Genomic DNA, 71,214 nt, shown 5'->3' with positions numbered 1-71,214 from the left:
TACCCTAAAGAAAACAGTAGCAGATAAGATAGCACAGTAGTTTTCCTAGTTTTCATACTGTTCTGAAATTCCACAGAAACATGTGCTTCTCAATAACAAGATCAAGTTTATTTGAAAGACTGGTTAACCATGACCACCACTGCACCCTTCAACTTGCAGCAGTCCCAAATGTGGGTGCTTGGTGCATTTATAAAGCCAATTTCAGATGGGCCTCAGGGTTCCCATCTCCTACACCCCTGAGCTGTGTCATAGCCTGTTTGTTGGATCCATCCCAGTGCCAGGAACTTCTTGCATGCTGAATAAAGATGACCAAGAAACAAAAGTTTGGCGTGAGCGGAGGTGGGAAAGAATGCCTCCCTTCTCTGAGGGGAAAGGGACGGAGAAGGTGTTGAAGGAAATTAGAAAGTGAAGTGAAAGATTAATGATAACAACAACAGCAACTACAACAACAACCACCACCACAACAACAATTCTGTGTGGTATCCAGTGCTGTCATTCCACTTGCCAGCTGTCCCCTACACAGCTACAAAACCTGCAGAGGGTTGGAGGACCCTCTGGATAATATTTTTGAGGAGTGCAAGGAGAGGAGAGGAAGGGGCATCCCACTGACTAATACAGAGATGCTGAGACACAAAACATCCAGAGCAAATGGCTGAATTTAGCATGAAGAAAAGTGAGCTCTGGGACTCCTTGCCACAAGGAGAATGTTGCAACGAATATAGCAATTTCCAAAGATGGATTAAATATCAGTAGAAAATTGTAATTATTGCCATCATTTTCTACCGGTGCCTTCAGATACTTGTTTGTATGATGTATAGGCTCTGTAAAATATTTTACTATTCTCACCTCTATTACTTTCTAGGGCTTTAACTCTCTCTTCACCTGAAGTCCGTTTCCACATGGATAGTGAAACCCACGATCCTATTGATTTACAGACAAAGGAGCTCAAGTATGTTTTATCTCCTGTTTTCACTGCAGTCCAATTATTAGTTCACAAGTGCGCCATAATGGAAGTATGATGTGCACAGTGCAGCTCTCCACACCAGAGGCCACTTCAAAATATCAAAGCAGTCGACAGTATATGTTCCTTACCGTCAAGATAAATAACAGAATGTGGACTGCTTAAGAATATATTCTAGTACACTTCTGTTTAGAGCGTTCAGAAAAAAGGTTGTTCTGTGGAAAAGTTGGGACTGTTGGAAAATAGTGAACATGGACGTAATGATAATGTTATTATTTTTGTTAACTTACAGAGAACCATTAGTGTATGTGGCACTTTACAATATAACCAAGCAACACATCTAAATTTTATGAGCTATAGTCTGCAGCATCTAAATGTGCATGTCTAATTTTGGCTACATAAGCAACGTGCTGAACAGAGCTGGTAGCTGAGCCTGTCCACTAGAACAAACACACTCCAGAGTGCATCAGAACTGACATTAGGTCACAGGGACAGGGAACAGTGTCTAAAGGGCATTTGTGTATCATGTATAAAATATGCAAGAGTGAATTCTTTGTGCTTCTCCAGAACAAACATATCAAATTTTAGCTATCGCTTTCCATGACGGCATCTCTTCTTATAAGTGTAACATTTCCTGTTGATAGAGAAACCAACTCCATGGTTGAAGAGTTCATGTTGCTTGCTAACATCTCTGTGGCACAAAAGATCTATGATGAATTCTCAGAGCATGCCTTGCTAAGAAAGCATCCTGCTCCGCCTCCATCAAATTATGACATCCTTGTGAAGGCTGCAAAGTTTAAGGCAAGTTATCAATGCTTGGAATTGAAATGGATGAAGGATCAAGTTCTTAACCATTAGGTATATTTTTCTTTCAAATTTTAGCTAGGATCGGAATACCTCATGTGGAGTTGTATTCAGCGTGGCACTAAGGAAATTGGGCAGCCCCTCTCACCTGCCAAATTTGGCTTGAGAGGCAGAGCCTGATAAAGATCTGGCCCACAGAGTGGAAAACATTCCCTGTCTGTTCCAGAATTTGGAGGAAGTAAAAGGAGTTTGCTCCCTGTGTGCACAAGACAGTGCTTTGTATGTTTGTGCAGGCCTCAGAGTCCTTGTCCTTTTGACATTTAAATTAAGTTCATGAGCACTTGATTTGTGTACAACAAAAGGATACGGCTTGGCCATCTCTTACTTCCTTTACGTTGGCTTTGAACCCCTGTTGAGGGCAGCCATATTGATTCTTAAGTTTGTGAGTTGAACAGATGCTATTAGTTGTGGTTTATTTGTCATCTTGAATGTAGTCCTTTCCCTGAGGAGCTCAAGGTGTCTGCATCAGCAAATGTGTTCAATAATGCATATTTACACCATGGCAAATGTTGCGAAATATTGAAAGCGACTCCCCCACCCCCTTCTTTTTTCTGTAGGGTTTGGACATCAAAACTGACTCAGCAAAAGCCCTGGCTGATTCTCTTGACAGTGCAGAATCACCTTCTTTCCCTTACCTGAACACTCTGTTGCGTATCTTGGCTACTCGCTGCATGATGCAAGCAGTTTACTTTTGCTCTGGAATGGACACCGATTTTCGTCACTACGGCTTAGCCTCTCCTATTTATACACATTTTACTTCACCCATCAGAAGGTACTCTCCATGAAATTTTGAAAGGGGAAAAGATGTGTGTGTTGCAGCCTGTTAAAAATATAGTTCAACAGTTGCCACATTCTACCAAATCACCCTAGGATAAATTACTTTCAATGCTGCTTTTGTTAGTTCAAATACTAAAGTTTTATTACAAATAGTGCAAATATGGCAAACTTACCTACTGTCTTCTTGCTTTCTATGCGTACTTTGGGACTGTCATGCAGAATTTTGAACTGTTTACGCTTTTTGATTTTGTGTAGGAACTAGTTGATAAAGCATAGACTAAATCTTGGCGAGGGAATCTTGATTGATGCAAAGTCCTTAAGAGCCTTTCAGCCTCCAGGGCTTATTGAATGCTGAGTATATCAGCTGAAGGGGAACAGAAGGAAGGAAGAATAGAGAGGAAAGAGAGGGGATTGTCCTACTCAGTTCCCATACCCTTTAAATTTATATTGAGTACGCATTTCTACAATACTGATAGCAGTAGGATGAAAGCATAGGGAAACGCCGTCCAAATGTCTGGACGACTGTTGCATGACGCATCTGCAATACAAGCAGAAATATGACAAGATGTATTAGGATGAAAAGAGCTTCATTGGTTCAGTACTGCCTGTGTCATTTATACACACACACAAACGCTTACCCTATCAGACTTCAGAAAAAGACGCATGTGACTGTCTAATTCACATTCAACCTCCCGCCACGTAGGACTAGATCATGCAGAAACAGCCCCATCCCACAGCTGTAACTGCTTTCAAGGGGGAACTGTGAACACACAAAGGACAGCCACAGAATGTAGCTTATAAAAAGGCTAGGCTTTCCTCAACAGTCTTTTAGGAGAACAGGTCAGAAACCTTTAAAGTCCTGCTTCATATACTGAAACGACATGGCATGTTTTATCGGAGAAATAGATGTAAGCAAGTTCTTTGAATTTGAAACTGCTTTGGTATTTTTACCTTTGGATTTTTACCTTTCATGAATTACAAATCAAATCTTCCAGGTACTTTAAATGTGCACTATCAGATTTTTGCCATGAGGTTAAGAAAATGCTCCTCCCTGCACTAAATAGAGAGTTTTCTGGGGAGAAATGAATCTGGAAGTAAGATTTGAGTTGAGTGGACATATTTCACGAGCTATTTCCAGGGGAAAATCATGAATAGGAAAAGGGAAAATACGCCCTCCTCTTTTCACACTTCAGTATCTCTCCCCACACCTCAAATAAAGACGCCTGCTTCTTGGGAGAAAAGCAATGACAAACCTAGACAGCAACTTAAAAAGCAGAGACATCATCTTGCCAACAAAGGTCTGTATAGTAAAAGCCATGGTTTTCCCAGTAGTGATGTATGGAAGTGAGAGCTGGACCATAAAGAAGGCTGATTGCCGAAGAATTGATGCTTTTGAATTATGGTGCTGGAGGAGACTCTTGAGAGTCCCATGGACTGCAAGAAGATCCAACCTATCCATTCTGAAGGAAACCAGCCCTGAGTGCTCACTGGAAGGACAGATCGAGAAGCTGAGGCTCCAATACATTGGCCACCTCATGAGAAGGGAAGACTCCCTGGAAAAGACCCTGATGTTGGGAAAGATGGAGGGCACAAGGAGAAGGGGGCGACAGAGGACGAGATGGTTGGACAGTGTTCTTGAAGCTACCAGCATGAGTTTGACCAAACTGTGGAGACAGTGGAGGACAGGAATGCCTGGTGTGCTTTGGTCCAGAGGGTCACGAAGAGTCGGACACGACTAAACAACAACAAAAGTACTCAGGTTTGGCATTGGCAGCTGGCTCCAAACCTGAGCATATTGCATAACAGAGGAAGATTTCAGGATAGCGAGAAAGGAAAAAGTCCTCTCCACCGGCCCTACCATGAGCCCTTAACAGAATTACAGGGTTTATTTTCCAGGCAAACTGAAGCCCTGGAGAGACACTCCTGTGAGGAGCAACTGACACTCTGCAAGGTTTTTATTTGCACACCTTTGCTCTTCCTTCATTGCTTATAGTTTACAAGTGAACTACTGCAGAAGATGCGAGCTGCAAAACCTGAATGTTTAACAAGGGTTTCTGTGCACCTGAAACAAACTGCGGTTGGCTCTCACTTGTCAGTGATGAATGTTTTCTTCTTTCATTGCAGGTATGCTGATATTATAGTACATCGGCTGCTGGCTGTGGCCATAGGGGCAGACAGCACTTATCCTGACCTCACGGATAAGCATAAATTGGCAGATTTGTGCAAGAATCTAAATTACAGGCATAAAATGGCTCAGTATGCCCAGAGAGCTTCGGTTGCCTTCCACACTCAGGTGAATGTTTGTCTTTTTCTTCCACAAAGCATTTGGGAGCAAAGGAGTGCTGGAGCAATGGCTGCTTCACCTTGAGGTTGTGATTTTTAAATGGCTTTATATTGTTTGCAGTCTTGGGGGATTCTTGAGTCAAAAGATTAGGCAAAATGAACTCCACCCTCCCAAAGAACTATATCCTCTTCTTCCCCTTGATCATACCTGCTTAGTTTCAGCAAAGTCCCAGCAATTGGGGGATGGGTCACTTGGAAGCTCTCTCATTGCGACAGTTTAGGCAGTGCATCATAATGAATAATATTGTGTTGTGAATGAACAGGAAACATGGGAATTTGAAGCTGCTGTTGGTCTGATAGCTATACAGTGGTACCTCGGGTTCCGGAATTCGTTCCGGAAGTCCATACTTAACCTGAAACTGTTCTTAACCTGAAGCACCACTTTAGCTAATGGGGCCTCCTGCTGCCACTGCGCCACCAGAGCACGATTTCTGTTCTCACCCAGAAGCAAAGTTCTTAACCTGAAGCACTATTTCTGGGTTAGCGGAGTCTGTAACCTGAAGCGTATGTAACCCGAGGTACCACTGTATTTACATCATGAATCTCTAGAACTTTGGAGAAGCATGCTTTTGAAGAATGATCCAGCCCAAGTCAAGAGCATTTGTCCTCTTAATTTTGGCAGAGGAGAGAATTAAGCATGTATTTAACTGCCATAGATATCTGTGGAACTGAAATGTTCTTAAATTTGAATAGATTATATTTTCCATAGTGCCTGCAATATTCTATCTGTCCCCCCCCGAAAACTTAAGTGTTGTGTAAAAATACGGTTCATTTCTATTTCGTATACTTATTCAAATGTCTGCTAAAACTGCCCAGAGTCCCCACCTTTCTGTTTAGGACTCTGCAGTTGTGTTGGTTGTTTCAGAAGTGAGTGGAAGGACAGTGTGGTCAGTCATTTGCTAGAGAAAGATGAGCTGCTAGGAAGTGCATACATTTGCATCCATATGCCCCCCCCCCCGCACATCTCAGCATATTCAATGCCAGGAAGAAAAACACCACTGGTTCATCTATTCAATATAAAATTCAAAGTATTTGTCTAAGCACTTTGGAAGGGAGTGGGATTAGTTAATTAATTCATCTGGGTGCTGCCTTTAAGTGTAGAGGAAACATGTACTTGCTTCTTTTCTTCTAGGGTTTCAGTGAAGATAACCATTTATTATCATTATTATTAAGTATCATTTATTTATTTATTATATTTATACAAATTAAGTAAACAAATATAAATATTTTGCCTGGCACCTAAAATGCATTATTATATTTATTATAGCTAAACATCAAAAATGGTTTCCATTTCTCCCTACCGTAGTTGTTTTTCAAAAACAAAGGCGTGGTGAATGAAGAGGCGTATATCCTGTTTGTACGGAAAAACGCAATTGTCGTTCTGATTCCCAAATATGGCTTGGAAGGCACCGTCTTCTTTGAAGAAAAAGACAAGCCAAAACCAGCCCTTCTGTACAACGAGGAGGTAAGGCCTCTTAGTTTTTGTATGGGATCTTTTTAGTTGGGACATCACACAAAGCCCAGCTGCCAGTTATGCAAAGCACGTTCAGAGTTTTAGACTGAATGTCTAAAACTAATGTGGCATCAAAGTTGAAGCTGATTTTGAGAAACACAAAATCTAGAAACGCAGTAGGAACAACTCCCCACCAATAAGAAGCATTTCAAACTTACAAAGGTTGATGTGTGTTTTTGTAAGTTTAGCATTAGGTACGTTACAAGGGAAACTGGTTTCAGGGCTGTGTAGATGCTATTTGTGTGTGTTTCATTTTATGCATGCTTTGTTAAGCTGATTGAAGGAATGTAGATCGATTACTCTGTTAGAAGTGCAAATTACTTATATGCAGCTGTTGCTTTCCTTAGGGGCTTGGTATAGTTTGCATGTTTCCTGAAAGCCAAAGCTTTAAATACAGTGGTGCCCCGCAAGACGAATGCCTCGCAAGACGGAAAACCCGCAAGACGAAAGGGTTTTCCGTTTGCGAGTTGCTTCGCAAGACGAATTTCCCTTTTAAATGCTGGCGGTGGGGAGCAAAGCCTTCCCCCCCCCCCGGCCTTCAGAAGAGGTCCAGGAAGGCCGGCGGGGGCCGAAAGGCTTTGCTCCCCACCGCCAGCATTTTAAAAGCGGTCTGGGATAGCAGGGAAGCGCTTCCCGCTATCCCGGACGGCCTTTGAAGGCAGACGGGGGGAGCAAAAACTTTTGCCCCCCGCCGGCCTTCAGAAGAGGTCCTGGACCTCTTCTGAAGGCCGGCGGGGGGCAAAAGTCTTTGCTCCCCCCTGCCTGCCTTCCCGGGAGAGCGGAGAAACGCAGCTTAAAACGAAGTCCTCTGCCATCCCGGGGTTTTTTAAAATGCTGGGGGTGGGAAGAAAAGCCCTTGTCCCCCCCCCCCAGCCTTCAGAAGAGGTCGGGGGACAGACTGTCCCCGGACCTGGTCTGAAGGCGGTTTCCATAGGAACGCATTGATTGATTTTCAATGCATTCCTATGGGAAACCGTGCTTCGCAAGACGAAAAACTCGCAAGACGAAAAGACTTGCGGAACGAATTAATTTCGTCTTGCGAGGCACCACTGTACTTCAAATGTTATGCTTTAAATACTATAAATGTTATTACTATTTATTATCCTTCAGTGTGTCAATTCTGTATTGAACTAGGGAAAAAAATATGTTCTTTTCTTAGATTCCCTCTCTCACTGTGGAAGGCACACCTTTCTATACGTTTGACAAGGTTATAGTGAACATCATGTTAGATGCTTCCAATATTCAGCACCAGAAAATCCGTATGGCCCTGGTGGAGCCCAAGGTAGGTTACTGGCATAGTAGCTGAAAGCAGTGTGGTGACATGGAGAAGTCAAAGCATTGCATATTGGTTTGTAGTAGATCTGAAAGCAAACTTTGAGACAGATTTGGAGGTTCCTTCTTGGATCAAAACACCTAGGAATATGTTATCTATTACTTTTCTTAATTGGGTTGGCATGGAGGAAGTATGGCACAAGCTGCCTTTTATTATTTTAACCTGGTGGGAAGGAACTAAGTTCCCACTGGAATTAAAAGGGGGCTTAGGAAAAACACGGGTGGTGGTTCAGTGTGTTTTAAATCCAGCTGCTGCAGCTTCACTCACCAGCAAAGTGCTGGCTCATACATAAGTAGCAAGGATTTGTATATTCAAATGGCCTCTTGAAGGTATAAGATGTATCTGCATAGAAAAAACTACATTGCACTCCTATATAAAAAGACCTGTTGATAAGGGTCAGATGAGGCCACACAATTTTATCTCTGTGCAACAGCACTTTGCTTTCTCTAGTATAAGTGGAAATAGGTAAAATAAGTAAAGGACCCCTGACAGTTAAGTGGATATAGTGTTGTTCATTACTTTTTCCCATAGGAAAAAGGTGTACTGGGGGGTGAAAACTTACTGCCAGTCTCTTGTGTCTCCCATTAAGAATCAAGCCGGTTCCTATCTGTATCGTGGGTTCTGTTTGTTGGTCACTAGAACAAGGCGGTCCAACTTTTCATACCAAGTGGGCTGCAAGAGTACTTTGACATTGAACCCGTGGGATGCACACTGCCTTGTCGGGCAGGGAGGGGGGGCAAGCTTTGGGAAGGAGGATGGAGGACTCTAAGATCCTGACGGAGCCCTCATGACTCCTTCCCAAAGCCCAGTGTCTCCCCCAGCTTTGGGAAGGCAAGGGCTTACAAAAAAGCCCTTGAGGGCCACATACTGGACCCCTCTTTTCTCGAGTGTGACTTTGTTGGGGAGGAGTGGGAGAACTGTTGTCTAATTTTTCTTCACTGAATTGTGAATTATCCTACAGCAACTCCCCAGTACACCTCTGTTTAGGGTTTTAGAATATACATGTTGTGAAGCCGGGTGACAAGACTATTTTATTTTTAAAACTGATAGCATTAGGCTGGCATTCAGCTAAACAGTTCTGCAAGCATGACTACTTTTCACTGTGCCATGTAACTTCTCCACTTTGATGCCCCCTAAATCTGCTCCAGAGGCTTGGGGAAACCCCAGAACACATTTCGCAGGTGTGCAGAACAAAGTCGTTCCATTGCACAGCTAAAAGTCCTACGCTAGAGGGGAATGGGTAGTGCTTTTCACAAGCAGTAAACATTGTTAACCTTTTCCTTTTCTGTCAGGTACAAGGCATTAGTATTCCAAGCCAGGCCAAGCCACTGAGCGGCAAGAATGAACCAGAGAAAAAGAAGACAAAATTGGGAAAATAGCTTCATTTAGCCAAAAAGAAATAGTTAATTTTACATCGTATTGGATGTTTCAGACAAATGATATTTTATATACATTTACAAGCCACTTTTAAATAACTTTGTGTCGTTTAAACTTTTATTTTTATGTTCCTGTTCCTGTATTGTATTTAAAACCACCACTTAAAAAACGAAGCTAAGCTTCTGGACATCTTTAGGTGATTCTACAGAAGCAGCAAAGTAAAGAATATCTTTACAAGTTCCTGATTTAGAATTGTCTATATGTGCTGTGGTGTTTCAGACTTTTCAAAATAACATTTGCTAAAACTGTTCATGTACAAAAAAAAGATAATTAAAAGAGGAAGTAATGAACCATCTTTTGAACCTCAAGTGCATATAGTATTTATTTTGGAAAAAACATTTGCTGAGGAATATCCTGCTGGAGGAATGTACATCACTTGTCCACATTTTAAATACTGCCTCTGAATTACATACCTTGGTATTTCCTGTAAGTTGGGAAATGTAGAGGTCTCTTCAGAATTGATTTAAGCTTCTAGCAGTGATTAGGGGAGCTGCCCTATTATCACAGAGGGCTGGTTCAGGAAGCAGTGCATATTGCTTTCATTTGCTAAGGCAGAACTCATAAAGAGGACTGGAGATGGTAAAACTTGTATCCGGCTTGCACAGCCTATAGCATAAATGTAGCAGTCAAACAGAAATTTCCTGCACATAGAAGCGAGTGTGTTATGGAGAAGGCTGTGCCACAAGAGAAAAAATCTGGAAGGCATTTGCCAGTGACAGATACTTATCGAATTCTGCTAAAAATGTTTACAAATGTGGTTGCAGAAGAACAGTAAATGGAAGGAACCTAATTTAGAACTAGGAAATGGAACCTTAGATCAAGCATGTTAGAGAACGATTTAAAAAGAATATGTAAAATTGGGGCGTTAGTCTGAGAAGGAATAGAAATAAAAATCCACTGAATAGGAGAATTTAATGTTGGATGTCAGTAGAGCACTTACTGCTGAGATTCTAATCCATTCGAGTGTACAGTGGTACCTCGGGTTACATACGCTTCAGGTTACAGACTCCGCTAATCCAGAAATAGTGCTTCAGGTTAAGAACTTTGCTTCAGGATGAGATCAGAAATCATGCTCCGGCAGCATGGCAGCAGCTGGAGGCCCCATTAGCTAAAGTGGTGCTTCAGGTTAAGAACAGTTTCAGGTTAAGTACGGACCTCTGGAACAAATAAGTACTTAACCCGAGGTACCACTGTACATCTTTATCAAACAACAGGGCCATGAGCTGGTAAAGTTCTTTTAAAAGCAAAATTTGTTGTCTACATTCAGAGTTCTGCACTAGGTTCAGTTAAATGTTTGTCCCTATCTCCATTTTGTGTCTCTGCAAAATTGAAAAAAATAAATGGAGGCCACAGGTGGCTCTTGCCTTGCGTTTATCTCAAAAATTCCTTCTGTGAATTCTGACACATTTGAATAAGCTATTGTTGCCAAAGCTGCTCAGGAATACATTAAGTTAGAGGTTGCCCTCTCCTCCCTGCTCCACTCCAAGAGGCTAGTTAGCACGATGGGAGTGCCTGAGCCCATTAATCACGTTGAGATGCACCTCCTCTTTGAAGAGCCACAGGGAACTTTATTGGTTTGGTTTTTATAGTACACTTACGCCAGGGGTCAGCAAACTTTTTTTAGCAGGGAGCTGGTCCACTGTCCCTCAGACCTTGTGGGGGGGCCGGACGACATCTAATCCCATGATCCTTCCACGCAGAAGGGAATTTCCCCGACACCGACATTCGCAGGCTCCTAGTTTTGAGCTGTACTAAAATTAATTGTGATTTCTCGCTAAACCCTACTGACACGTTATCAGAGGGGTGCAGAGCTTACACTGCCAAGGTAGTTCACCATTCTTGTTTTTCTTCCCATGCCGAGTTTCCCTTAAAAGCTAAAAGGAAGTTAGAGGAGGGGAATGCATGCAAAGTTGACAAAAAAATCCAGTGCTCAGGTACTTTGAAGATATTAAAGATCCAACTTATAAAACAGATTGTTATCCCAGGTGCACCAGTACTGAGCACCAGAAATTGCAGATACAACTTTCAACCTGGGTGTGAAGACTTTATTACATTTGATTAACAATTCATTCCAAAATTGGAGGGGGCAGGGAGAGAATAAAATACGCAATTGGTGTTCACTAATATGTAAAAAGACCAACACCCACCCAATGACCATTAGGAAACAATGCACTGTATTATAGTGGATACGATACACTTCTGACAAGATTTTAAAAGTAAAAATGCAATCATCATCTACAACTACAACTCATTTTCATAGCAAGCAAACAACGCGAGGAAATTTCTACTGTTGGTGCTTATAATTTTTCATTGCACGATTCTGTATGTTTTTTTCCTGAAGTGCCTTTTGCAAGAACTGAATCTCCACATGGAGGATATGTGCATGTCTCTGGTGTGGTAAACCTTTTCTTGTGGAAATCATGAACAGCCACGCCACCACAAAGCAGCATCTCAATTCAGTTCTGCCTACACCCCAGCTACCAGGGGCCTGTATGATCAGGCCTTAGGGTTATCAGGAGTCATTTTCACATGCTCTGTTCTCAACAATCCTCCTGATAGTGGAAAGCAGTTGTGCCAGTCAAGTCTTCCTCCCATGCATCTCAAAAACCCCACTTAAGCGTCACGGTGAACAGTTGCTCCGCAGAAAGCATATAAGCGGATGTGCATATCACTTTGTCCGCGGCATTTCTACAAGATGGTTTCTGGATTGAGTAACAGGCTCATTTTCAGTCCAAAAGTTAGGAGTGGCTTTTCCTTGCTTGAGAAGGAGAGAGAAAATACAAGGGCACACAATTAGATTTATTCCAGGAAGCCCAAAGGAATTGGCTCTCTGCAACATTTAAAGCAGCAGCTGTCCTGACCACTCCCTTTCAACCAGTTTAATCAGGGAAGAACGCAGCAGCTAACTAAGGACCAAGCCAATAGACCATCGCTTCTCTGTGAGGTTTATCAAGGTGGAAAGTATGGGAGAACTTCAGTGCTGCTTCAGAGTCACATCACGTGAAACAGCTCCAGTATACCTGAAGGAGCGTCGCTACCCCATCGTTCTGCCCGGACACTGAGGTCCAACGCCGAGGGCCTTCTGGCGGTTCCCTCACTGCGAGAAGCAAAGTTACAGGAAACCAGGCAGAGGGCCTTCTCGGTAGTAGCGCCCGTCCTGTGGAATGCCCTCCCACCAGATGTCAGAGACATAAACAACTACTGTGGTACCTCGGGTTACATACGCTTCAGGTTACAGACTCCGCTAACCCAGAAATAGTACATCGGGTTAAGAACTTTGCTTCAGGATGAGAACAGAAATCGTGCTCTGGCAGCAGCGGGAGGCCTCATTAGCTAAAGTGGTGCTTCAGGTTAAGAACAGTTTCAGGTTAAGAACAGATCTCCAGAACGAATTAAGTTCTTAACCCGGGGTACCACTGTACCAGACTTTCAGAAGACATCTGAAGGCAGCCCTGTTTAGGGAAGCTTTTAATGTTTAATAGACTACTGTATTTTAATATTTGTTGGAAGCTGCCCAGAGTGGCTGGGGAAACCCAGCCAGATGGGCGGGGTATTCTTATTCTTATATTTGATTAAAATGAATGTGCTGGGGGCAGAGTGCAGCTACACTAACTGCAAGGATAAAACTGGGAGGAACAAAAATAATTCAGAACTGTTAAGAATGTTACTACACAGGTGGGCAGTATTATTAGTTTTACAGTTTTTTAAATCCACTAGATGTCTCAGGCTGAAAAATCCTATACTCCACAGGGAGTTAAATTCTCATATACTTTTCTAGGACTGCCAAATAGACATGCACAGACTTTCTTTGCCATCGGTCTGGCTTCAGAGATTTCAAGAGGCCCCTCTCACACACTTGCAGTCGTGTCTCTGGAAGCGTAAGGGCTAGAAACCTACACAAAAAACACATTCGAAACCAGATACCACTCCTACCTTTGTTTTGTAAACATTAAATTTCTTCCGAGTCTCACAAACATGGGTGTCATTGTCTCGGCAACTCGTCTCCGATGCAGCTGTGTCCATCAGACTGCTAGTACAAGTCTGAGTGCTGTAACCACTGTCCGCCTGGCAAAAAGAAATGAGAGAAGAGAAGTGATATTCATCAGTTTCTAAAAAGCAGTGAGAAGATGGAGAAATTGCAGCATACCAAAAGACAAAAACCTAGCATTGCCATCACCCTGATAAGACAAGATGACTTGGCAGAACAGAAGTCCATCGCCTTCGCCGGTCCAAACCAAGCCACAAATGGGAAGCTCAAGAAGAAGAAAGCTTGTTTTCTTCCATTTCACACAGAACAAGCCACAACAAATTGTCCGTTGATGTACTGGAAGCCCACAACTTACCGTATTTTTCGCTCCATAGGGCGCACCGGACCATAGGGTGCACCTAGTTTTTAGGGGTGGGGAAATAAAGAAAACAAAATTTATTCCCCCCCTCAGGCGTGGGGCTGGGGAAGCCCGAGTTTCTGCCGACCCCAGCCCCCAGAACAGGTCCAGGAGCGGTGGCAAGATTGCGCGCAACCTCGCCACCGCTCCCAGAGCTGGCGGGGCTGGGGACGGGGGAAGTCCGAGCTTCCCCCAACCCCAGCCCCCAGAACAGGCTGCTATCCGCAAGCCTTCGGAGCCGGCGGGAAGGCTTGCGGATAGCTGCCTGAAGCCTGGAGAGCGAGAGGTGCGCACCGACCCCTCTCACTCTCCAGGCTTCAGCGAAGGCCTGCATTCGCTCCATAGGACGCACACACATTTCCCCTTCATTTTTGGAGGGGGGAAATTGCGTCCTATGGAGCGAAAAATATGGTATTACGGTTTACGTTCCGGGGATTGCACCTACAGCCAAAACTGCTTATAGCCAAAACACATTGGGTTTGACGGTGGGTGGGATTGGCAAAGTCGTTTTCCTCAGAACCTTGCCTCCTTTCAATTCCACTTTTATTTTTAGCTACACACATAAACCCGAATGTGCACAACTTAAATGTGCATACGTTGTGGCCTTACTGTACATGGAAGCGTCCCTAGGAGAAATATTCTTGGCTAAAGGATTTCCTCCAGTGTCTCTGCCTAAGCATAGCACAGCCACAAGATTACCACTGAAAAGGGTCACCCAAAAAACTATGGATATAGCCACAGCTAAGGAGACAATCTGCTTGCATTTTTAACATAACCTTACAACTGAATAGTTCAGGCATAAGAATGCAGTGTTCTCTGGCAGCTTTTGTCTTTTTCCCTCCCTTGAACCGTGTGTTACAAGAATAATTTAACTTTTAGAACTGGTGTCCTAAATTTGCTTGTTTTCCGCCTCTATGCCCTCTCCCATTTCTTTGTGTCCTCACAAACACACCAACACTCTCCACCTCATTCATATATTTTGCGTAGAGGGGTTCCTGAGATCAAGGAACACGATTCTGTTTATGCATGGATACAACAGGACTCCATTTTGAATCAAGATGGCTGACTGGATTCCTGAGTAACGCCAGGTACAAGGCTGCTAGTTTCCTACAGGGAATGTGTGTCTCTTCCTATGCGTACATACACATCTAGAAAAATACATGGATCCCAGCAAGTCTCCAAGGGAAAAGATTACTGAAAATAATAATTCTGCTGAATAACAACAGCACTGTTTTCAGCAGCCAGCCAGCCAGCCAGCCACCTTCAAGCAGAGCAAGCAGAGCATGAAAAACAACGACCCCCCCCCCTTTGGCTAAAGGTATACTGGTGCTGAACATGGGAGTTTCCATTTAGATGTAGCATGAATAGCAGCTGCTGGAAGGCTGGACATGGGGAACCTGTGGCACTCAAGATGTTGCTGGGCATTGGTGGGAGTTGAGAGTCCAGCAACATTTGGAGGGCCACAGGTTAGAATCATAGAGTTGGAAGAGACCACAAGGGCCATCGAGTCCAACCCCCTGCCAAGCACGAAACACCATCAGAGCACTCCTGACATATGGTTGTCAAGCCTCTGCTTAAAGACCTCCAAAGAAGGAGACTCCACCACATTCCTTGGCAGCAAATTCCAGTCGAACAGCTCTTACTGTCAGGAAGTTCTTCCTAATGTTTAGGTGGAATCTTCTTTCTTGTAGTTTGGATCCATTGCTCCATGTCCGCTTCTCTGGAGCAGCAGAAAACAGCCTTTCTCCTCCTCTATGTGACATCCTTTTATATATTTGAACATGGCTATCATATCACCCCTAAAACCTCCTCTTTTCCAGGCTAAACATACCCAGCTCCCTTAGCCGTTCCTCATAAGGCATCGTTTCCAGGCCTTTGACCATTTTGGTTGCCCTCTTCTGGACACGTTCCAGTTTGTCAGTGTCCTTCTAGGGGTTCCCATCCCCTAGCCGTACAGACAGGGTTTCCAGCATATACCGCATTTTTCGCTGTATAGGACGCACCCGACCATAGGACGCACCTTGTTTTAGAGGGGGAGAACAAGAAAAATAAATAAATCTCCCCCTCTCTGCTCAGCGCCCCTTCAGCGAAGCGGCAGGAGAAACGGAGCCCCTTCCATTTCTCCTCCCGCTTCGCTGAAGGGGTGCTGCACAGCTCTCCCTCTCTGCTGAAGCCAGGAGAGTCTTGCTCTCTGGAGGCTTCAGGTTCCTTTCGCTGAAGCCAGGAGAGCAAGACTCTCCTGGCTTCAGGGGGCTATCCATGAAGCCAAGGAGTGCAGCAGGAGTTCCCGCTGCACTCCGAAGGCTTCAGGCAGCTTCGCATTGCTTTCGCTGAAGCCAAGGAGCCTGCATTTGCTCCATAAGATGCACCCACATTTCCCCTTAATTTTTGGAGGGGGAAAAGTGTGTCTTATAGAACGAAAAATACAGTATCCAAGATGGCACCCTCACTAAATTTGAGAGACCACAATGGACCCAAGGTATGAAGATACAGTTCCAAGTGTGCAGGGCCCAGAATGCCTAAAAAAATCAAGGCAGTAGCCTTACCTGCATGCTACTGCTCTCGCAGGGACTGGCGCTGCTTTCAGCTAGAGGCGACATGCACATACAAGAACTTTCAATACTGAAGCCAGCCATTGGCGCGCCACTATTCTCCGCCAATCCCTTTACCAAGTTCTCGTCCAACATCTCCGGATCAACCATATCCACCGTATAGTTTTCCTTGAAACTGCCCGGGTCGTGGAGAAATGTCAGCCCTTCCTTGCAGGCTTCAGGCACGTCTGGTGAGATCGACACCCGGGCAACCACCAAATGGGTGCTATGCGCAAACGCATCCCCGTTCAACGGGTGCAGGTTGACCTTCGATTCTGCTGGCAAGGACGTTTCTGCGGGCAAAGCCTTGGCTCCCTCCTCCTGCCCTTCGCTCAAACTTTCAGGTGCCAAAGGCAGACAAACGAGGGAGCTCTGATAAAATGTCGTTCCTCTGCGAGCCACAAGTCTCATGGGGGAACAACTTTTTAATGGAGAGCATTCTGTGTAGGAATTCCTGGTCGCGGCAGGAGTTAGTCGGCAGGAGTTAGAAACAGAAGGAATGTCCGGGGAGCGAAAAGTAAATTGTCTTTGATCTGCATTTGGGGAAAGGAGGTGGGGGGGGGGGGACGGGGAGAAACATGAATAGATAATAAGTGAAACTGCTTCAAAACAGTAAATTCCTAAAGGAGACTGGGGGGGGGGGGGGGGAAAGGGTTACAAATATTCTGGGATGCAAAATGCAAGACAAAACAGCAACCACCTTATTGTAGATTTCAGGCTTCTTAGGACAGAAAAATCATAGGAAAACGGGAAAGCTTTCGGACGCTCAGGACTGTATTAGGGAAGTTTTCTTGGCTCGGTTCCAGCTCAAAGATGAAATGGTCCAATCAAATGCATATGTTTTATTAGGGTTTATTTCTACGACACTTCTTTTGTCCCATAGCGCCCCCCACCTCAAGTGGTTAAAAGCATGCAACAGCAAATCAGTCTGATCAACCAAAATTGCAAAAATACCTGACAGTGGTGTCTTTCTTATCTGAATGCCAATCGGGGAAAAAGCTGGAGAAGGAATATTTGCAGGACTCCTCTCTGGAAACGAAGGACTTGGCAAGCTTCCCAAACTGCAGGTCCTGGAGCCTCCCTGAATTGGGCTGGAGGAAAACTGGCCCTTTCAACATGTAAGAAAAGTTCCAAAGAAGGTTAAACAACAGTTGCACACCTAGAATGGCTCGCTCTCTTCTATTTCTATGCTGCCCTTCATCCAAGGAGCAGAGGGTTGTTTACAATATAAAACACAAAAATGCACCACATGGTAACAAACAAATGAATACCCCCCCCCAGTTTAAAAGGGCAAAGACTGGCTCATTAGCCAAAGGCCTGGGAGAAGGGGAATGTTTCTGCCTGGCACCTAAAGATATGTAATGAAGGTGCCTGGAGAGTCTCTTTAGGGAGAGCATTCCACAAGCATGGAGCCACTGTAGAAAAGGCCCGTTCTCATTTTGTCTGCCCTCCAGATCTCTCATGGAGGAGGCACACAGAGAAGGGCCTAAACGCCAGTGAAATCTGAAACATTCCTAGCGTGCCACAGCCCAGCTCTTTCAATTATTGCCACCAAATAAGGCCACCACCCTTCTTTCCAAAGTCTTGAGCTCAAAATTAAACACACTGGTTTGATTCAAATAGGACCTCCAACTCAGCAGTGTGTCAGAAATAAAGCAAGAACCACAGTTCATCAGAATACAAGAACTAGAAAACTCCAGCAGACACAGAAGACCTCTTCCTAGCTGTGAGAATCCCTGCTCAAAATTCTATTTGGATTCCAAGGGTTCATACACTGGACCCGATTCAACAAACTGATTCTGCTAGTGGAAGCCCGTGCAAGGACCCTTGACTAGTGCAGCACCACACCCTGCCCAAAATGTCTCGGGATGAGGGTAGGATAATCCCCAGAGCAGCATGTGGCGGGGGCAGAACTGCTTGCTCTGACAGAATGTTTGTAGTCACTCCGCACTGAATTCCTCAGTGTGTCTATGCACATTCCAAACTCATGGCTGGTGCCTGAATTGCTGAAGGTCGACTTCTCCTATGGTGTGGCCAAACAATGTGTACCAAAAAGCAGTTTGATGCACAAATTTTCCAGAGGGATGCAACAGCCACGTGATGTTGATTCAGCAAGGTAGAAACTAAATCCTCTAATGTGAGGCTAGGGAACTTGTGGCCCTCTGGATATTCCTGCGCTCCAACGCCAGCCAAGCCTGACCACTGGCTGGAGCTGAAAGGAGTCAAAGCAAGGATAGGAAAAGCTGTTGGGATTCCTAACGGAGCACAGTGATTTGTTTTTTCCTTCCTCACAAATAGGAACGGTAAGCACTGCGAGCTAGCAGTAAACCCCACAAAGGAAGTGAAGCTAACTCTTTATTAGCAAAAATAAAGGATCTGCACAGGAGAGTCAGGGCAATGAGCACGGCGACACATCTCCAACAGGTCTTGCCCCACGAAGCAGCTACCGAGACTGAAGGTCCCTGCCTCCCCACAGCTACCTAAGTCCCCTCTTCACCAAGGTTTTTCCAAAGCAATCTGAGACTGCGCCTGTATGTCACTAATCTCTCCTCCGTCCTTTTTAACGCCTCTCCTGGTTCTGGGAGACTGGGGCGGGCGAGGGGGGAGGGAGCTAGTAGCAGGAGGAGAGATACTCATGCCTTTTCACCAGCCTTCCTCCTCTCCTGCTTTAGCTTCTGCCTCTATTTCTGAACTTTCTGTCACAGACTCTCCCAGCTCACCAAGGCCTGTTACCTCTTCTGCTTCTGTCACTACCTCCTCCCAGTCTGCTCCTTGTTTTGTTTTCCCCCCTCAATTTTTTTTATTCATTTTATAACACAAATAAAAAACGCAGACAGAAAAAAACACAACACAAACAAATTCTTGTCATATCCTTATTTTTCCAAACATTGTTAAGTGGGCTTCCCCAAGTCCCACCTATCTGAATTTCATTTTACTTCATCTTTAGCAGTTTACATATATCATAAGTTTTAACCATCTTTTCCCCCCACACTTTCTTTAACCATAAAAAACTTCACATTTTATTACTTATAAAATACACTACCTTCTAATCCTACCGCCTATATCCACTTCCAAAGCTATTCTAAGATTTAAATATTAACATTATTTTTTTCAAATATTCCTTAAACTTCTTCCAATCTTCTTCCACCGTCTCTTCTCTCTGGTCTCGGAGTCTCCCGGTCAGTTCGGCAAGTTCCATATAGTCCCAGTCTGCTCCTTCTGACCACCATTTCCCAGGCTCTGAGCCTTCTTCCCTTGCGGATTCTCCAGCTACTTCCTCCCACCATTTCTCGGCATTCAACCAGCCAATGACACTAAACACAACTCAGCTGAAGACAACCACCAGCAAACACCTGTGTACCTGATCAGCAGCACTGGCCAGGAGCTGTCCTCTGCAACATCTAAAGGGCACCAACCCACCAAGATGCTTGTTTCATAGGCATGCTACCATACTGAAAGCGTCTGGCTTGTAGGAGCAAGATGCCAAGCGCAAACTCCTTACCGAGCTGGATGTATTTAGAGGGCTTCTACAGCGGACTGGAGAGATGTCAATTGAACACAGTACTCCAAGAGAGGCTGGGACATTGTGTGGACTCTGAGGAGAAGGGGAGAAGCTCTCCGACGAGAGGCTTCCGTTCTCGTCTAAGAAAAGCTTTCTCCTCAACGAGGAAGTGCTCAAGCTTTCCTGAGACTGGTCGGCCAATTCATCGGGTTTAAAATATTCACCTGAGGAACGCAAGAATCACAGCTGTCAAGGAAACCATTTCCACACAGATGCTGCAAGTCAATAAGTACAGTGGTACCTCGGGTTACAGACGCTGCTAACCCAGAAATAGTACCTCAGGTTAAGAACTTTACCTCAGGATGAGAACAGAAATCGTGCGGCAGGAGGCCCCATTAGCTAAAGTGGTATCTCAGGTTAAGAACGGTTTCAGGTTAAGAACGGACCTCCAGAACAAATTAAGTTCTTAACCAGATGTACCACTGTAAATCTAATGAAGCACAAAGGAGAAGCTATTACAAAATCCAGCAGCCGGTTTAGCACAGCCCTTTGAAGCCCTTAGGAGTGCATTTAGGGCTACTTAAAACCCATGGGGTATGAGTACACACACAAGATTGCAGTCGAATCAGACAGATGCTCTCCCACCCACAATGCACTGCAGCATCGCCACAGAGACAGCTGAGAGACAGGGCGCAGGTATTGCCACAAGTCTCTGGTTCAACTCTTCCTTCAGTCGCAAGCCGGCTGTGTGGCACCAGATACCCTCATAGCCTCAGAACTCTGTGCTATGGGGGGAAAGGAAGACCGTCAAGCTTTCCTTACACGGTTGTGGTGATTTCATGGCGATCAGAAATATGAAGTGTTCAAGGAAGGTTCAAAATTATGGTTTGCGTCCAACCAAGTGTTAATCAGACCCACTGAATTTAATAGAACACGCTAATTAATTTCAGCGGCTTCACTCCAAGCAGAACCAGCACTGGATGCAACCTATATATAAACAACTACAGTGGTGCCCCGCAAGACGAACGCCTCACAAGACGGAAAACCCGCTAGACGAAAGGGTTTTCCGTTTTGGAGGTGCTTCGCAAAACGAATTTCCCTATGGGTTGCTTCGCAAGACGAAAAAATCTTGCGAGGCCCCGCGGTTCCCCCCCCTTTTCCTAAGCCGCTTAACAGCTGATCGCTAGAAGCCGCTAGACCGCTGTAGCGCTAATCCGCTAAGCTGTCAATGGGCTTGCTTCGCAAGACAAAAAAACCGCTAGACGAAGAGAATCGCGGAACGGATTCTTTTCGTCTTGCGAGGCACCACTGTAGAACCAATGAAAAAGGTGTTGCAGCATAGAGAGCTCTGGCTCATAGTTTCTACCATATTTCATTCATTTCTCCCTCTCACCTGGTTTCTGTCTCCCCTTCCCCAAAACCACTCAGCACTTCATGGCCATGAATTACACTCAGAGCTCAGAGAGTTTTGCGACCCCTTCTTATTTCCTGAAGATGTTTTGTAGTTCCTCAAAACTTGGGGCTTCCCCTGAGTGTGGCAGTGCCTTCTCATAAGCAATGGCGCCCAAGACTAGACAGCAGGAACAGAGGGAACGATGACATTACCATTGCCACCATCACCTCACGAAAACTCCTATCGTACCCATTTCTACAGAGACTGGATCTAGATGAGCAGTTTCCCCCACATTACCTACCTAGTATTTTTTCTATGTCAAAATCAACAGGCAGAGATAATACTGTCTGGCAAGCAGCTGCAGAGAACAAACAGAATGTTTAGGGCAAAGTCATCAGGGTCAAAGCTTGAAAAAAGAAACCACCCAAAACATCACGACCATGATTTGTTAAGAATAACTGCATTTGGACATCACAACAAACTATAATGTGTCCCGATGAAAGCAAGCCAAGCACTGCACAGCACCCCCCCACCTCCTGCACAACCACAAGGAAATTGAAAGTCTTCATCTCCTTTTCTATTGACTGCCATTTGGCAAGTCGCCTGAAGCCTAAACTTTGGATACGAGTTGTTGGAACACACCAGTTTTATACTCTACGGTTTGAAGCTGTCTTTTTCCAAACGGGCCAGTTTAATATTAATCACAGGTTCTCAGGTTTGGATGGAATGAGAAGCTGTGCTCTGCGTGCAGTTAGATTGAGGCACAATAGACAACACATTGCACTGAGCAAGTTTCCCCTTCCTCATCTCGTTTCATACAAACCATGGTTTCTCCCAGGTTGCACGGTGATTTCTCTGCTAACCGGCGAAGCGGTACTTAGATCAATACCTGCAAGAGATCAAGTTCCCAGTTAAAAGCTGGGGAAACATTAACACAGAAACAATAGAAGAATCATTTAGCATATCCAGCACCATCCCAAGAATTCAGGGAGAACAAGTGTGCAGGAAAAGGAATGGGCTGTTTTCAACAATGTTCTGCTAGTGCACAGACTTCCACTTGGCACAGGTCTTCTCCTCTCTCCTTGCACAACTCCTGCCAGCAAATCTGTTCCACAGGTTCACCCATGGTGGTGAGGGTTAGGGGAGCACAAGGAAAGAAAGTCCCAATATGCTTGCTCTAATGGGACAATATTTCCAATACAGTGGTACCTCGCAAGACGAATGCCTCGCAAGACAAATGCCTCGCAAGACGAAAGAGTTTTCCATTTTTTGAGTTGTTCCGCAAGATGAATTTCCCTATGGGCTTGCTTCGCAAGACGAAACATCTTGCGAGTTTGTTTCCTTCTTTCTTAAAGCCGCTAAGAGCCGTGCTTCGCAAGACGAAAAAACCGCAAGACGAAGAGACTCGTCGAACGGATTAATTTCGCCTTGCGAGGCACCACTGTACACTGAAACTGGCCTGCCACCTTTTACATTTGGCTGCAGTTCAAATTAGTCAATGTGGCAGCTCCAAAAAGCTGCTCAGCTTGATACTTTTAGTATCCAGGTGGGAAATTGCATAATAGGCATCAGTTCCCAAGGACTTTGGGCACTCTCAGTAAGAGGGCTTAGTACACAGGTGGAGTTGGAGAATCTTTAGTCCCCGCAGTCCCTCCCTGACAGCTTCAATCAAAGGAAGAAGTCATGTTCCATGTCTCTCCTCCAGTCAAATGTTACCTGGCAAGTCATGGTTCAGTGTTGCGCAATTCACTTGTTTTATTTGAATCTCAAGAGTGCAGGCCACACAAAACCATGCCCAAGGTGACCCACGGAGGGTTCCCACCCCGACCTAAGCAGTTTGCACAGGAACCTTTCCCATTTTAATACAAGAGACAATACTTACACCGAGTGGAGTTAAACTGAGAAACCTGTTTCTCACTGTGATCAGTCCAAGGAGAAGGAACAATGATGCTTTTGGTGAAGAACTAAAAAAAGGAAAAAGTTATGTGTTTACCATGACATTGTGGGCGACAGTCAGTTTAGAGCACAAAGGAGTAGCTTACTCCTCACCGTGCTATAATCCCTAGGAACTACAATTCCCATGATTCTTTGGGGAAGCCATCTATGGTGTGGGTGTGATTTGAGTGCAGCTTGCCACGTTGTCTAGATCTGATGATAGTTTTAGTTACAGGTAGGTAGCCATGTTGGTGTGCCGTAGTCAGAGCAAACAAACAAACAAACAAACAAACTCCTTCCAGTAGCACCTTAGAGACCAACTAAGTTTGTTATTGGTATGAGCTTTCATGTGCATGCACACTTCTTCAGATACCAGAAGATTCTTCAGCTATCTGAAGACCAGAAGATTCTTCAGCTAGCTGAAGAAGTGTGCATGCACATGAAAGCTCATACCAATAACAAACTTAGTTGGTCTCTTAAGGTGCTACTGGAAGGAATTTTGTTTGTTTGTTAGATCTGATGATGTGACTCATCTTAACTATGGTTAGCTAATAAAGCCAGCTTTGGTAACTATGGCTCAAAAATGGCTTGTTTGAAACAAGTCACACTTCATGCTAACCAGTTTCTTGATCTAGGTAACGTAAGCTGCAGTTCAGCAGAAGCAAAACCTTCTAGACTCCTCCGCTCCACGGCACCCCCAGTTGTGACATGCGAGAGAGGATTGCAGGAGCCGAAGGCTCACTGAGGCCAATTCCTGCTTATTCACGTTAGACTAAAGTTTGAGTGTTGCCACCATCTACGTACCAAAAAACATTTAACACAACCTCCCAGTTTATTGCGAATGCATGCACAGCTACCTTAGCACAGGTTCAATATACCCCACTCCAAACACTAGTGAATCAAAACAACTCATCACATAACGCCCACATTGCAGGGGGTTGGACTAAATGACCCCCTGGGTCCCTTCAACTAGAATTCTGTGACAGAGTTCTTTCTGGATGCTTCCACATCAAACTATTTGGTGGACTGTGTGCTGCAAAGTTCCTAGACAACAGGAAGAACATGCCAAACTAAATGAGATAATTGTGTTTTGTTTTTACAAACTTAGTTGTGTCAGGGAGAAGAGTAGCCTAGAGCCCTTTCCTCTGATAGAGCCGTTTTCTATTTTTTTATATTATTATTATTACTACTATTATTATTAATTGAATTTATATACTGTCCGATACCCGGAGGTCTCAGGGCAGTTCATTGAACTAAAAGTGCATTCTAAGTGCAAGATGCCTTTAACTATGGAGCAATATTGTAGTGCTACTAATAATTACAGTGGTACCTCGGGTTAAGTACTTAATTCGTTCTGGAGGTCTGTTCTTAACCTGAAACTGTTCTTAACCTGAAGCACCACTTTAGCTAATGGGGCCTCCCGCTGCCACACAATTTCTGTTCTCATCCTGAAGCAAAGTTCTTAACCCGAGGTACTATTTCTGGGTTAGCGGAGTCTGTAACCTGAAGCGTATGTAACCCGAGGTACCACTGTATTAATATTTATCCAAAGCAGCCAGCAATATATTCCAACAAAACATACTCTCAAGTACAATAAAATGCCATAAAAACAAACAAATAATATAGGATAGTGAAACCACATTTTCAGTCTTCACCTGAGGCCCTCCTCTAACTGCTCCAGCTTTTATTGTAATGCACTGTTCTTTTTCTGATTTTATGTAATGCCCTTAAAAGTTTGTATTTGGCTGGAGACTCCTTATGTGGCAGTTGACTAATGAATTGATTATTGAATAAATAAGACCAGGAAAAACCCTTCCCAGGTTAAAAGGCTAAAGAATGATCTCAACCAACTCTACATGCCACGTGATTCTTCTACCTTTTCCACATGCACACCCCAGCAGAAAGAACTGATACACTCCTGGGACAGCTTCACTATGTGATGAACTATCCGCGGAGACGAGGATTCAGGCCCCAAATATGTACACATACAGGTTAAATTATACTCCATGTATCGTTAAGATCTCTAACTCAAGAAACGATAGTACTGATGGTTACCTCTTCAATGGCTTTTTGTCTTTTTTCTTCCATCTCTTTATCTATTCTACAAAGTGAATTAAAAAAACGAAAACAGTACTGTTACTTTACTGCAGATAAATAAACCGACTCCAAGAAACAGAATAATCAGGGTAGCAAGCCAAAAAAAGTGGTTGCAACTTTTCAACAGGTCAAAGGAAAAAGACTTGAGAATCAGTTCTGTTGGCTGAATGCAGAAGAAGAAAACTGACCTGGCTTGGCTGAGATACAATGCTTGACGTCGTATATCTTCTGAGTCGATTTCCACAGGGTTTATTAAAGCTAGTTCATCTATAGACCATCGAAATTTTGCAGGCGTCTAAAAGAAGGAAGAAAACACTACAATGACATATGCCACAATCGACTTCCTTGTTTCAAGATAGAAGTAACCATACATCCCTAGGAACATCTAGTTCAGCCTTTCTCAACCTGTGGGTCCCCAGATGTTGTTGGACTACAACTCCCATCACCCCTAGCTAGCAAGGCCAGAGCTCAGGGATGATGGGAGTTGTAGTCCAACATCTGGGAACTCACAGGTTGAGAACCACTGATCTAGTTGGACAAAAGGTTCCCTTAGAGTAGTTTTCAAGTGGTATTCCGAGGAACCCTCAGATGCCGAATGGAGATTCCCATACAAAAAGATCAGTAACAGTGAGCTAGCTTCCATGACAGCCAGCTCTGCAATATTAATCTTAGATGTTAAGACATCAGTTCAGCCCCCATTCCAGCTCAGAAGATGCAAGGTCTATCTCTCCTCCAAGACCTTGAAGAGCAAACTGGTCAGGTGTGCATCAGAGATGTGATTTGAATGACCTCGGACATACAAATGCATGAAAATAAACAGAATACACACGACAACATGTGGCAAACCACAAGTCTTACCACAGAGGATATTGTGGATTTAAACACTGTTGGACTTGACACAATCTGCTCCTGCAGGTGGCTATAATCACTTGGGCTTTCAAAGGGGTTCTGGACTGCGAGCTGCCCAGGTGACTCTGGTGTAATCTGCATCTTGACTTCTTTTGCATCACCCATAACTGTCAGCTGAACCTAAGAAACAGACAAAGAAAGTACTTGCATTAGACACATCAGCACCCTACAGATTTAAAGCAAGTGTGCTTTACCGCAGGGATGGGCACCTGTTGGTCCTCCAATGCCCATCAGCTCCAGGAAAATCACATTGAAGAGCCAACCCAGACACTGAGGTCCAGTGCCAAGGGCCTTCTGGCGGTTCCCTCGCTGCGAGAAGCCAAGTTACAGGGAACCAGGCAGAGGGCCTTCTCGGTAGTGGCACCTGCCCTGTGGAACACCCTCCCACCAGATGTCAAAAAGAAAAACAACTACCAGACTTTCAGAAGACATCTGAAGGCAGCCCTGTTTAGGGAAGCTTTTAATGTTTAACAGACTATTGTATTTTTATATTTTATTGGAAGCCACCCAGAGTGGCTGGGGTATAAATTTTTAATTATTATTATTATTATTATTATTATTATTATTATTATTATTATTATAACTCTCATTGCAAAGATGCCCCAGATGCAGAAGGCAGAGGCTGGCAGGGCACCCAGTTTCAAATTTGCTTTGCCACAAAAGCTAGGAGGGCTGCTACAGTTCACAACTGCCTTGGCCCTTTGTATGAAACACCTTGCCCAAATACGCAGAACTCGCAGTGGAAGACTGCTATTATTATTATCTGAATTTATATACCGCCCTAAACCTACAGGTCTCAGGGCATTTCACAGTATAAAATCAGAATATAAAACCACAAAGTTCATAATGCTAGGTGTCTGTCCCATTCTAGTATAGCTGGTCAGTGATGGTTCTGCCAGTGGTGGTGCAATGGTTAGTATGGTGAACCCTTGGAGGCCACGGTTTGATTCCCTACGAAGCTCACTTGGTGACCTTGAGGAGCCAGTCGAAGCCTCTCAGCTGCACCTACCTCACAGGGTTGTTGAGGTGGATTTAAATGAGGAGCGTGAGAAGAACCACATAAGGCACCTTGAGCTCCGTGGAGAAAAAGGTGGGATATGAACACATCAAATAATAAGTAAATAAAAACAACGTGGCAAACGTGAAATAATTTTTACAAAGTGCTCTTTGTCTCTTGGCCTTGGGTAGCAGCTAGTTCCTTGTTTCTCTCCCCAGGAAAGAATCCCAACACTTCAGTTCTCAACAGCTGAAATGTGAACAACTCCCAAGAGATGTTCGCTCAAACAGTTAAATTTAATTTATTGATTGATCCAATTCCTGTACTGCCCTATTTCTGTACAGTTTTTTCATTAAAAACAAAACAAAACCCCACAAACATATATAGCAGAATACAGTGGTACCTCGGGTTAAGTCCTTAATTCATTCTGGAGGTCCGTTCTTAACCTGAAACTGTTCTTAACCTGAAGCATCACTTTAGCTAATGGGGCCTCCTGCTGCTGCTGTGCCTGATGATTTCTGTTCTTATCCTGAAGCAAAGTTCTTAACCTGAAGCACTATTTCTGGGTTAGTGGAGTCTGTAACCTGAAGCGTATGTAACCCGAGGTACCACTGTAATGAAGGCAACAATATAGATGTGGCAAGCTGTGTTTAATGCCGTGTTGTTTTTAACACTCGACTGGAAGCCGCCCAGAGTGGCTGGGGAAACTCAGCCAGATGGGCGGGGTATAAATAATAAATTATTATTATTATTATTATTAGCCGGGAAGCAAATAGCTGCAGGCACAAAGGCTGGGGAAACCAACGCGGATCTCTGGCTGCGGATAAGATTCCCCTCCTACTTTTGCAGGAGCAGCTCTGCAAAAAAAGGATATATTGAAGCATGGTTTGATTTAATTAATTAATTAAACCTTAATTTAATTAATTAATTAATTAATTAATTAATTAAACCTCTATATAAATGGCGCATATTGGCACCAGGCGGGCAAAGCCCTTCCAGGAGGAGGCAGCTCTTTTCCGAAGCCCCAGGAGCATCTTACCTGCCGCTCATCCGGACTCGCCCTCCTGCCGACTCTGACAAAGTTGCTTAAGGTCTTTAACTTCTCTTTCCCTGCCGGCCAATCAGCGCGAGAGACCTCGGCGGGCGCAGCCAATCACAGCTCAGAGCGGGAGCTCCCCCCGCCAGCATATCTCTCTCTCTCTCTCTCTCTCTCTATATATATATATATATTTGAATCGCTTCTCTGGTTTAACCGGCTCGCGTGGGCAAAAGGAACGCAGAGCGACGCGGGGGCGGGGCTTCAATTCAAAACGGACGGACGCTCCCATTGGCGGGGAGGGGGAGGAGGAGGCGGGGCCGCGAGTGAGGGAGCGAGCCAATGGAGCCGCGGAGCCCCAAGCTCACGCAGGCGCCCTCCGACAAGCCGCGCGAGGCGGGGCCTCGTTCGCACTAGCAGCGGGAAAGAGGCAAGGAGGGCCATAGAGGTAAGGGAACGTAGCAGAGAGCAAAACATCCGGTACTGAATTGAAAACGGTCCTCTCTGAACCATTGAAAGATTTCTTTCTCGTCTTTTATACACACTCGTAATATATTGAGCATTATATATCTATAACACACACATATATATATATACAGCATATCTGTATAGAAAAACAGATAATAGATATAATATATATCTATATTCTATATGTATTATATATGTGATATACACAAACAGACACATATATATTATACATGTTTTATAGAGATAGATCCGTTATATATCTGTGTTTTATATAGATAAATATGGTCTATATAGATATCATATAGATATCATATATATATAAAACCACATGCACACGCTTAACACACCCATATATATGATGTGCTTATATATAGATATCTATAATACAGTATATATAATTTTATATATATACTGTATACATAATATGCACAATAATACACACACAGCATATCTGCATATAAAAACACATACATATTATAAACGGGGGTATATCTATACATTTATATACTTTATACGTTTTATACAGTTAGATCCCTTATATATGTTATAGATCTGTGTTTCATATAGATACGGTGTATAGATATAGGTGTGTTATGTTCGCGCGTGTGGTTATATATAGATATCTTTAATATATATAGGGTTTTTTTATATGCCGTATATATCTGCTTTGCTAGGCTATGAATGAATTTAGAGGAGCGCCTTGGGCGAGCAAGCGGGGCTCAGGAGCCGCTTCGGCGCAATACCCGGACGTGGGGGGTGACACCTGAAGAGGGAGACGGCCGTGTCTCTTCGGTTCGCGCACGCGCACACCAACCCCTCCTTCTGGAACCGGCGTCTGCGTCGGGGTGAGGGAGAAGGAGAAGGGAAAACCCGGCGCTTTTGTTTGGCTTTTGCCCTTTTCCATCATGGCGAATCCCGCCGCCAACTTGAACGCCGTGAGGGAGACGATGGAAGGTGAGGGTCTCGCGCTGCGCTGACCGTTTATCCCCTCACACGACCCTGCTCGCTCCCTATTACTATTATTATTAATTATTATTATTATTACTTATTTATTATTATTACTGCTACGACTATTATCAGTGCCGGATTTACGTATAAGCAGAAAACAAGCAGAAACGTAGGGCCCAACTCTCTCGGGGCCCCCCAAAATGTTTAAAGAAAAAACAACCCCTGGATGTCCATTTCCAAAATATAAGATAAAAAACAAATAAAATAAAACCTACATACAATTAGAGCTTAATAATTATTTCACTCTTAATATACTTCTTAAATGTATTTCAGTTCAACAATTACTTTGACAAAATGCATATTTTGTTATGTGCAAATGGCTTTAGATACCTATTAGGTCCATAAATTGCCATATAGCATATATTAAACACAAAAAACAACGACAATTTGTTGTTGACAAAGGACAGCTGGACATGTAAAGGGCCCCATTGCCTTCAGTAGCTTAGGGCCTTGTCAAACCTAAATCTGGCTCTGGTTACTATTATTATTATTATTATTATTAACCCAGCCAGATAGGTGGGGTATTATTATTATTATTAATAAATAATACTACAAAAGTAGGCTGAGGAGAAAAAGAGAGAGTGCTCCAACCAGGGGCAGCCCAAGCCATTTTGCTGCCTGAGGCAAAATGACCACTTGGCCTAACAGTCTGACCACACTGGTGGGGTGAATCTTCCTTTGGTGCTTGAGATCCTCCATAGCACCCCATAATAGGCCAGGCAAGCTAGATTGGGGCGAGGAGATGTTGCTGCAGGGCAGGCCCCATGCCCCCTGCTTCTAGCCGCTTTACATACGCACACACCAGAATTTGCCGCCCGAGGCAGCTGCCGCACTCCGCCTGGTGGGAGGGCCGGCCCTGGCTCCAACTCGGAGTCAGGGCGTATTCAGTTAGAAAGAACGCTGAAAACAAATCATACAGAAAGCCAGGCTTGTCCCAACACTCAGCCAGGAACCAAAGCTAGCCTTAGGGGTTTCCACCACAACCTCTGCAGAGGATTGAATCTTAAGTACTCCTCCCTTAACTGGGCTAATCATAGACGTTGGAAGGGACCGCGAGGGTTATCTAAACTAAACCCCCTGCCATGCACAAATCTTTCGCCTACCATGGGGCTCGAACCCAGCAAAATATGCCATTAAAATTCAATTTAATTCAAATTACTAAAGAAAAAATAGTTCTTATATTTGGTATTTTACTGGTGGCAGTGAAATCACGTTCCTCACTTTATGAACATGCATTGAAAACAGCATACTTTTATGTGTACAAGAAATTGCTAGCCCAGTACAGCCGTACAATGTTAATTTGAAAATATTTTTTCAGTCCTGCTGGAGATATCAAGAATTCTAAACACTGGTTTAGATATGGAAACCCTCTCTATTTGTGTGCGACTTTGTGAACAAGGGATAAATCCAGAGGCACTGTCTGCTGTCATCAAGGAACTGCGCAAAGCCACGGAAGCCCTAAAGGTATGATCAGTTTTTGGAAAACCAAAATAAATCTGTTCAGAGCTCTCAGAATGTTACAACATAAGCTCAAAAACACCCGTGCACTAAGTCTGCAGAAATCTGCTTTACTTTCCAACACTGCACATACTCATCTTACTTTCCAAAACCACAACTTTCTTAACCTTTGAGACTGCATCAAATGATGTCTTCTTAAAAATAAAACAGTTTGTAGTTTACTGTTATCATTCATGCGAGAACAGGCTTTTTCTCTCACTTTTTCTATAGGTACGCACAGATAGCATGAATGTAATTCATAGGCTCCTGTAGGAGGAGGACAGGTGGGATATAAATTCAATAAATAAAAAATAACATTATTAGGGCCTTAATAATTGGAGAAGATTTTACAGTACTGTTCAATTAAAAATAATTTCCTTTTAAATAGTCTGATCTGCATACTCAGAAGCAGGTACAACATTTTAGTGGTGTGTACATCCAAACGTGTAAAGTTGCAGTTTTATAATATGTTTTTAGTTCTGGAAGACAACTGACCTTAAGGCCAGGGAAGCTATTTGATTGTCAAATTTGTTTTGAACTTACGGCACCATCACCCAAAATGGTTGCCGCATGCAGCAGGGATATAGTGGTGGACTTGCCCCATCTGCAGGATGGAGATGTTTGGATTGCAGCCTAAGCCTTATAAAGTTAGGTTCTGTTGTGCCTCAGAACATAAGTCTGTTGGAAGAAGTACTATCCATCAGAAGTTTAACAAACAGAATATAAAAATAAGCAGCACTGGAATAAATACTAATATCTTATTTGACATTTTGATTGAAATGTATATATGCTGCTGTAATTTATGCATATCCTGTGTTCCAAGTTCAAAAGAAATTTGTAAATACAAGAATAAAAAATTGTGACAGTTGACATTCTTTTGTTTAGAAGTTGGCAGTTTTGAGTTTATGGCTTTGCCTTAATACAGACTCCATAATACATGTGTCTACTTGCAAATCAATTAGATTTGTGCATGCCATACATTTATGCACATTTTGCTGTGGCATTTGTGGATAGACAATTTGATACCTTAGTTTTGATCACAGCAAAGCTGGAGTTACTGGATAGCTTCAGTCACCAGATACAGACTTGTCAGGAAGAGCAAGATTGGGATTGTTGAACACACTGTACAGTAAAATGTTCTTTAGGAAGGAAAGAAAGAATAGGGTTCAGAAACACCGAAAACAGTTATTACCCTTAAGAGTCTCATTGATAAAATCTACCTACTAACACGAATCCTTGCTGCATCTCACCCTTGTATGGATGCACTTGTTCCTTATTCCACCTGCCCACAAACAATTCAAGATAGTTTTCAGAATTGCTGATATAGTTTAACAAAGCAATTGATTTAAAATTAGTTAACCTCTGAACTTAATCACCTTCCACACACATGTACAAAGAAATAATAATCAGCCTTCAAGCAAGAAAGGTTTTGCCCTGGCTTTTGTGAACAGAAGCAAGCACTTGCAGACAAAGCACCTGTAAACTGGTGATGAATGTACCTGCTAAACCCTGTCATCTGTGGTAGATAGGGAAGAGTGCCAAGACTTGGTTCAGACTCCCCTTGAATTTCTCTTCCACCCCCCAGAAGATTGGCACACCTGTAATATTCCTCCTAAGCAGAGCTGCTATAGCAGTGATCACAAAAGGTTGATGGGTTAGGAAGAAGTGCTGTTGTTTCTGTCATTTCAGCACAGGTGGCTTTGTGTCCAGGCTGCAAGAGCAGTCTTTCAGTACTGTTAGTTCATCTGAGAGGTAGTTCATGGATTTAGTCTAGGGTACCTACCCTGGCAAACACACAACTCTGCTGCTCAGTTGCAGTGGCTCCAGGAAAGCGATTCCATCATCAACATCCTTTCAGCATCGGGTGAAAAATAAAAAGCAACACATTTTATGCAGCTACAAGCTGCCGTGATACAGGTCCATAATGTTAGTAATCTACATTTTTGTTTTTCACAAATTTGCTAAAATCAAGTTACTTTTTCTAGGCAGCTGAAAACATGCCAAGCTGAGTCTGTGGGACAGCATCTTTGGATTGAGGCGAAGCTCGATGTGGGAGGCTAACAGATGATTTCAAGGTCGTGTGCTGTTTAGGACTCCAGACATTATAGGTTGTGTTGGTTTCTGAAGTCTTCACTGAGAAAGAAATATAATGTAAAGGTGTATCAAATTTTTAAATATGCTTATTAACCAATGATGTATCTTTATTGCACATGATGTTTTGAAAATATTGTAAATATGCATTCAACAAATCCGAGGTGTAATTTTATTGGCAGTCTTTCAAATATTTCTTATCTCTGAAATAGTGAAACTGTACTAAAAATAACCATATGATATATTACCTTCATGTTGCAAAACACTATTGGATGTGGGGTATGATTGACTTTCTGTTTTAAAGGTACACAAAACTTTGCATAAGGTTTAAATAATATTTTCTATTCAGGTTATTTCACTAAGTTAAAAGCCACTTGCCATCTTGTGAAGAAAGTTGCCATTAGGCACCTTTGCTTTGTTTAAATATATCCATATCGAAACAAGATATTTCATGTATACAATGGAGCTTTTTACTGGGGCAGTGTGGTGCAATACGGTTAAAATTAAACACTGCTTGATTTCAGTGGAAGAGGTATGCAAATGCTTAAACATCATCCATTGCAATTAATAGTAACTAAAAGTGCTTAATGTTGACCGACAGGATTATGCATTACTATTATGTCATCTTTCTTATTGTTTGTATAGTATGTAATAACAAATAATAGAATATTATTATATAAAGTCCCTTGGAAAGGTTATCAAACTTAGTTGGGGAATATCAAATTACATTTTTATTTATGGGGACAGGTTGATCCTTCAGTTTCACAGTGGAATGTTCATTTAATGACCATGGGAAGATTGAACATAAATCAGGGGTGGAAAATGTGTGAACTCTAGCGGTCTTGGTCATCACAAGAACAGTTTTATGTGTTTAGTGATAAAAGATGTTTGCCTTAAGGATTACCTACACATTGTTTTTCTCTGTTCATTTTAAAAATTCTGTTTTCTAAGTATTCTGCTTGTATTCTGGATATTTAAAGGATTATCAAGGAAATAGTCAATGCTGATGTCTAAAATAGAGTAATTGGGTTTTATACTATTATGAAGGAGGAAGACACGTACACTCCAAGTTTATATTTTAAGTTGTGAAATGGCTGTAGGAAAATCACTTGGTTTTATTTAGCGAGAAGAGATGTTTCACAGCCCAGTTCTTTGAATTTATATTAGTAACATGACTTTATTGTTAAAGCTTCATGAACTTTCTGTTGCTTTATAAGAAATAAAACCATTCATTGCCAACCATGATATTTGCTTGCAGATTAGTCAAAAGAGTGCTTGGAAAGTAGGCAGTGGCAAGAAGAAATTAATCTAAAGAAAATGGGTGGTGGAGACACGAAGTTGAAGGGCCTAGTGCAGGTGTGGCTAGCCTGTGGCCATTCAGAGGTCAGTTTATACAATAATTCATAAAAAAATAAAAATTTCCAAGTGTCCGTAGGTATCAGGATATGGTGAATCCAGACCATGATGCTTAGACCTATCACACTTTGGTGGGAGTTGTGCAAACTCCTGGCTAAGATTTTCTAAAGCTACAATTTTTGGGTAGTTTGAAAATCGTCAGCTACTCTCTACAGGTTGTATTCACAACAATAAATAATAATTTTATGATTTATACCCCGCCCATCTGGCTGGGTTTCCCCAGCCACTCCAGTGGCTGCTTTGCACTAATGAAAGTGCTGTTGCTTATGCAAGAATGGGCACCTGATTTTTGGTGAGCCCTCCCTACCTAGTGCAGTATCCTGTGTCCCTCCCAAGGGTTGGGGGACCCTCTGGAACAATTGGAATATATCATGGAGGTCTATAATAGAGGTCAATATGGAATATAAGATAGGAAGAGGGTTGGTGAAAATGGGTGCTCCATCCTGTACCACTTCCACTAGTACAAAACCACCACTGGATGCCACCCTTAGTTCATAATTCTGCAGTGAAAATGCTTGTTCAGGCATGTCTTGTGTGTTGTTCCCTGTGGCTCTACACTTTCAGATTAACATGTCTAGTTGTTTGTGCTGTCTGCTAAAAACTGAAGGGAAATCCTTTGCCTGCTATTTCCCCTTGCAAATGGCATCTTTGTGCGGTATTTAATTGCCATCGAACAAGTCCTTGCTGGCTGTAAAGTGTAACAAATCCCCTTTCACTCACTGAATCTGGCAGTTATCTTCAATAGAACAGAGTTTTTGATGTGGCTAATCCACTTCTTCAAAATCACAACTTTATCCCTTAATATCAATAAATGGTTCATCAACAAAATCTGAGTCTGAAAACTCAGAAAGTTTGAAATTCTATTTACATTAAGTGTTCTGAATTATTAACTACACTGGCATCCCATTTTCATCTTACCCTGCTACCAGAAGGGCTGGAAATGATTTTAGAGAGAGTGAGATGCCATTATACCCAAAGTGTCAAGATCTGCTGTTGTGATCTACAACCCACCCCAGGAGAAGAACAGGTGAAATTTGACACACACATCCTTAAATGCTGCTTATGAAGACCCTTAAATAGTGACACCACTAGATAAAACTCAGAAGAGGCAAAGGCAATTTATGGGGAAGCAAGCTTGTTAGATTTTTAGAGAAATAGGTATTTTTTCACATTAACACCCACAACCACAAATAACTACCACCCTGAGCTCCTTGGAGAAAAAGGTGATATATAAATGTAATAAATAAAAAATCAAATTTTTCTCTGAAATAAAATCCTACTGTGTTAGATGCCACAAACTTTCAAATAACCTCCCTTTCCTCTCTTCATTCCTTTCCCTCTCATAACATGTTGGTTGGACTGAGAGCCTGTGGCAGGGGCTTATGTATAACACTTAGAATTTTGCAGGTGATTGATTTATAGTTGTTTTTAAGCATGTTTAGGGTTGAACCCCGATTTCAACTTCCAGTTTCTGATACGTTATAATTTGCATGTGAAATGTGCATTTCTTGAATAATTTCCAGAGTTTCCTTTTTGAATAATAGGGAGAAAATCAGTCGCTCATTTATGGGGATAAATACACTATATAAGTTCTCTACGTTCTGCTTAGCAGCCGTGTGTTGTGGGCAGCCCATGCTAAAATGTACTTCTTTACATTTTTTCTGATGACCAGTGGTTTGTAACAAATAAAGGTGAGTTGCTGGCCTTGCCTTGAAATTATCACAGGGATCGAGCCATGGAGGAACATGTGGCGCAGGATGAGCTAATTTTCTGGAAGGAGCTCTCCACCCTATCCCACCCCAAAATCTGGAGCTTCCTGTCTCTTGGTATTGTGGTCATGCAGTATTACTTGTTTTGTTAAAATCGGAACGTCAAAAATAAATGATAAATAATGCAAAGAATGGTCTTTCTACATTCTGAGCATCCAATTCAATTTCAAGGCCTAGGAGCTGTGTGTGTGTGTGTGAGAGAGAGAGAGATTCAAATCCCCATATTCCCATCTACAGCACTTCAAAAGGATTAGTATATTTTAAAAATAAAACACTTTAGCAATTAATTGCCTAATTCTTCCCCATTTTAACAGAGGCACCTGAGGAGAAAAGGTTAATACTATGTTCAGTAGATGTTTTCTTTTTAAAAAAGGTTAGGCAAGCAGAAAACGTTGGCTGTTGTATTCCACTAGATGGCAGCCAAACATTGACATCCAGGCTGTGGCGGGAGGCTGCGCTAATGCAAGACTCTGCAAGTGTATGAAGAACGCTGCATGGTTTTATTTGTTGTACTTAATATTTATTTTTCTTTTCAGTGGATTAAACAAAAGTCTGCAATGGCTTACCATGTGAAGGGGGAATGTAGGAGACCGCCAAACTGATTTATAATTTGTCCATAAATGATCTGGAGTTAGAGGTGAGCTACGAGGCTGGCAAGTTTGCTGATGATTCCAAATTGCTTAGGGTAAAATTAAAAGAGAAAGGGATTGTGAGAGGCTCCAGAAAAATCTCTCCAAACAGAATGGGCAAATGTAATTCAATGCAAATGTAAAGTGATGCACACTGGGGCAAAAAATCTTAATTGCTCCTGAGTTTTTTTGTTTGTGTGCGTGCGTTTATATGGTCTGAACTATCAGTTACTGAACAGAAATGAGACCTTGGTGAATAACGTGATGAAGATGTCAACCCAGTGTGTGGCACCTGTGAAACAGCAATTCCATGCTTGGGAACCTTAGGAACGGGACAGAAAATAAAACTGCCAATTTCATAATGCCACCGTACAAATATTTGATGTGACCGCACTTGGAATACCGTGTTCAGCTCTGGTCATCTCCCCTCAAAGAGTGATGATATTGTAGACTTAAAAAGATTCAGAAACAGACAACCAAAATAAACATAGGGGTTGGAACAGCTCCCCTGTGAGGAAAGCTTGCAGCATTTGAGGCCTTTTAATTCAGAGAAAAGGTGAGTGTGAAGGGACATGATAGAAATTTCTAAAATTACGCAGGACATGAAGAAAGTGGACAGTTTTTCTCCCTCTGTCACAACACTAAACTTGTGACCATCCAATGAAGCCGAATACCGGAGAATTCAGGAGTGCGAAAAGGAAGCACTGAGGGCCACCAACTTGAATGGCTTTCATGGAGGAATAGGCTGGTTTCCGTGGAGGATAAGCTGTTCCACTTTCACTGTCGGTGACCGTGTGCCTCTGCTGGGAATCGCAGGTAGGGGAGAGAAATGATGTGGTCAGGTGCTTCTTGGCCACTGAAAACGGCATGCTGGACTAAACACAGGACTTTCTATTTAATTTTTTTAAAAAATGAACGACCATCACCCCAGAACTCATTCATTTGCACTTCCATTTTCATAGCCAGAGCAAATGAAACAAATGGGGTTCATTCATTTCCTTTTCTGTGCGTATTAAAAATGAATGCACACCACCACCAGGGAATCCCAGTGCATCCTTCCTCCATGAATTGGCCATATATTGACAGATGGAACGGGAGGGGGGATCATTGTTGCACCCCTCTTCCAATGCACGCAGTTATGGATACCTCCACCACGGTGTCTCAATTCTCCAAGGCACACTTCAGACCCTTAATAGCATAGTAATGGGCTTGGGCATACAGTCTGGGAATCACTGCCATAGCCTTTTGCGTTCGTTATTCTTGGTCAATCACAATTTGCTTGCCATTCTCGCAACTGCTGCGTTTCGTCTTTCATGAGAAACGGATGGGCTGAGGATAAGGTTTCCTCAAGCCACAGCCGAAACGCTAATCCGTGTAATGCTTCTGTCATCTCCCAGGTGGATTACGATAGCTGCTTTTTGGGTGTCTTTGCCGGCTCTGGTTTACATAAAAAGCTGCCGTAGATGAGCTTATAACATTTGAAAGCAAATTAGCATGTGGCACTGGTCTTTTGATCTGAGCAGTGGCCGTCTTTCGCAACGATTCTTTCTTCCTGTAACAAATGCACAAATGGACAGATGCCTCAAGGCTGAGTGCTTACAGGCTCATCCTGTCTCCTCCCTTTTTGCAGGTGAGCCTCTGCACATGTCTATAGCATCACCTTTGCAGCACATCTTCAAACTTTGGTTTGTTGTGTTGCGAAAACTAAAGGATGTAGCAACAATAGTATACAGCTATACGAACCAGAAACAACTAAAATATCAACCTTAGAGCACAATCCTACATGTTTTGTCCTTTTCATGTTCCTGCACAGCAGGAAACTCCAAATTCCACCCTTTTCCATGGTTTGTTCCCTTGCGAGGGAAGAGCAATGGACTTCTTCTGGTGCTTCTGTTACAGAAGCACCTGAGCAAGCACACAGGCAGTGCTAGTCTTTAAAGCGGCATCTGTTCCCCTAAAAGCAACAGCATGCATTCACAGCTCTCTCTTCTTTCCAGCCAGTGGCAGAATCCAGCTATCCATCTTCCCTGGCTGCATTCCAGCTGCCAACCTCTTTCTTCCAGCCTCCTCCCAAGGAGGTGAAGTGTGTCCAGCAACTGGCAGCCACCAGCCATCAAGACAATTAATGATCATTTCAGAAGCATCTTTAAGCCAGCTGTTACGACACCTAGAAGGAAAGCCATTTCCCACACCCAAAGACAATGCTTCCAGTTCTGAACATATATGATGTTCAATGTCTTTGTGCTGAAAAACTTCGCATTAGAACGGCCAGATAAAATAAAGTTTAATTATTCCTTTAATTATTGGCTTTGCCTAAATTTAAACCCCACCGGTCTACTACCCTTAGTATCGCAAGATTGCCACGAGAGCGCTTGGACTAAAATTGTTGACCAAAAGCTTTACTTTTCTGGTTTATCACCACCACAGTAAATAACACTAAGCTTAAGTAAAGCAAATAATTTAATTAGACAGCACCTATATGATACCGAGCGACAGAATAATTTGGCCATAATAAAGACATTTTGTCCATGGTATGATTACTTTCCACCTATTCATTTTTACACTTTGGCACCCTATTTGCAAAATTTAGCAGTTCCAAAATACAGATGTGCTTTCACTTTCACAAGATTGAATATGCTGCCTTCGGCTGTACTTGAGGGTCGATTTCAAAAAATTCCACTGGAAAAATAGTTACGTCCATGTGAAGATGGCAGTGTTGAGTCAGTGGCTCATGTACTTCTGGCTTGCACTTTTTATAAAGATTCGAGGAATGAGGTTATTACCCCTCTATTATTGTCCATGCCGGGTCGCTCAACCTACTGTGTCCTTTCATTTAGCAGATCAAGATGATGAGGTGACAGCAAAAACTGCAAAAAAAAAAAAAAAAATTAGCAGGGGCAATTAGAATAAGATCTATTATTTGATTATTGATGTAAACCTCCAAAATGTATTTTTATTTTATTTTATTGTTATGGCTAGTGGCTGATGCAAATACAGTGTAAAGACTCTTCTGATTCTGATTCAGCATCTTTTGGCTGCTAAGGCAGAGTTAAACCAAAGAAAGAAAGGAAATAAACGAGATCAGCCACCCCCCTAGACCAGGCTTCCTCAAACAGGGCCCTCCAGATGTTTGGAGACTACAATTCCCATCATCCCTGACCACTGCTAGCTAGGGATCATGGGAGTTGTAGGCCAAAAACATCTGGAGGTCCGAGGTTGAGGAAGCCTGCCCTAGACTAACTGCTGCAGCCACAAACAAGCATTTGTAATTCACCTGGTTGGATCATTGATATGGTTTGCTCAACCTTTTTCTCTCGGAAATACTATTGGGCAGAGGCTGACCTGAGAACTGGGACTGACATACCCATTGCTATGGTAGTGGCACTTGTGGTGGGGCAGCTGAGCTGGTTGGAAAGACAAGGCTGCACTATCGCACCTCTGGGAGCAATGGATTGGCTGGTGGCGCTTCTGACAACACAAGTGCATAGCTCCATCTTTTCACCACCACCCTGTCCCAGTTCCATTCAGGTAAGCTGGTGTCTAGAGGGCGGCTCTGCCTCACCACACAGCCTGCCACTGCTTTGGTTGTTGCTGTTGTTTAGTTGTTTAGTCGTGTCCGATTCTTCGTGACCCCATGGACCAGAGCACGCCAGGCACTCCTGTCTTCCACTGCCTCCCGCAGTTTGGTCAAACTCATGCTGGTAGCTTTGAGAACACTATCCAACCATCTCGTCCTCTGTCCTCCCCTTCTCCTTGTGATCTTTCCCAACATCAGGGTCTTTTCCAGGGACTCTTGTCTTCTCATGAGGTGGCCAAAGTATTGGAGCCTTAGCTTCACGATCTGTCCTTCCCGTGAGCACTCAGGGCTGATTTCCTTCAGAATGGATAGGTTTGATCTTCTTCTCAAGAGTCTCCTCCAGCACCATAATTCAAAAGCATCAATTCTTCAGCGATCAGCCTTCTTGATGGTCCAGCTCTCACTTCCAAACATCACTACTGGGAAAACCATAGCTTTAACTATACAGACCTTTGTTGGCAAGGTGATGTCTCTGCCACTGCTTTTACAAGGCATGTTACTGATGGGCAGTCATGTCCATTGAAGAGACACTAATAATAATCTCTATAACCTATTACAACAAAGGCTTTGAAATTTTCTGGTGAGGATTGATGGGAGATGTGTATCTGGACAACACCAAGTTGGCTAACTCTGGTCTGGCCAGTAATTCAGGTCCATTACAGGCTTACAGATTACAGTCTCTCATGTCTTATTTCAAACTGAAGATGAAAAACATGTTTATTAAGACTGGGTTATGTAACAAATGAAATGGAAGCAATATTTGTTTCTATAAGACTTGGAAGGAAAATAACCCCTGGATTTCTACCAAAGCAATTAGAAAGATGTTTGCATTAAAGTATGAAGCGTGCTTTATAATATGCTGAAAGCTCTTAGGTATTTAAGAAGAATTTGCCCAAAGCTGCAATTAATGCTTCTCTACTAAAAATTTTTTGGAGAATGGAGACATCAGCTCATTTTTTCTCCTCCCCACCCCATTTTTATTATATTCATCTTTTAATTAATTTGTGAAGGGTTTTTGTTTTGTTTTTAATCTGTCTGTTGAGGAGTAGTAGAAACAGGAATTTGTACTGACCTGAAGTGTCTTGCAAGTAGCCAGTCATTCTTGGCTACAATTTTGCAACTGGAAGAATTTAGCAATATGGACATTTTTGGAGGTCTGTCATGTGAGAGAATTGGGCAGTCTCCATTGAAACAGCAGATGAGGGAGTAACCCTGTTTCAGTGTATTGCATATAGAGTAACACATGGTTGGATGTTTCTTATGGAAAATATCCCTTCCTGCATAAAGCTAGCATATCAGGGCATGAGTTAGAACTCTTATCTCTGACATCTTAGCTTTCCAGGTGTGGAGAGTTTTCTTGTATTGTTTTTATCACCTGTATTAAGACCCCACACTGTGATATTACTTGGAAATACAGTGGTGCCTCGGGTTAAGAACTTAATTCGTTCTGGAGGTCCGTTCATAACCTGAAACTGTTCTTAACCTGAGGTACCACTTTAGCTCATGGGGCCTCCTGCTGCCGCTGCACGATTTCTGTTCTCATCCTGAAGCAAAGTTCTTAACCCAAGGTACTATTTCTGGGTTAGCGGAGTCTGTAACCTGAAGCGTCTGTAACCTGAGGTACCACTGTACGTTCATTTGAAGCAAAGAGGCCTCCCACATCAGGATTTGGTGTTTTTAAAACCTCCAAGCTGCTTTATTGCACATGAGGCAAAAATATGGTAGGGAAGGTACCTGTTTGTTTGCAAATGTATGTGGGGATTGGCAAGCAAAGTTTGCCCTTGGATTTCTCTTGTTCTAGCCAGTCTCTGGCTCATGTTTTGTGCCAACCAGAACAGCAGCAACAAGCTGTTGCTGAATTTTGCCAGCTGTGGGGAAAACTACTTACGTGTTTTGCCTGGTTGCTATGGCCCCATAGGAAGAAATCTTCAGCAACCTCTGAGGAGCAGGTTTCATTGGAAAATCTTGTAGAGCTGGGATGGGTTTTTATGGGCAGGAGAGGATATATTGTAATTGCAATTTATTCCTCCAGGCCCCCATGTGTGTGGGTTAAACAGAGTTTTAAAACCCCATGCTTGGCAGCAAAATTGAAAGCATTGGAATTAGGCTGTAAAACCTTGGTTTGAGCAAGTCCAGCTTTTAAATCAGCCAGCTTCCCTCCCTCGTCCCACTTAACAAACAATCAGGCAACAATCTGAGAAGTAAGTTCAAAAATAAGATGCACTTACTTTATAATCATGCACTGGTTCGCAACAATATCAGCAGTAAAAACTATGCAGGCAAAATACTTATATTTACAATATAACCAGTTTCAGGGACATGCTTAAAGCTGGAGCAAGTGGAGCTATGTCTGCATCCATCACTGGTCAAAGGAAGAGAGAGAGGGGAACAGGAAGTACTATGTGCTGTGTCCTCTCCAGGTGAGGCGGAGGAAATGACATCACACAGAGCTCTCTCTACCAATTGTCATTCTATGGTCTGAGTATCTGTCTATCAGCATAACAGCTCTGTGGACTTAACCTCTTCTCATGCTAACTAGCATGAATATGCACTTGTTAGGTTTGGCTGCTAATCTCCCACAAATCCTGACCAGTGGCGTAACGTGGGGGGGTGCAGGGGGGCCAGGCTGCACCGGGCGCAACATCTGGGGGTTAGGGGGTGCAAATCCACGGGTTAGGGGGCGCAAATTACTTGCCTTGCCCCGGGTGCTGACAACCCACGCTACGCCACTGATCCTGACTGTTAAAATGAGCAGACGAGAATGCAAATTTTGAGGGCACAGGTAAGTGTGGTTCATGGAGGCATATTGTCCAGCATTTAATGGGAAAGAAGTTGCATTTGTTTTCTGTTAAGTGAACCAGGAATGGATGATATGTCAATAAGCAAGCAAAATGAGCAAACTCTATCCATATGATCTCCAGAAAATATATTTTCTACTATCCTCTACATTTTATTTTTATTTTTATTCATTTACTTACTGACATTATTTGTATGCTATTCGGTAATGGTATTCTCTGGGTGGCTTACCACAGGAAAACATTAAAATACAATTACAATCAATAAAACAATAAAAAAGAAACTTTAAAATTTCAGCTGCTGCAAAGAAGGCATATGAAGAAAGTAGAATGTATTTCATATCTTTAGGGTAATGTTAATATGAATGTTTTTTGTTAAGCTTGCTAATGTGGACTTCCAGTACTATATTTATGAGATGGCGTTTGATATTTTATTTATTTCACAAGATTTATATACCACTTCATTGTAATAAAACCTCATTTTTATGATGATTTTGTTGTGCCAAGATATTGGTTTATTTGCTCTTCTTGTAAGCAGTTTTGATAAAAGTGGTATATAAATAAACTTGAACAGGATAACATAGGCAGCATCACTAAAAGCCTACGGCAGATTTAATTTTACGAGAGCTGACATAGATCCTATGAGCTTTTGCCCCAACAGAAGGTTGCCTCCCCAAGTTCAACCCTCTAAAAACTTAGGTATCTAAGTCAGTATCCTGGTCTGGATCATCCTATCTCACCTTAGTAAACTAATATGTGCTGGCACATACAGCCCTATGATGGTACCTCCTCAGTAAGCCAGAAAGTATCAAATTAACCATAGTTTCCGTCCAACCTGAGAAACTATGGTTACCAGCTTTGGAGGAGGTCAGGATCTTAAACCACAGCTTGTAGTTGGTTTATGATTCTGGCTTGTTCGGAAGTTGATAATCATAAGCTCCTGGTTAAGACAGAACAGACAACTACAGTCAACTAGAGACTTCCTGATTTTTAAAGGCCGGCTGCAAAGAAAGGAACAAAGAGACTGTGTGCATGGGCAAAAGGCTCATTCATCTCATTAAGCTGAGATACAATTGTCCAAATGCACCCATTGTCTCGTTTAGATGCGATACATTTATACATTTTAATTACCACATATCTGAAGTGTTTCTGGTTCGGAATTTCAAGACCGAGCCAGAGCGCACACATTAGGAAAATTGTGCTATCTTGTTCCTAAGTAAGATATGCACTGAACAAAAGAGTTGCTGTTACGGGACTTTTTATTCTGTCATACAAAGGGAAGAATATCTTTTTCGTGGGTGATGCCAGAGGAGAAGAAGGAGCAAATTCTCCCCTAAACAAGGAACTCAGCCCCCTCCACTTGCCCCCCTGGACTCCAGTCATTAACAAATATTGTGGGGTCTCCCAGGGATCTTAACACATGACACACAATTTGCCCACTTCGAAATATTCATTGTCTCCTTTGTGCGCACAATACCAAATTTTCTGGCATCACCTCCACTACTTTTCTACCCAAAGATGACCAGTTGATGTTTCTAGAACTAGAATGCAGCCTTCTCTTCCTGCTGGTGGAAGCGGTGAAGGCTGAGACCAGTGTTCTTACTGGGAGGTGATTTGACAGGGGACAGTTTGAATCTTGCAAGAGCAGAGAGAAAAACAGTCTACAGCCGGCACAGGCAAACTCGGCCCTCCAGATGTTTTGGGACTACAATTCCCATCATCCCTGACCACTGGTCCTGCTAGCTAGGGATCATGGGAGTTGTAGTCCCAAAACATCTGGAGGGCCGAGTTTGCCTGTGCCTGGGCTACATTTGCTGGTGGTGGGTAGCAATAAGTGGCCTTAAGAACATAGGAAGCTGCCCATGTGGCTCTCCAGAGGTTCGGTTCATCTTCTGCGTTACCCACCCTATAGTCTTTCAGTAGCTGCAAGGCCATTCAGTTGCTTTTGGAGAACTGATGTTGCTTTCAGACCAGCACTGTCCATGTCTTTCCCAGAATCCTCCTACCCAATGTTTGTATTTGCAAATAAACAGATACTACAAACAAATATTAGGGACGCGGGTGGCGCTGTGGGTTAAACCACAGAGCCTAGGACTTGCTGATCAGAAGGTCGGCAGTTCAAATCCCCACGATGGGGTGAGCTCCTGTTGCTCGGTCCCTGCTCCTGCCAACCTAGCAGTTCGAAAGCACGTCAAAGTGCTAGTAGATAAATAGGTACCGCTTTGGCGGGAAGGTAAACGGCATTTCTGTGCGCTGCTCTGGTTCGCCAGAAGCAGCTTAGTCATGCTGGCCACATGGCCCAGAAGCTGTATGCCAGCTCCCTCGGCCAATAAAGCGAGATGTGCGCTGCAACCCCAGAGTCGGTCACCACTGGACCTAATGGCCAGGAGTCCCTTTACCTTTACTTTTACAAACAAATATTACAGCTTTCCAGTACTTCCTGCTTCTGAACAGAGGGGAGCACTCCAGTAGTACAACCTAAAGGACCAGGTGTGCAGCCTTGGGGTCATTCTGGAATTACAGCTGTCTATGGAAGTGCAGGTAAGTTCTGTGTCCAGGGCAGTTATCTACCAGCTCCATCAGGTACGCTGGCTGAGGCCCTACCTGTACCCTGTCTTGCCAGCGTGGAACATGCTCTGGTTATCTCCCGCTTGGACTACTGCAGTGTGCTCTATGTCAGCTACCATTGAAAGTGACTCAGAAACTACAACTAACCCAGACTGGTGACTGGAAGTGGCTCCTGGGACCATATAACACCGATCCTAAAAGAGCTACATGGGCTCTCAGTATGTTTCCAAGCACAATTCAAAGTGTTGGTGCTGACCTTTAAAGTCCTCATCAACCTCAGCCCTGTATACCTGAAGGAGCATCTCCACTTCCATTGTTCAGCCTGGACACTGAGGTCCAGCTCCGAGAGCCTTCTGGCGAGAAGTAAGGTTACAGGAAACCAGACAGAGGGCCTTCTCGGTAATGGTGCCCACCCTGTGGAACACCCTTTCATCAAGTGTCAGACAGATAAACAACCACACAACCTTCCAAAGACATCTGATGGCAGCCCTGTATTGGGAAGTTTTTAATATCTGACGTTTTGCTATGCTTTTATTATGTTGGAAGCCGTCCAGAGTGGCTGGCACAACCCAATCAGATGGGTGGAGTATAAGTTGTTCTTGTTGCTGTTTTGTTGTTGTTTACAGCTGACAGATTTTTAAGTCCAGCATTGGTACAAATTCAGTGCAAATCAAGCAACCTGCATGCCCAGTTAGGAAAATGGGCATTGCCTCTTTCGAAAAGCTACAGCTGGAAGCAGAAGTTGGTGCATTAAACCTGCCCTGCCACACAACGTGATCATCTGAAACCAAGTGTGTGCTTGCTTCAGTGGCCTGTAGTCAGTGGAGAAGTTACAAAGCCCTGGGGCGCTCTCTTGCTCTCCCCCTCTCTGATCTTTGAAGTGTGTCCCTCTTTCATTTCGCCATTCAACAGGCTGACATGCAAAAGCTTTGTTCAGACAGTTTAATTTAAGCCCTGCCACTGGTTCAACAAGATGATAAAATCCTCTTTGCTGTAGAACATCCAGCATGCAGCTCCCTGTTATCTGATACCGTTTGAAGCCCCTCTCATGAATCCGCCCGATAATGCAAGCACTCCAAACATGTCATAAACAATGTATTAATACCCTTGATTGAATTCCATTAGACTAAGAACTAGATGAAGTTTAGGCCAGCAGAGCAGGCTACTGCAATAAAATATAATTTGGACTAATCTTCCTGAGGAATGTCTCAGGCTTAAATCTGACAGTCGGCTATCGCAAGCAAAAGTAATTGCTTGTTGCCTACACCGGAGACTCTTTTCAATCCTAGTCTTTGTAAGCGCTGCACCTTCCTGCAGGTGTCCCATGCAGTAGACAATCTGTCCCTTTGTTTCAAGGGGAAAATGTCAGAAGCCCAAATAATGAAACAGACTGTGGGGGGAGTTTAATGAACATGACTGATCCAGAGTGGAATTTGCAGAATCCGGAGACAAACAGAGAAGAGATGTTAAGGCAAAGGCGAAATACAAAGAATCCCATCAGGTGAAATGTTAATTCAGGTGATCAGATTTTTAAAGCTGTGCCAGATTTAAATACCTCTACATCATCCTCCAGTGTACATTTTGACAGCTCCTTGCTATTGTCCATCCTTGCTAATGGGAAGGGCCGTACATTTGCTGCCCCAGGTTAGAGTGTCAATCTAAGAACCCCATACATGACCAAGCCAGCTACAACAGCTGGTGTTCTCATTGTGTTTTGAGATTACTTTGAAATCTCAAAACCTCCCTCCAAGATTACTGCTGAATGCAGCCTCATGTCGCAGTCTTCTTGAAGAGTCATATGGATATTTTCCAGTGATGACGATATCAAAATGTGTTGGGAATATCAATCCTTCCACATGTCCATTTGTATGTGCTTCACACAATTCTACATTTATCTTTGATACACCATTCCCCCCCCCCCCGAGACCTGCATGAACTGTGTGAACATGCCTTCCAATCCTCCGCCATGTGCCCTGGATCTGCAAAGGATGACTGGGGATCCCTCAGTGGAGAAGTCAAATGTGAAAATGGTTTAATAGAGGTAGAAAGTTCAAAAAGGACTGCACTGCAACAAAACCCATTGCTTACGAATGTTTTCTTTCAGAATCACTCTGTGTATCATCTCTTCTGAATGATAAACCAAATGGAGCCTACTCGTAAGTGTGTATTATCTGTTGAGCTGACCATTCCCACTTTAGGAAATGAAGGGCTAGAGTCTAAATGCAAAGCCCTAATATCCTGCTCTTTTTTGGAGAGCTATTCCCAAGGGAAACATGTCATAGAGGTCAGGAAATGAATGTTTGGCTTCCTTCCATCTTCCGAGCCCTTCTGGCACTATTGTTTCTTGTAACCCCCAGGGCATTAAGGTGGAGAAAAAATCCATTGCAAGCAATGTTGGGTTTTGTGAAGTCAGTGAATGCTTGACACACATTTCCAAAGGCCAGGATTCATGGGCTAGGTATCGATTTATTGCGGGGAAACAGATTTTATGCAATGTTGAGTCCATGGCAATGAAAAGTACATTGAGGCAATCTTTGGTTGTAGAGGTTTTACAAGAATGCTTTGTATGTTTGTCGATCTAGGACTAGCTGTGTAAACATCAAGTATCATTCCTTTCCTGAGATTCACAGCAATTATCAACTGACTAGAGAAGTGCATTTTGGGAAAAGAATTCCAGCAATCAATTATTTCTTTTTAAAGTGACTTTAAAATCAATCAGAATTCTTTTACAAATATGCCTTGTATGCACAGTGTTCTGGCGAGTTGGGGGGATAGGGGTTGTCTGTGTGTGTTTTGTGTTTGTGTGTTGGGTTTTTTCATTTTTTACAAAAAACGTGTATCAATCTTTTAAGAAGCAGACAAGTAAACAAAATGAATTTTCATTTGTGTTATTTCATTAGTGTCATATGGCATTACAACCTATTATTGACTTCTTTGAGAATATTTTTACCCAAGGAGCCACAGTTTAACATGCACAAATCAAGATCAATATTGGTTATGCATTCATTTTTGCAAAAATGCTATGAGGCAATTTTCTATACAAATCCCATGGTCATATTTATGTGGGGGTTTCTTCCCCTCTTTTAATTCTCAGTGTGGCCAAATTATGGCTTAGCTTAGATTTAATTACAAAAAAATGGATTGTTATTTGCATTGTTGCTTACCATCCCAGGTGTGTTATTTATGGACTAAATTTAATTTATTTACTCACCCTTTTACAATGAGAACGTAGCGGGGTCTGTGCCATTTCTGCTGACTGCACTTGCTTGCTTTAACCATCCTTTCCCATTAGAGATCACCGTGGAGTTTAAAGGCTGTAATCTGAAACCTTATGGCTTTAGTGGATACTTAAGAGGAGTCATTGATACACTTTGAAGCCAAGATGTTTGAACAGCATTAGCAATAGCAGCATCCAGCCATTAGACCATTAGGGTCGTTTGTCAAGGCACTAAAATTAAATATAGGGTCCCTGGCAATACCTCGGTTCGATTCTGCAAGTTTAATGGCAGTGCAAGATTCTCTCTTCAATCAGACCCTTCCATATATCATAACATCACTTGTTCTACATATCACTCAGGCACAGAAGAGAAACTAGTGGGGAGATAACTTAAAAATTTAGGTGGGAGAAAGATTATGATTTCCCCCCTGCTTAGAGCCGAAGGTTACATGATACAGCCATCATTGCCCTTGGTGTGTTATACTTTGTGTTTTATCCTCTCAGTATTGAGGGTGTTCATATTGTTATAAGTTTGGGGAGGAGACCCCCCCAAAAAAACCCCCAAGAAATTAATAAATGGTAGGGTTTTGATTAGTTGGAGTATTGAAAGGACAATTGCAGGCCAGTTCAGCTTCTTTTCCAAGCCAAGGCCTCACCTGGGATAGAGGCACTAACATGACCAAAGGTGTTGAGGGCCCATCTAAGTGTAATCTTGGGTTTGGGCAGGCAGAGGTTGCCAAGGTGATAGGGTGTGTGAGAGAGAGAGGTGACAAGAAAAGAGTGTCTACGGCAAGGTGTGCTGGGAAGAAGAAGGGGAAGAACAAAGAGAGAGATCCATCTTGGGCAGGCTGGCTGAAGGTAGTCTGGGAGAGATGCCTTAGACCCCAGTGCTGCACCACTGTGGGGAACAAGCCCCTCTTGAGAGGACGATGCTGTAAGATCTGGACTCCCTCCATCCAAACCATATTTCTTAAAGTTATGACAGCCTCTACCCCATCTTCAATACTTCAAAGGAGCAGGGACCCTGGGTGAGGGCAAAACTCCTGGAATCCGATGCATTGTTTGGCAGGGATTGGGGTGACCGGTAACAATATGATGACCCTTACAATGTAAATCTTACATGTTCAAAGGATAACGAAGGAGGAAGTGGGATTTTGCCTTATATTCCTACTCCTCATCCATGCACTTCCTCGCAGTAGTCCTGCATTCAGCATCAGGATGTAAATCTGACTTCTTTTTATTTCTACAAAAATAAACATGCTTTCTCCTGCCCTACTCTCCTCTTGCTCTAACTCCTTATTCTCCAGGATTGTGTCACCTCTTGGTTGAGGGCGTGTTCCCTCAAACTGTCTTTTCTCTCTGTTACTGACTTTCTCCTCCTGCTTGCTCTCCCATCTCAGTTCTCCTATTGATACAGCTGGTGACTTCATGCCACTGTTGACAAGCAGAGCTTGAATGATGGGGAAGAGGAAGGTAGAGGTGGTCCAACCTGAATTACCTTTTTGGATGGCCTCATCCAGTGCTTTTCTTCTAGAAAAAAGGTGCCCTTGAGTACCCCCAGGAAAAAAAAAGCACTGGTCCCATTGGCTAGTATTTGTAGAAGGTGGCTTAAGTTGAGATGTTTGATGAATTAGGTTTGTAGACTTCATAAGACTTCCCTCCCTTTTCTCCCAAAATTCAAGCACTTAGTTCATGCACTTAGCCACAACTAGGGATAGAAGGATCAGTCAATTTTGGTTCTTTCGACTTCTCATCTTTCCAATCTTAAATCTGGTTCTCCGCATTTCTGGAACAATTTATGAATATTATTTTACAAAATCCTCATGAAAATTCCTCAATGAGCATGACTTTCTCCTAATAAACACATTTTGGTATGCAGTTTTGACCAGTGTACACATTTCTGCAAGAAGTTCTCCTTGTATTGTGCATTTTTGTGTGTTATTCTCATTGTTATGCTTACTTTCCCCAATATATGCATTTTTGTAAACATTCTTTATTTGTAGAGCTGCATGGCAAAGATTAGAAAGGTGTGAATGTCGAACGATGGCTGCTTTGTAAAGTGCAAAATTGATAGATTCAGCTTTAAATCAATTTTCTCCGCAATCCCTTGCCACAACAGTTCTCTACCTCTAATATGGAGCACCTTCTTTCTTTGTGTTCTCTCTGTGGTGATGCGAAGATGAGCATCTTTCAGATCCGTTTGGGAGATATAATATGGGTCAAGCTCTTTCAGACGCAAAAAATAAATAAACACAAATCTAGTTATCATCATTGTCACGTTAGCAGGTGCAATACTGAACATCTGCTAATCTGAGTTAGCGGATTTTCAGTGTGACATAAAAGTAAAGAAAGGCAGGAATACAAAAGGGCTGTGGTTTCTACATAACGTCTCTTCATAAATATGAGGAAAGCCAAAAGTATTGGAGGGAACTTTGTGATCAAGGATTTGTGAACTATGAACTAGAGAGAAACCCTCATTGTTATGCAGGTAGGAAAAATGACTTTGGTTTTTTAATATATATACCTTTGCAGCTGCTGCAGACTTCCCCTGGAAAGAGTCCCAGGTGTGGAGTCCTTTGCCACTGTCAACACTTGGTGTGTAGTGGCAGCACCAGTCCTTCCTTTGCACTCCAGGCATACTTCAGTAATGGACAAGCTATCAAAAACACAATGCCCTGGCCCATAGATCATTTCATGGTGGCAGGTGGCCACCGTGCATGGGAACTGGGCTTGGTTCCCAATTAAAAACAACACTAGCACCTGCCACTGAAAAGCATCTTTAGGTAAGGTGGTGGTGGTTGAGTTTGGGTTAGTGATGGAGAATATGCAGTTCTCCGTATGCTGGGCTCCAACTCCCATCAGCCCCAGCCAGCATGGCCAGTGGTCAGGAATTGTTTAATAATAATAATAATAATAATAACATCATAAGATCTCAGAGCAGTTCATAGAGTGATGGGAGTCGCAGCCAGAGTTTCCCCATTCCTGGTGAATGGGTAGAGTCCACCAACACTGACTACTTTTATGGCCTACTCACTCTAACATGAAAGTGTTAAGCATGTACTTAAGGCTATGTACATCTAAAGCCCATTTGAAGGACATTTCTCCCCTTAGAGAATTTTGGGCACTGATTTGTTAAATTGTTGCTGGGAATTCTAATTCTGTGAAGGGGGGGGACTACAGTGCCCATAATTCTTTGAGGGAAGAATGTGCTTTGAATGTGCTTTAAAGGGACAGCGTGTCTAAATTTGCCGTTGAATTCAAACTGGTCAGTAGACACTACAACCTTCTGCGAGGATCTCCTCTGAGACTTCACTGCTCCAACAAGCAGACCACTCAAGCAAGCAGTTATTTACGCTACTGAGCCCTGAAAAACAATATCTACACTGTCTTCATGAAACTCATGCAGCCACATTCCACAGTCTCTGGGAATGTGTTGCTGCTGCTGCTGCTGCTTCTTCTTCTTCTTCTTCTTCTTCTTCTTCTTCTTCTTCTTCTTCTTCTTCTTCTTCTTCTTCTTCTTCTTCTTCATGGATATGTCTCTCTCAGAGAGGCTTACAGCAGTTTCTCTAAATGGCAACAGTCCCTTCCCCCAGAGCTCGCATTCTATAAATTATTTTCATTCATTTGAAACATTCCTCTACTACTGCCCTTGAATGTATCAGGGCAGTGTAGTGAAATATGGAAAGGCTGATAGGAATGCTTCAAGGAGATATAGTTGAAGAAGAACCGATGTTTCAAAGTCATGAAGAATACATTCCTCCCTAAATGTGGCTTCTTCCTATAATTGCGTCCTTATTGACGTTGTGAGCAGAGCTGGGTACAGAGAGAGGCCTGGTGTAACAGCCTTCATCCCCCCAGCCTGGGCGCATCTGATGCACTCAGCGTCCTGTGGTCACAATGAGCTCTGTCTCCTGACAAGTCCACCTACTGTAAATGGAGACTCTCTTCTGTCCCATTAAAGCCTGCTCCTCTGGATATGTAACCCCTGGCTTTCCAGACTACAACTCCCATAACCCCTGACCTTTGGCCATGGTAACTGGGGCTGAAGGAAGTTGAACAGCCAGGGCTGGTCCACCCATGAGGCAAGGTGAAATGACTGCCTCAGGCGGCAGGATCCACAGGGGCAGCAGATCCTGATGTAGATGTTTCTTCCCCCCTGGTTCCTGATGTAGCTCTTCTCTCACCCCTTCTTCCCTGGTGGGGAGAGGGGCACCACTTTGCTGTTTACCTCAGATGCCAAAATGTATTGGGTCGGCCCTGCTAATGACCTCTGGAGAGCCACAGGTTCCTCATCACTGCCCTAAGGTCAAGCAGGGAAGAACTTATGTTTAGATAACTTGGAATTGCTGAGATACAGCCTGCTGGCCTAATAATGGGCACATTATTGGTACTTGGTGGGAGTGAAGAGGCTACACTAGTTCCTTATGAGAGATAATAGAAACATAAAGTTGGAAGGGAGCTTGAGGATCATCTAATCCAACCCCCTTCTCCTTCTGTCACACAGGATGAAAGGGTCCATCCTTTGTTCATCAACAATACTAGAGTTACAAGGAACATGGAAGTTTTGATTCTGAACTACATGGAAAGCTACACACTTGCAGCCTTTGGACTGCACTCAATGAAGCCGCTTGGCATGTATGCTGGCAGCAGCCATGATGAGATAATGAATGATTCCTCTCAGCCTGACTGAATGAGCAGAGGCCAAAGCTTTGGTGCTGCTTGGAGGTGGACAGGCAGGGACAGGTTGTGTGAATCCTTTATAACTAGTTCAGGCCCATCAAGAAACGGAGCTGGCAGTTCCAGCCTGGTTCTTTTTTAATGTCACAGTTCATTTGCAGAACCATAACTGGAATCAAGAATTAAAAAGCCCTGTGTAAAAGTCAGTAACATTAAACCTTTAAGACTTGTGTTTCATGTGTCATAAAAAGCCCATGAAAGGATTTTATATTCTGTACAGTGTTTTAGCGCTTTCAATCATTTCTCCCCTCCCCACCCCAACATAACTTTTGTGAACACTTTAATAGCCTCTAAATGAAAAACTAAACTATGTGTCATTCAAAATGGAAGAAAAAAAAAGTTTTATGGATCACAGAATTTAATACAAGTTCTGGACCATAACAAGGAACTGATAAACGTATAACTGAAATTAATTCTAAATGCTGAAAAAAAATATATTTTAGGAGTATATGTGCTCCACGTCGGAACAACGTAGGAGTGAAAGCATTTGCCCTATAGAGATTTTCTACAGTGGTAAAAAGAGCGCATTTGAACAGTCATTCCCATTAAGTGAGGTTTGTTCTTGTTTACGGTCCATCTGTTCCAACTCCTGACCTTCACCATTTGCATCCCATTATTGCTTCCAGTGTCCACCGCCAGCCTGGTGACTTATCCAGTGAACTCTTGCTACCCACAGATGGCTCCCTCTAATAATGGATATTAGAATATTTCTGTCAAACCCTACCCTAACTTCGCAGCTAAATCTGGAAGCTTTCTTCCACAGCCATGGCTGCCGTCATCAATGTCTTTAGTCACCATATTTCAAATGGCAGAGCACATCAGTGGCTACATTTTGTCACACTTTTGTGCTCTGTGGCCATCAAAGACCATGGCGTCAGCAGTCTAGCCAACATGGCGCCCCCAGATGTCGTTGGAGTCTAATTCCAACCATCCACCTCTTTGACCATGCCGGCTGGGGATGCTAGGAGGTTGGGTTAGGGTCCCCCCAAAAATCTGTAGAGCACCACATTGGCTATGCCTGCCTTAAGTTATCCTTTCTCTGGTTACATTCCATTTAGATCCCTGTTATGCGTTGTACACAAGGCTGTCAACTTGCAATGTGAAATCACTATGGACACCTTCAGGGCATTTTCAGCAGACCTGGTCCTATTAGACAGCTGATTTGGGGTTCCCTGATAAATTCCTCATTTATTATCACTGTATTTTTTATTGTTGGGGCAGTGAGATTTTTTACCTCAGGATGCTGAATAATTCAACCAGCTTCATCTACAATCAACCTTGACATGGTGTTGGGGAGGGGGTATCAATTAATTTCCTCGTTTTATGTTTCACTCTTAGTTCATGTGTGCACGCAGGAAGGCCAACAGGCCTGGCTAGCGTCTGAATAAACTGAGTGCGCACCTTGAACATGTCCCAGAATCCTTTGCGACACTATAGGTTCCATGACAACTTTTAAGGGGTTTCTCGGCAGAGACATTGATGTGGAAACTAGCTTCCCTTGAAACTGAAAAGTTTGAAAGCCACTGCTTTATAACAATACAAATACAAACACTTACGAGAGGCTCTCAAAGCTGAGTTCTTTTAATGGCCTGTATCTGGGTTATGTCTGAATTTCTTTTGCATACATAATTTATTCTTTTCTTTGTTCTTTAATCTCCTGCATGTACAGCATCATTTCCTTTGCTGTAAAAATAATATATAGAGAGAGTGAATAATTATTGCAACACGCACACACCCTCAGACACCCACATCTTAATATAGGGGTGACATTCACTGATCCTTTAGTGTCACTCTGGAAGTCTTAATGTATTTTAAAAGTACTCGATCCGCGAGCGGAGAAGACTTTGTAGTTGATGTACTAAATAGATAAATAAAGGTACAGAGGGTATGTATATATTTTCAGCTAAGTTCTGAGCCACATCAGGCCTATCTGGAGGGATCCAAAAGGGCATCGGTTGAGTCGGGTTGAGACAGACCTGGATCACTATGGGTTGGACAGCCCAGAAAGATCCAGGACTTGCATGGGGTGGTGCGTCAGCCAGGAAGGATAGGGCAGGAAGGTGACACAGTGAAAGAAGGGTCCTACTGGGTGGCTGCATCTTCACTGGAGAAATTGGAGTGCCTTTTCTAGCTGACCTTTCCTTCTCCCCACCAAGCTTATCCTTCTTCCGGCCTCCTGAATCAGCACCACACAGGATTGAATCCTCTGCTTACTAGTCTTGGTGTGTGAGGAGCTCTACTGGATAAGCCTGGTGGCTACCAAGGTGTGGCAATAGAGGAGGTGGGGCCATTCCATTCCTGCTTTTCCACCTCAGAAGACGGCAGCGGAGGTGAGGAGTTCTGTTGCCACCACTGTGCTGCTGAACGGATAGCCACCTCAGTACAGGGGTAACCTGCATCAGGACAACCATCCTCCCAGAAACCACATGTTTCCACTGCTGCTGCCTCCTAATGTGGAGAAGGAAGAGGAGGGACGGCCTCACCCCTTAAGAACCTAGGAAGAGTTCTGCTGGAGAAGACCAATGACCCAACTAGTCTAACGTCTTTTTCTCACAGTGGCCTATGCTAAGCTCACAAGCAGGGCCTGAATGCAACAGCCATCTTCTCATCATCTCCAAGCAAGTGGCATTTCTGAGGCATAGCGTCTCCAACGGTGGAGGTCAAATACCACCTTCTCTCAGCAACCAATTGCCTTTCCAGCAGCCATTGTTCTCTCCCATTCCTTTCCAGGTGGTATTTAACACCTGTCAAACTGGCCAAAATTTAGGCCAAACACCTGTTGGAAATGCAGGGAGGCAGAAGGCACATTGATCCACATGTGGTGGAACTGTAAAACGATCAGAGAATTTTGGGAGATGATCTATAAAGAACTTTTAAAAATGTTTAAATGCTCTTTCCCCCAAGAAGCTCAAAGCCTTCCTGCTAGGAATAATGAGTAATGAAATCTCAAAGAAATTTGGGAGAATTTTCATGTATGCTACAGTCGCAGCCAGAATTTTAATTGCAAAGGGTTGGAAAGGAGAAGCTATCCCATCCAAATTAAACTGGCAAAACAAATTGCGAGAATATGCAGAACTAGCCAGATTATCAGCAAGATTCCGAGATGTTACTGACGGAAAATTCAATAGAGAGCGGGATGTATACAGAGTTTATTTAAAAGAACCTTTGCAAAAATATAAATCCGTTGGCAGGTCTGGATTGACTTTCTGCGTGTAATAGGAGAATCTTATAAAAATGAATGTAATTGAAACAACCTAGAGAAGACAAAGTTCAGTGTGCAGATAAAGAATGCAATCTGGGAATCACAATGGGGGGACGGGGACCGGAGGTCATGTTGAACCCAACTACAAATTGTTACATACAACAAGCACCAACTATGGAATAAATGTTTGTTTACTTTTCTTTTTGTTTTTCTTTTCTGTTGATTCCTTATGTTACACAGTTTTAAAAACCAATAAAGCATATAAAAATCCTCTCCAGGTCTGCTGCCTCAAACTTCTCTCTCAGATTCTGGTTGTGCGCACCGCACACATTTAAAGCCCATAACTTCCCCAAAGAATTCTGGGAACTGTCAAGAGTGCTGGGAATCATAGCCCCATGAGGGTACACTACAGTTCCCATGATTCTTTGGGAAGGGGGAAATGTGCTTTAAGTGTTTGGTGCATAAACAGCCGCTGCTTACTTCCCTACCTTGGACTCTTCCTCCCGTTTGTCTCTGCCTCATGTAAATAACAACGTTAAGTTTGCTACTTGCAAAGTTGGAGCCCTGTAGCTTTTGATGAGTAGCTTGGCTCCACCTCAGCGCCATGCATCTCTTGAAGGCTAACCCCATATTATTTGCAGATTATTCACAGCCATTATACGTTAACGGAGCCTGCCTTAACCTTCGCCACACTTTCAAAGTTTCTTGTACACATGCCAGTTTCCCCTGCATGTTTTGACAAATGAGATATTCCCTCTGGTCCTTCCTTGTGGGTAACAGCGTGTGAGGATGTGTGGTGGCGGCAGCCGCAAAATTTATTACAGTTATTTTGTAGTTTGATATTAAAGAACATGATGTATTATATCAGGTGTCTGACCTTTAAAGATCTTAGGACCCAATTCATTACAACATAAAATTTACATATTATTCAACGGCCTCGCGGACCTTTTATGAAGAAATTGTAGCGCAGATGTACATGAGATTTAAGGCAGAAAAAGTAGCCCTGCAAATGAAGAATGGGAAACTGTATGAAATACTAGGCTGCCGGGAAGGTGGGAGGGGAGAGGAAGCCTGTAACCTCTTGAAATCATTACTCTCAGGAATAAAGTTTGCTTCTCTTTTTTCAGAAATATCCTGGAAAATAAGGAGCAGGCAAGGAAGGAAACATCAAATTAGTTTCAAGCAATTTCTCTCTTTCTTGCATAGCATTAATTAGGTTGGTACATAGGACCTACTACAGGTTGGTACATAGGATGTTTCCAATAGTGGCTTTTGTCTTAGTGGGAAAGTGCTTCCGCTTGAGCAGCCCAGTTTTTGTTTGACCCCCTTGTTCCTTCTGCAGCCCCCTATGCCATACCTTGTGACCTTAACAGATTGGAGAACTGGGACCAAACTAACAAATTAAATTTCAAAAGGGAGACCACAAACTTAACGTGAGACACCAGTGTGATGCAGCAGCAAAAAAAGCTAATGCTATTCCAGGCTGCATCAACAGAACTCTAGCGTCCCGATCAAGGGAAGTAATAGTCGCACTCTATTCTGCCTTGGTCAGACCACACCTCAAACAGTGTGTCCAGTTCTGGTTGTTTTTTGAAACTGTTACCACATTTTGTTTTAAGCTGTCATGCTGATTTAACGGTTTAGCCTCAGTTGTTGGTCTGGATTGACAATGTTCTTTTTATGCTGCTGGTTTTATTTTTAAATGTTTGGTCACAATGATTTTGTAAGCCAATTTTGGGAGACATTTTGTTCTGAAAAGAAGCATACAAATCCTTTACATGTTTTTAATTGTGTCACCAGTCCTGAAAGCGTTGCACTACTGGGCCCAGGTACTGGAAGGACAGATCCTGAAGCTGAGGCTCCAATACTTTGGCCACCTCATGAGAAGAGAAGACTCCCTGGAAAAGACCCTGATGTTGGGAAAGATGGAGGGCACAAGGAGAAGGGGACGACAGAGGACGAGATGGTTGGATGGTGTTCTTGAAGCTACCAGCATGAGTTTGACCAAACTGTGGGAGGCAGTGGAAGACAGGAGTGCCTGGCATGCTCTGGTCCATGGGGTCATGAAGAGTCAGACATGACTAAACAACTAAACAACAACAACCTCTAGTTGCGGACTTAATCCATTCTGGGGTGCCGTTCACACCCCGAAAAGTCCGCAACTGGAGCGCCTCTTCTGCACATATGTGCAGCACGATTGAGCGCTTTTGCGCATGCGCGGGTGGTGAACCTGGAAGTAAACACTTCTGGGTTTGCCGCGTTCGTAAGCTAAAAGTCCATAGCAAGAGTGGAACACAACACAAGGTATGACAGTACTAACATATAAAGCCCTAGATGGCTTAAGACCCAAGTACCTAAAACAGCATCTTCCCCAGTAATCTCAGATCCTATGAGGGGCAGGTGAGGCCTTGTTGGTGGTGCCACCGCAGGGGTTGCCCACTTGGCATTGACCCATGATGGGACCATTTCAGGGGCAGTTCCCCATTGAAGAGCATTGAAAATACCCAAAAGTATTGCTCTGGCTCAATCATACTACGCCAGAGACCACCTCTGCCAGTTCAGTCAAGAAGGCAGCTCGGAAGCAGTGTGAGTGTTTCATTCAGGCTCTACACCAGAAGCACTCCTCATATCCTCCAACATTTCTCTGATGAAAACAGGGACTTCCCATCCCATAATGATAATTTTACTGTTGATACCCCACGCATCTTACTGGGTTGCCCCAGCCACTCTGGGTAGCTTCCAACACATATAAAAACATAATAAAACATTAAACATTTTTTTTAAAAAAACTTCCCTATACTGTACAGGATTGGCTACAGACGGCTTGGGCGTCGATACCCTCCAACATTTCTCCAAGGAAAATAGGACCACCCTAAGGAAAAGGAGGACATTTTGGGATCAAAACAGAAACTGGGACAGCTTCTCTAAATCAGGGACATCCCTGGAAAATAGGGGCCCTTGGAGGTTCTGGTCCTAGTGATGTAGAAAGAATCCTTGAGATTGCACCATAGTTTTTAAAAACCCACTTGGTCTCTTGTTGACTTTTGCCTCACTGCTGATGCAGGAAGGTTCAGGTTTGCAGCCTGCAGAAGTTTTATCATTTATGTGCTGACACTGGATAATTTCATTTAATTTGATTAGGGCTTGATCCAATCAAAGTAAAGCATTTTAAGTCCCACTGATTTCAGTGACAAATCCAATCCTATAAGTTTGGGAAAACTGCAACCTTGAACACTGAGCTTAAATCCATCTCCCCATTTAAACTACTCAGAAGTACTTACTGGATTATCAAGTTAATTTTTTTTAATTTAGCTTGCAGTCTTCTACCTGCTCACCTGGGCCTGACTTCAGTGGGACTTACTTTTGAGTAGACATGCATAGGAGTGGACTGTAAATGCCTTTAATGAAATCCTTTTAATATCTAAGGGAAATGAGAGCGTGGGATGCCATTTACTCAAGGAAGTTAGAAAATTCTTGGTGAAACTATCTAGTGACCTTTGTAGGATAAGATCTCGAGGGGTGGGGAGACTCTGTGCTCTCTTCCATAATAACCATGACGAGTACTTCAAAATGATTAGTTGGTCTTAGGTTTGGTTTTCAAGCATAGACGACCCCATTAAAGTTCACTAGTCTAATATATAGCTTTAAGACCAATTGAAATGACAGAAATGTAAACAAAGCCCTGGATTTTATTGCTAGATGTAACACGGTCTCTACAAAATAATAGGAATTATTGTTGAACGGCTAAGAATGAGAGCTGCGAGCCAGGGAGCTATGCGTTCAAATTTCACCTTTTCTGCTACTCAAGAAGAGGCAATTTCAGGCAAGCTACTCCCTCTCAGCCTCAGCTTCACAGTTTACAAGATGCAGAGAACGATTATCTACCATGAATTTTTCCACCACGATCTGTTAGTCCTGCGGAAGGGAAAATAAAAGACTCTAAATGTAGCACAGGGATATCGCTTGAATTTGGAGTTTGCAGGGTGGAGTGGGGTGGTGGAGAATCACAGCTATCCCCCCTCCATGTATAGCCCCCATAAAATTATTCCCCAAGAGGATCTATATTTCTGGCCACCTCATACACTGAATCACTATTGTTATAAACTATGATAGGAGCACATGCTCTAAATACACATACAATTCTTCCTATGCTGAGCTGGAACCAGACTTGGAGCTGCATCCATTGGGTTAGATGCAGACCAATTCATGGCTTCGAGTAGACCCTCTTGAAAACAATGGGGCCTAAGTTAGTTATGGCTATCTTGAGACTCACATACTTCATGCTGTTTTGCTTTTTTAATGTGATAAACCAATGCTGGAGAAAATGTGGGCTAGTGCACAGAGCATTATCTAAAACCAGACTTTGCAAAACAATACACTCCTGGTGAAATAAAATATGACCGTTTATATAGGCTCAAGAAATCTGATCTTTGTGAATTCTGATACAAATGACCTGCTCTGCACCTCCCAGACTAATGTGCAGATTGGAACTTATTTATTCATTGGATTTTTCTCTTCTCCAAATGTTGCAGCGCAGGTCTTCGCCAAAAAGACATGCGTTTCGTCAACATGCATTAAGAAAAGCCATGTTTAGAAGTGCCTATTTTGAGATAGATGGCGTTAGGAAATGTTTTTTTAAAGAGAAAATACATTCAAAAGCCTGTATGTACATAAGTATTTAAATGTATACTTTAGTATAGTTTAAACAAATATTATTGCAAATTTCATATTTTCAAAGGGAGAACGGGGGTGCCTGCACCATTTCAGCCAGCCACTTACCCAATTTCTGAGATTCAAATTTGTCCTATAACTGTTTGCAACATTTCCAACCTTTTTTCTTTATGTTTTGGGATAGTCCAATAGCACTTCAATTTGTGAGAGTGCTTTGGTGCAAAATAAAAATTGTTTTTAAAAATTGTTTTTAAAATGTATGTTCACAAGAATTGTGCCTTCCCTGTCCATATGGCTGTGTCACACCATTAATGTGAAAGGAACATAATAGAATGTACAATGGTTTCATTGAGTACTCTGAGAATGACTAACATTGGCTGTCACCCTGTGATTGGCAATATTGTCTTACTATTTGGGCAGGTGCTGCTTTAATCTTTTTAAATATAAATATCTCCAGACTGCGACTATTTTCTGGTAAGGGTTAAAGCACATGTCAGAACTTTTGGTTTGAGCAATTAAAATGGACTCAAACGCCCTAAAGCAGCAAATCCATTTTGAAAAAGAATCAGATTCTGTGGTTGGCAAAGTGACCATGAAATGCACTGTAAAATGTGAGGGGAACAATGACTCACGGGAAGATGCATTAACGCCCTGCAGGCAAATCAGGATGAATGCCCATTGTCATAGAACATCTCCATCAGAAAAAATGCTCAATAAAGACTGGATATAATCTAACCTCCATGTAAGCAAATCAGAATGAATGCTCAATGAACAGGTAAGCTGGAGGAGCCCGTAGTGTTTTGCGTTTTTGATATTTCATTGTCATTTTGTGTTCAGTGCTTTGATGGCCTGACTGAAAATACGGATACAAACATCCTGTGCATGGCATCAGGTTCTCTAAACTGACCTGCCACTAGCTGGGGGGCCACCACTCAGGCTTTGTAAAGGCTCTGCTCTGCCACCATCAAAGGCTCATCTCACACCCCCTGTACTAGAGCTTAATAAAAAGCTTGCAGCTCACAACTTTCTCTGTCTTTCACAAAAGGTGTCCCACTTTTGCAGATGAAGGGTTGGAAGGAAATCCACTCAGTGGTCACTCCGTTTGTTCTTGCGTCAAATTCTCGCTCGGCCTGACGCTCACCAGGCAATCTTGCGCCAATTGCAATCTCTGAAGCTGGGCTGGCACTTTTCCCAGGGACCTGAATTTCTGCCAAACAGCTGCAAAGCTTAGACAGGAGGGATGTGATTTGGAGCAGATAGGTGATGGGCAGAGGGGTGTTAAATTGCTCCCAGGTTCTCCGCTTTCCCCTTGCAAGCTCCTTTCCCACCCAATTTTCACCACAATAGAGAAAATCAGGGCGGACAGAAGCAAAAGGAGACAGGGATTCTGCACCTTTAACAGTTAATGCAGAAGAAGGCATTTTGGCAGGTGTCACTTATCATGCAAGCTATAGCTGCCAAGTGTCCCTTTTCCATTCAGCTATTAATGGTGCAGGATCCTGTCCCCTTCTCCACCTAGACACCCTATGAAAAAAGCTCCATCAGATATACTCAGCTACTTAATCTTTCTCTTTATGCTGATGTGTGGATAAAATACAGGCATGCAGTGTTAGAGTGAGGATCCCATGCATTCTGCCTTGAGCTTCTTGGAGGAAGGAGGACTGAGATATGACGGACAGGAAGAAAAGAGCCGGTAGTCATGAGGACATTGTTAAAAGAGGAGCAGGGGCAGAGTGCATCAGGCTGTGAGTTTGTTTGTGGAAGTGCAGCATGCCTTCACTAGAGGGCGCTCTCTCCATGCTCTATTGCGAGCTGACACAGAAGGTCATTTCAGCGTATTGATAAATCACACTGCCGTGATTTCTAACTGACAGCTCAAACTAACATCAAGCTGGATGAGAGAGAACAAAAGGCTATCAAGCAGCCATTTTCTTGACACTTTTATTCAATCACCAGCAGATTGCTTACGACAGCAATAGCAGCTGTTTTGTCTTCATCTTTCCACATTTGATAAAAGGTGTCAACTCAAATTTTTGCAAATAATTCACTTACCCCTGCAGCTCTCTCGCACACCAGCTCTGCTCAGCATACGTACCCGACGTGAGTGGATCGCGCCGAGGCAGGTCAAGGCCCGGCGATATCAGCTGAAGGTCATCTCTGATCTGAGAGGATGTGCCAACGAAGCTCCAGCCCTCTCAAGGTCAAAGATAAGAACTACAGGGAGAGATTTGCAAGGCAGACAGGAGGCCAAACAACAGAGAGATGGGGACATGCAGCATTGTTTCACTTAACACACTTAATGATTTGCCGCTCCCTCCTTCCCTGTATTGTTCCCTCGGAAAGGTGTTCTCCTGCCTGCTGATTCAGCTGCTTAACGCTTTCAAAGAGCAAATGACTTTGAAAATTGTAGATGCAAATGGGACTCCTCTTCCTCCGAGTTCTTAAATGAGTACTAATCCCTAAAGGAGTGTTTCCCAAACTTTGGCTGGATGCAGGTCCCTTCGCCTCCCTCTAACTGGGAGAATAGGTGAAGGTGAAGGTACCCCTGACCATTAGGTCCAGTCGCGGATGACTCTGTAGTTGTGTGCTCATCTCACTCTAAGCCACTTCTGGCGAACCAGAGCAGTGCACGGAAATGCCATTTACCTTCCTGTCAGAGCGGTACCTATTTATCTACTTGCACTTTGACGTGCTTTCAAACTGCTAGGTGGGCAGGAGCTGAGACTAAGCAACAGGAGCTCACCCCGTTGCGGGGATTCAAACTGCCAACCTTCTGATCAGCAAGACTTAGGCTCTGTGGTTTAGACCACAGCGCCACCCGCTGTTCCTAAATGGGAGCAAAAAGGTAAAGGTAAAGGGATCCCTGAACATTAGGTCCAGTTTTGGCCGACTCTGGGGTTGCAGCGCTCATCTTGCTTTATTGGCCGAAGTAACCGGCGTACAGCTTCCAGGTCATGTGGCCAGCATGACTAAGCCACTTCTGGTGAAACCAGAGCAGTGCACGGAAACACCGTTTACCTTCCCGCCAGAGTGGTACCTATTTATCTACTTGCACTTTGACGTGCTTTTGAACTGCTAGGTTGGCAGGAGGAGGGACTGAGCAACAGGAGCTCACCCCGTTGTGGGGATTTGAACTGCCGACCTTCTGATCAGCAAGCCCTAGGCTCTGTAGTTTAACCCACAGCGCCACGCACTGTCCCTAACTGGGAGCATAGACTCAAATAAATTAAAGGGTTTGCTTTTAGAATCCGAAAGAGCAAGAATTACCTGCCCCAGTGTTTCTGGTTTTGGGGGATGTTGGGCAAGGTGCCTCCAGCGGCCTCTGTTCCCTGACTTGGTCCACCAGCCCCTCACTGCTGTTACTGCTGCCCACTTGCTTGTCCTCTTTCTCTAGGTCCAGTCCTGCTCCCAGCCCAGAAAGAAAGAGAAAAACAAGTGGTGGGCAGTGCTTGTTCTCCTTGCTCTTATTACTGCTCAGGCGCTTGGGGAAGGCAGGTGAAAAGTCAGCAGCAGCACGGAATCATAGAATTGTAGAGTGAGGATCATTTAGTCTAACCCCCTGCAATGCAGAAATACGCAACTGACCCATATGGGGATTGAACCTGCAACCTCGATGTTACCAGCACCATGCTCTAACCATCTGGGCTATCAAGGAGGAGGAGTGGGGCTTAGGGGCCTATCGGGTTGGCAGCATGTATTGCCAACCTCTCATCTCAGTCCTGATCTCAAGGTAGCCCAGGGCCCATGTGTGTGGCATGAGGCACTAATTTGGGTGTGCCTCCTGTTTGGAAGGGGACGCGGGTGGCGCTGTGGGTAAAACCTCAGCGCCTAGGACTTGCCGATCGCATGGTCAGTGGTTCAAATCCCTGCGGCAGGGTGCGCTCCCATTGTTCGGTCCTAGCGCCTGCCAACCTAGCAGTTTGAAAGCACCTCCGGGCGCAAGTAGATAAATAGGGACCGCTTACCAGCGGGAAGGTAAACGGCGTTCCGTGTGCTGCGCTGGCTCGCCAGATGCAGCTTCGTCACACTGGCCACGTGACCCGGAAGTGTCCTCGGACGGCGCCGGCTCCCGGCCTATAGAGTGAGATGAGCGCACAACCCTAGAGTCTGGCAAGACTGGCCTGTACAGGCAGGGGTACCTTTACCTTTACCTGTTTGGAAGGAAGCGAATCCAGAGCAGTGACTCATGCAGAGGTAGAACAGAGAATATCTGCTGGTGGCAGCTAATTCTGCGCTGCCTGTATCAGGCAGCCTCCTCTGGGCAAGGGTGAATATGTTTTGTTCCCAGTAGTGTTCGTTTATTCGATGCTTTTATTTCCCACTGTGTGATCAAAGTACATAGATATCACAGTGGAAGATCTGCAATGGAGGAGAAATTTGGTTCAGTTTCCAGGTTAATGCAGATCCGCATAATTTGCACTTCCTGAAACAATATGTGAATCGAAGTGCCTCTCTCCTTCAAAATTCACACCTCCCCGAATTTTGCAGTTCTTCAAGCAAGTCATGTGCACAAAAATTGCACATTATATTAGGGGGAAAGACTTTGCATAAAAAGACATGCATCGTTTACAAAATCCATTACATATGGGGAAATTGCATGCAAAAAATGTTTATTTTGCGAGAAATCCCGGGCTTCACTCAGGAGGGGCTTCATTTTTATTTTTGTGTGGCAGACAGCAGCCTGGGGAGGGCATTTCAAATGGGGAAATTATATATGGTGTGTGTGTGTGTGTGTGCGTGTGCGCGCATGCGCGTGCGCGCAGATTAAAACCCCTTCCTTCATACTGAGGCCCAAATACAAGTCCCCCCCCTTACCTGCATTTGCCACTGACCATCTGTTATAGCTGAACCCTAAGTTCCCTTAATGTTTTAAAAATAATGAAGGGGGAGCCTTGCTGGAATGCACTCAGGGATCATCTATGCATGCCTTCTAGGCTGTATCTAATATAGCACCAAGTTAATACACTGGTTGCAGTGGTGGAAAGTTGTTACACTTGAGGGGAAACACGAGTACATTACCAAAGATTGTTGCACACGAGATTGCACAACAAGCAGCACGTTTCTGTGAGAGAAAACAGTGGCATTGGGTTCCTTTGTTGCGCAGCCTTTAAACTCTGCTGTCCACTGGCCCAAGCGCTCTTGCACGAGTAGACACTCTGGGCGGCTCCCAATCAAGTGTTAAAAACAGAACAGCATTAAATATTAAAAACTTTCCTGAACAGGGCTGCCTTAAGATGTCTTCTGAAAGTCTGGTAGTTGTTATTCTCTTTGACATCTGATGGGAGAGCATTCCACAGGGCGGGCGCCACTACCGAGAAGGCCCTCTGTCTGGTTCCCTGTAGCCTCACTTCTCACAATGAGGGAACCGCCAGAAGGCCCTTGGCACTCCACAATGGGGGTGGAGACGCTCCTTCAGGTATACAGGACCGAGGCCGTTTAGGGCTTTAAAGGTCAGCACCAACACTTTGAATTGTGCTCGGAAATTGGGAGCCAATGCAGATCTCTCAGAACCGATGTTATGTGGTCCCGGCGGCCGCTCCCAGTCACCAGCCTAGCTGCCGCATTCTGGATTAATTGCAGTTTCCGGGTCACCTTTAAAGGTAGCCCCACTTAGAGCTCACTGCAGTAGTCCAAGTGGGAGATAACCAGAGCATGCACCACTCTGGTGAGACAGTCCACGGGCAAGTAGGGTCTTAGCCTGTGTACCAGGTGGAGCTGGTAGACAGCTGCCCTGGACACAGAGTTAACCTGAGCCTCCATGAACAGCTGTGAGTCCAAAATGACAGAAAACGTTGGAGTGACACACAAGCAGGACGTGAGGGTGACACGCATCCCGTTGCTTCTCCCAACAGCTGCTGTTGAGAGGCACACTGCCTCTGAGTGTGGAAGGCCCATTAGCTGCGATGGTTAATAGCTCTTTGTACTTTTCAAAGTGGAAATGAACCCAGCCGTTTATTTACCACTAGTGGGGTGGGGGTGGGGAATAGCAGTAGTTGCACAGAGAAGTAATAGATTAAGAAAGGGGGGGAAAGGGGGAGAGACTAATGTTGTTAAGTGAAAAAAAACCAGCTCATTTTCTGTTCTTTCATGAAATATGTTTAGGTCTCAGCCTGGAGGACAATTAGAGAACACTTCTAATGTTGTCCTGTTGTAACAGCTTCATTTACTTTTGAGAGAAGAGAGAAACTAATAGAGAGGCCTTTGAATTATTGCAATATGGTGCTGTATCTGGTCTTGGCAGTAGCCAAAGCACTGAGATTAAAAATGATCCATCTTCCATTGCTGCCCCTCCAGCTGTATTACAAAATATATCTAAGCAACAAATAGTCACTGTTTATCACTACTTGGTTTATACTTTCTAATAGCTACAGCAACTGCGGGTGCATTTGAGATCCTGTCTCTTCTTCCCGCAGCAGATAATTTATAGTAGTTAATTGATGCACATGAAAATGGGAGAGCAGTTGCCTTGCATTTCTGTCGCCTGTTTTCACCTAGTGACATGGTGGCAACAACCCTTATAATGCAGAACCCTGCAAAATTTGTGACGTACCAAAGTGAAAGCAGCTCCAAGCTGCCATGTATGCTTGGCTTCCCATACAGGGCATTGTGATTGTATGACACATCCCATGATTCTGATGCCTGAAGACAGGAGAAGCACCTGGCAGAGGGATATACAAAGCACTTATTATCTTCCTTCACTGCAAGCTGCTTTGTGTGGCCCTGAAGCACTTACACAGGGCTACGTTCAAGAAGGCAAGAAGAAAAGTTCGAAATGCAGAACCATCTAAACCCAAACACTTGGGCTGATGGACCACAGCAAAACTGATTCATTTCAGCTTGGCTGAATAAAAGGCTTAAAGGAAACACAACAAGGTTTGTGTAGCGTTCTTGCAAATGGAAAGGAACCTGGTGGGTCTCTATCAGGAAGAAATTTCATAATTATGGTGGCACCACACTGAAAAGGCCCTGCTCTGTGGGGCTGCCACGCTAAACCTCCATCACAGACGGTACATAATAATTATAATTGTGTCCCAGCTACCCTGATTGTTTTGATGCAAGGCCCTTTTGACTGAATTGCCTGACATCCCTTATGACTTGTGTATAGTCCTCTCCCTTGCTGCATGGAACAATTTATGCACAATCGTGTAGTGCAAATTACTTGCGTTTATTCAGGAATTGATTGGTGTGAATTCTTCTCCCCATGCTCAGGGGTGGCCTTTGGTAGTCTTTGGTAATATGGCACCCTGAGGAGTGGATAAAATTATGGAAAGAGGGAATGAAATTCACCGCATGTACTACGATAAAAGAAAATGTCATGAAAATGATATATAGATGGTATATAACTCCAGTGAAACTTGGAAAGATGTTTAAAGTTAGTAATAAATGTTGGAAATGTCAGGAGAAAGAAGGAACATTTTATCACATGTGGTGGGAATGTAAGAAAGTGAAATGCTTTTGGGAAATGATTTATAATGAGATGAAAAAAATGTTGAGATATACCTTTGTTAAGAAACCAGAAGCATTGTTACTAGGTATATTAGGGAACGATGTTGAAAAGAAAGATGTGAAGTTATTTAGATATGCAGTTACAGCAGCCAGAATTTTGTTGGCCCAAAAATGGAAACAGGAAGAAATGCCAACGAGGGAAGAATGGAGAATGAAACTGATGGAATATGCAGAAATGGACAAATTAATGGGGAAAATTCGAAACCAACGTGATCAGAGATTCACCGAGGACTGGAATAAATTTACAGAGTATATTAAAACTGTGTGTGATCAGGAAATAACGCTTGTTGGATTTCAGGAAGCTCTGTGAAAAGAATAGATAGGAATGTCGCTTAAAAGAGAAGATAAAATAAGGATTGTTAAAGTGCAACATAAATTTAGGAAATGTGAGAAGTTGTGATACATATGAAAATTGTCAGATAGGCTGATGGAAGTCTAAAAGATGTATAAGTTAAATTGGATAAATGGATTGGTTATTGGAAAATTGAATAAAAATTATTATTTTTTTAAAAAAGGTAATATGGCACCCTGAGCGAGGCCAAAATTTGGTGCCCCAAAATGGATATTCTCAGTTATGGATCTTCTCAATTTTGTGACCCTTCGGTTCGGAGTCCAGTGTGGGGGAACCACCTGCACCACCCTAAACCTGGCGCTGCTACCCTAAAGCTGATCCCCCAAATTAACATGGCCTAAGAAGTTGACATTTTTGTGAAGCCTCACTAAGGCAACGGAATGTCACCAGGCAGGATTGCAACCTAGCGCTATGGGAAGAAAATCCCATGACTTGTTTCTACGGGACATCTTTCATCCTAAGGGGCAGGATGCTAGACATTGCCCTTGGTTTATTTCTGTTGCCTTTGGTAGGCATGTTAGGGACTAAGCTGTGTGTCCTGCAACGCCAGAATTTTCTGATCATGAGAATTTCAGTATAATGACAGAGATATGATATATGCAAAACTGCTCCTACAGTGTACGTTTCTGAATATCAGGCAGCCAATTAAATGTGAAATGAGAACTAATTTTGCAACAATAGTGGGATTTGTAAAAGCAAGAATCTGCGATGTTAATCTATGCAAATATTGCTCTTTGGTGCTTATTGAATATTCGCTGTGGTAGAAATGACAGGTTTTGGGAACATAACTGGCAGAAACAGATTTTTAGACCTATTGTTCCAACTGGAATAGACCATAGGACATTCAGTAAGCAGTTCTGTGGCACCTTTAAGTACTGTACTGTAATTAGATGTGCAATTAGATGCCCAGCCCAACGCCTCCGCAAAACAACATTTGGTCACATCCCAAATATTCCTTCTGGGTTATCCCATCTTGTTATATAAAACGTAGTAGGATGAGTTGCTTGTAAGTTCATACAAGTGGGTAACGTAACACTGGCATTGTGATATGATATGTACCTGCATTGATTATTCAGGAAGATGCTATCATATTAGCAGATTTTTGAATTAGCAGATCCGTTTTGAATATTAGGTATCCACATTGGATGCAAACTTCAGAGGTTAAGAGTGCATACACAAGTATGTAATTTTAGGAGCTTGCTTGCTGCAAATGCATCTTTGCCATGTTGGGGGTGGGGATGTAGATTTCCCCCAATTAGAGGAAAATTGTTCTACTGGTTTGCAGCTGAGAGACCTGCACTCAGCACCTTTTTCTTTATTTTATTTGAGGTATTTCTATACTGCTTAATTGCTGAAGTTTCTATGTGGTATTGGCTGGCCTCCGTGCCAATCACAAAGCCCTCTCCACCCCCACCATTCCTGGAGAAGTTTTGTCAGTGTGAAAAAACGGATATTTTTTTTTTAATCATTGTGAGGGACAACAAAAGGATGTCCTATTCAGCATTTGATTCAGAAGGTGTGTGTACCTCATTGAATCTGCTTCTGTTTGCAGCAATGACTCCACACACCATGAAGAATAGTGTATTCCAGATGTTGATTCAAACTAATCTCCATGTCAGTATTACGCGGAGAACAGGA

At 43.3% G+C, this 71,214-nt stretch overlaps 3 protein-coding genes and 2 long non-coding RNA genes across 6 annotated transcripts in view; 4 read left to right on the top strand and 1 right to left on the bottom strand.

The window, feature by feature from the left end:
• The window catches only part of DIS3 (DIS3 homolog, exosome endoribonuclease and 3'-5' exoribonuclease), a 23,019-nt gene extending 13,483 nt beyond the window's left edge, over positions 1–9,536 (top strand). The window contains exons 15-21 of the mRNA XM_081907362.1: positions 863–949; positions 1,606–1,762; positions 2,383–2,597; positions 4,727–4,895; positions 6,252–6,410; positions 7,618–7,740; positions 9,084–9,536. Coding sequence (XP_081763488.1) covers positions 863–949; positions 1,606–1,762; positions 2,383–2,597; positions 4,727–4,895; positions 6,252–6,410; positions 7,618–7,740; positions 9,084–9,170 — 997 coding nt within the window. The 3' untranslated portion in view covers positions 9,171–9,536. The remainder of the gene's footprint in view (positions 1–862; positions 950–1,605; positions 1,763–2,382; positions 2,598–4,726; positions 4,896–6,251; positions 6,411–7,617; positions 7,741–9,083) is intronic.
• Positions 9,537–11,258: 1,722 nt separating this feature from the next.
• BORA (BORA aurora kinase A activator) lies at positions 11,259–28,214 on the bottom strand. 2 transcript variants are annotated; one of them, XM_081907323.1, is made up of 12 exons: positions 28,077–28,214; positions 25,990–26,160; positions 25,320–25,426; positions 25,090–25,135; positions 22,982–23,063; positions 21,923–21,988; positions 21,401–21,457; positions 19,707–19,930; positions 17,159–17,312; positions 16,160–16,737; positions 13,162–13,293; positions 11,259–11,986 (listed from the first exon to the last, which is right to left on the bottom strand). In XM_081907323.1, the coding sequence occupies exons 2-12, from the start codon at positions 26,143–26,145 to the stop codon at positions 11,897–11,899; spliced, it is 1,692 nt and encodes a 563-aa protein (XP_081763449.1). In that variant the 5' UTR covers positions 26,146–26,160; positions 28,077–28,214; the 3' UTR covers positions 11,259–11,896. The 2 variants fall into 2 exon arrangements, with proteins under 2 accessions (XP_081763449.1, XP_081763450.1); XM_081907324.1 differs by lacking the exon at positions 21,401–21,457.
• A 1,127-nt stretch (positions 28,215–29,341) lies between these two features.
• MZT1 (mitotic spindle organizing protein 1) lies at positions 29,342–34,382 on the top strand. Its single transcript, XM_081907361.1, has 3 exons — positions 29,342–29,495; positions 30,868–31,013; positions 33,032–34,382. Exons 1-3 carry the CDS (start codon positions 29,447–29,449, stop codon positions 33,053–33,055), a joined length of 219 nt encoding a protein of 72 aa, XP_081763487.1. The 5' UTR covers positions 29,342–29,446; the 3' UTR covers positions 33,056–34,382.
• Positions 34,383–41,904: 7,522 nt separating this feature from the next.
• LOC309368652 lies at positions 41,905–43,815 on the top strand. Its single transcript, XR_014167838.1, has 2 exons — positions 41,905–43,130; positions 43,281–43,815. It is a non-coding gene; the product is annotated as an uncharacterized lncRNA (long non-coding RNA).
• Positions 43,816–53,104: 9,289 nt separating this feature from the next.
• Positions 53,105–54,016, top strand: LOC309367795. The gene is made up of 2 exons (XR_014167368.1): positions 53,105–53,195; positions 53,613–54,016. It is a non-coding gene; the product is annotated as an uncharacterized lncRNA (long non-coding RNA).
• Positions 54,017–71,214: the final 17,198 nt, after the last annotated feature.

The sequence above is a fragment of the Podarcis melisellensis genome (genome assembly GCF_964234715.1).
Source record: "Podarcis melisellensis genome assembly, chromosome: 4".
Lineage (NCBI taxonomy): Eukaryota > Metazoa > Chordata > Lepidosauria > Squamata > Lacertidae > Podarcis > Podarcis melisellensis.
The sequence above is the reverse complement of the archived record's forward strand: the minus strand, read 5'-3'. Positions and strand labels throughout refer to the sequence as shown.

Coding starts and splice junctions, on each gene's coding strand:
- BORA (XM_081907323.1), bottom strand. CDS start 26,145: ATGGGTGATGCAAAAGAAGTCAAGATGCAGATTACACCAGAGTCACCT. Junction 23,064..25,089: donor GACAAAAAGCCATTGAAGAG/GTAACCATCAGT, acceptor TCCTTTTTTTAG/TTCTTCACCAAAAGCATCAT. Junction 17,313..19,706: donor CTCTAAATACATCCAGCTCG/GTAAGGAGTTTG, acceptor ACATGTTGAAAG/GGCCAGTTTTCCTCCAGCCC.
- MZT1 (XM_081907361.1), top strand. CDS start 29,447: ATGGCGAATCCCGCCGCCAACTTGAACGCCGTGAGGGAGACGATGGAA. Junction 29,496..30,867: donor CGTGAGGGAGACGATGGAAG/GTGAGGGTCTCG, acceptor ATATTTTTTCAG/TCCTGCTGGAGATATCAAGA. Junction 31,014..33,031: donor AAGCCACGGAAGCCCTAAAG/GTATGATCAGTT, acceptor TACTTTTTCTAG/GCAGCTGAAAACATGCCAAG.